Here is a 72089-nt window from a genome sequence, read left to right as displayed (position 1 = left end):
AAATGTGGCGTATGGATCAAAACTTGACTGATCTTTGTGCGTGGTCACGTAAATTTTCCCAAACCTCCACTCTCCGTGAGCGGTGACAATGATGCGGTCCGTGTTGCTGTCGTCCTGCTGGCCGGTTTTGTGTTTCTTGATGTAGTTTGGCAGCATATCAGCTCCTGAGGAATTCAGATTGCCCAGCATGTAGTAGGGAAACTGCACATCTGGAAGAAGTTTCCGTTTCGATTTAGTGTATCTGTTCTCAAAGGTGTGAAAGCCGAAGTCTCCCTTTGTCGGGTCACATGCCAGAAACATGTCGTCATCATCATTAATCCAAATACAGTCTTTAGCAAACCAGTACAAGAGCTTGAGTCCATGTCTGGGCCAAGGCTGACCGAATCCACAATCTTCTAGCTGGGATATAGTTGTGAGTTTTTGCAGCATTGGCTTCATCTGGAACTACGAAAAGATAAACATTTGTTAATTATTAAATAATATTATTAATATTATTAAACTTTCTTCATACTACATATTTTTCTACTTTGAGCATAATTAAGTAGTGATACGTAAGCTAGTCTCATCTTTAACCTCAATTCAGCTCTGCACAGCAACCTCCCACACATAAAACTCTGCAACGCCTTAGAAATTTGCGCATCAAATGTGAATACAGTAAGCTTTAAAGGGTTAACTTGAGTCAAAACCTTCTAAGCTTCATAAACGGAGAGCTAACTAATGTACGACGGCGTTTTAGTGCCAGTAATAATCTAAGATTACGAGATTAAAGTCATAATATTTCGACTTTATTCTCGAAATATTATGATGCGTAATCTGTATGGCACAAAGCAATTTTTATTTTTAGAAATTAAAAGCCAGCAGTAATTACAGTGAAATGTTTCGAGCAATAACGTCGAGGTTTCGCATTAAAGTCGAAATGTTTCAAGAATAATGTGACGCACTTACGTCATGATATATGCTATTAAAAGTTATGACGTTGATCTAGGCCTTTCATGCGACATTTGGCGACTTTTCAGGTGGGGAGAAGTTTAGCTACTTCCATTGATTGAATGTTGTTGCCAGTGTGGCCAACACTGATTTTTCAGAACATCAGTTGGCAACTTTTTAACCTAGATGGTCCTCAGCTGGCAGACCACTATTCCAGCGGGGCGTTCTTGATCCCTGATCCAACTCCTCCCACCCTTTTTAATACAATCACACCCTATTAGTGGGTCCCCCTGAGCCCGAAACCATACCATGCTTGTGCCATACTCGCGGGGACAGTATGCTTGGAAATAATATTTCACCATTTCCATTGCATCGTTATCTGTAGTGAGCCTACCCCCCCACCCAACAGAAAAAAGATCCGTGCTTTTGATAGACCCACTTGCTTGGAATGTCTATCAGTCTTTCAAAATCAGTTTACTGCCGAAACACAAATTCTGTGTCTCTTAGCGCACACACTGTGTTTTCAACCTCTTTAATGTTCAGATAGCGATATCGCTGGTATTTCAGTGAAAAATTCATTAAATTAAACTGTTTTCTTTTGTGAAACATTCAAAATAGCCAAAATTATTCTCAGCCAATATTTCGACTTTATTCTAGAAATGGTTATGACTTCTTTCGATTTATGGTAACATTTCGACTTTATTCATCGTAATATTAATTCCGTTGGTTTGTCACACGAAAACATTTCGATATAATTCTCGAAATATTAGATTTTTTTCAACATGGCACTAAAAGTATGCAGTAATGAGCACATGTAGTGTGCTTAAAATTCATCACACACGTGATCTTGCAAGAGTGAAATAGCAGAAAGTTACTGCCGAAATAACTCTTTGAGTGCAAACAGAAAAAGAATAATAAAACCCAAAGGCTACTGTACCTCTTTGGGGGGCGCTGAGTTGTAGTTGCAGAAATAACTCTTTCTTGGTTTTTTTGCTCGCCCGCAGCAAATAAAGTGGGTTTAGAGGGAAGAAGAGAAGGTCATTTGGGTGGCAAATGCAGAGATAATGAAAGTCGGGTTTGTCTTTTTTTTTTTTTTTACTTCCTGGTTTCCTTCTAACGGTTTTTTGAGTGCCATCATCATCTGGTATAACAAATATGAGCCAGTCTTAAGTGAACTAGCTGATCAGCTGTTAAATGGTCGCAGCTTTCATAATCAGTTTCATTGAAGGTACAGTTAGGCACATTGAATTGTCGGATGTGTACAATAATTAATCAAAGTACAGTGAAAAAAACAGTATCGATTACCGCTGCATATTACTGCAATATATTTTAAAATATAAATTAATAGTTGTGATCAAAGCTAAATTATCAGCAATCATTACTCACATGGGTCACATTTATTCTCAGAAATCATTCTAAAATGCGTGATTTGCTGCTCAAGAAACATTTCTGATTACTGTTGAAATAGCCTACTTTTTATTTCAGGAGTGACTGATGACTAGAAAGTTCAAAAGAACAGTTTTATTTTTAAAATCAATTCAATTTGTTAGAAGCCCACGATGAATACATTTTGTAAGGCAATTATTTTGGATACACACGAATGTTTGGTTTTAAATACGAGGTGAATTTAGATTCCAGAAAGTTACTGCATCAAACACACACACACACACACACACACACACGACACAATATCAATAATAAAAGTATATATTACGGCGATGCTTGATCCAATAACTTGTCTGATGAAATCTGACAATTGCAGACTTTGAATGATCCTGATGAGGCCTGGCTTGATGCGGTAGGTGCAGTCTCACGTGAATGGCCTTCTGATTTAAGTGTTGTGTCACATAAATCCTGTCAAAGTTCCATTTGTTATTCCAGTGCCAAGCGACCGAAACCAACAATTAATGATCCAGATTTTATTGTTGCTGTTATCTGCATTGCAGTTGTAATACTTAGTACCATAAAGAAGGCAGTGCGCCGGAGTGGTGCAGGTTGCCCACGTCATAGTACGTAAAGCTGTATAATAGGAAGAAGTTCATCTAAGTATGGAATGGGTGGAAGCCAAAGTATTTATCAGCATGGGTATTTTTGGTCGCAGCGTGCAATCATCCTGCCGTCGCCACCTATGTAACCATTTCATTAGCAAATAGCCACCACAGCAGACTGAGACCGTGCCTGGGATACGGCTGACCAAACCCGGAGTCCCTTAGATGGGCCAGTTCATTCAGCGTTTTTACTCGCATCGTTCTGTGTCTAAAAAGTCTGTAAGAAAGTAAAAATAAATAAATGTAATATTGTGAAATATTACTACCATTTAAATACCAAAATGTGATTTATTTCTGTGACGCAAAGCTGCATTTTCAGCATCATTACTCCCACTGATTATTTCTTCAGAAATCACTAATATGCTGACTTGCTGCTAGAGAAACATTTTTGATTCTCATTCTCAATGTTGAAAAATAGTTGTGCTGCTTTATATTTTGTAGAAACCAATGATTCTTTTTGCTACAGGATTTTAAAAAATAGAAAGTTTAAAGAACAGCATTTATCTTCTGTACATTATAGCCTACATGTCTTTGTCCTGATGTAGTTTAACAACAAAAATACCAGTGTGAAGTGTAAATAGATCATATAATGACAGGAAAGTCTTGTTACCAAAAAAAAAAAAAAAAGCAATAAAATTTAGATAAATATAAACAAAGGATACGCACCTGTAGTTGATCCTTGACAGCGCTCCTGTTCTTATTTCTTCATATCTCTGTTAGTGGACAGAAAACACAGTCAAACCGCGTCCTTCTGTGTACGGAAAACTGAACGGGAGTAGAGTATACGTATTGTTCTCAAGGAAGAATCGGTGAAATGTTTTTGTGCAACTAAACCCCCCTAAACTACACAAGAACTCATGAATGTCAACCGAAATTTGAGTAAACAAATAACAGGCTGTTGTTTTAATAGGATACATTACCTGCAAAATGCATAAATGCATTGTAAGTGTGTCTAGTGAAAAAAGTAAAATAAATTAATAAACAAACTATTTTTATAGTCATGATTAGTGTGGTGCAAATCAACTGTTAATTTGAATATTAAAACTGAAACAAAAAAACTGAAATAATTATAAACTGAAATTAACACTAAAAATTTTGTGTACAAAAGCTGAGCATTTAATATACTGTTGGAGGAATCTGACGATGTAGATCATTTTATTGTGTGACAATCCTGAATAATGATCTTCAACAGAATCAGCTGTAAAATTTCTCACCTCATTGCAAATTATTATTTATCCATCTTAGCACCGCTTCAGTCACCCGCAAACAGCCACACATACCTATATACTCGATATAAACTTTTAGATTAGAATCTCTTCTTTCAAACAAGACCATTTTTTACGTTTCTGCGTGCTTCCATTGGTGAGATATAAAGCGTTATGTCCAGACGCGCTTTCAAAGAGAAAGACGCAGTTCTTTGAGACAGAAGCGCTCTTCATGTCATATAAGACAAGCTTATAGCTGGCTTTTCTTCTGATATATCGATCGGATCTCTTTTTGTGAACCACTATTTGTCCCCTTCAGCTGTCAGTCTGAGCTGTGTGTCCACTCAGAGCTGCTGAATTTGGACACCCCTGCGTCAACAGCGGGGGATGGAGTGACAGTGATGACTCATCCTCCCCAGCCGGTGAAGCACTGGCTGATGGGATATTGAGTCCTCAAGTGTCCGTAACACAAAGATCACACGCAATAACTCCCGCGTGCGGTGATTATCAAATGTATAATAATCATACTACAAGTTATGGATGACCACCGTCGCCGTGGAGAGGACAGGACGCTGATCTGGTGAGGCTATACGCGTGTTAGTTACTTTTATATATTTGACTCTTTATTTTGAAGCGTGTAACCTCCGCTAGCAACTGTTTATTGACAGAAAAGTACAGTATATTATGCATCTCAGTGAAAGTACAGTAAATACACATGGATTATTACAGTACTGTGTGGATGAACATATGTTCGTTTGTTGACGTTCCGAAGGTCGTGTTAAAGCTTCGGGCAGCGGATAAGCGCTGATAATGCGTCAAAACAACAGAAGGGACGCTGGAATAAGAAATATTAAAGATGATTGAGACAGGTAAGATCTCCCAATCATTACACCAATGCAGAATGGACATAAATGAAATGATATGAAGCTGAGATGTGGATTCTATTTTAGATTGTGATAGACCAGATATATTTAATAATTTAAAGCAGTTTGCTAGTTTGCAGTGTGACTTATCCTCTTTCAAAGTCTGTTCTGAAAACACACACACAAAAAAAGCACATTGTATTGAGGTGGTTCATCATATGTGAAACAACATAAATAATACTATTTGTCACAAACAGCAGCTTTTATGTCACTTCAAAGGGTTTTCTGTAAAAGGATATAAAGATATTGCATTTATTCCACTATAATATGGGTATGGCTAGACTTCAAATGTGGGTAGGCGGAAAATGTATACAAAAAGGGTATTATTCCTCCCTTTAGATGGAATAGAATAACTTTTGCATAGATTATGATAGAAACAAATTTCCTTTTTACCCTCTATTAGCTGACATGTGCTGGAAACAAATACAATTGTTTGCAGGATGAAAACCTCTCAGAACCTGAGCTATACAATTTCAAACTTCAGTTTATAAAAAAAAAAAAAAATCAAAAAGCTCTTTCTTTTTTTTTCCATTTATTATAACACAGACAACATATAAAAAACCATTTTTATCAATTTCAACAGTGCTTTTATGTAATTTCAAAGGATTTCCTGTAAAAATGATACCAAACTTTTTGTATGTACACCTCTGCATGTGGGTATGGGAAGCTTTTGAATTTGGGTAGGAAAAATGCCAGGCGGAAATCCCCAAAATAGCCCTGTGCTTAGACAGTTAATTTAATATACATTAATTATTGGTGACAACACGCAGGAGCAATGAGCCTTTATTATGTGCAAGTTCACAGTGAGCAGAGGTTAAATAGTGACAGAATGTATATTTCAAGGTACAGTAATTCAAAGGTAAAAATATGAATCAGAAGTAAGTATATAAGTTCATCCAAAGTTGAACAGGAAGAGAGAGCAGCTGACTATATAACAGAAGGAGAAAAGGCAAAAAAGAAAACAAAAAGACAAGGGCATTCAACATTAATTTGAGACAGACACAACTCTTCATCGACTAGCCACACAAAGATCCACCAACACAGGGACGACTGTGAATAAAGTTTGTTTATTACTCTTTACTTTGGCAGACTAGTCTTACTTGATTTTCTTTCATTATAACACCATACATATTTTACAAGATGCCAAAAAAAACAAAAGGACATGTCCTTCCCCATTTTTTGTTGTGATACCTATTAAATACGATGTAAGCTATTATTAAGAAGTATTAAACCTAAAGCGTGAAAAGTAGCTGGTATTTAAAACATCAAATGTCTTTATAAGTGTTGATTATGGCCTGTCACCACATCAGAGATTCTTGATCTTTTTAATGATGTAAATCAAATTTTCATCATATTTAAATGTACATTCCTTTAGTGACAGCATTACAATCGTAGACTCTTCTATATTTTCTATTTTCTCCTTTTTATTTGGATGAAGGCCATTGTCTCGGTCTCCCTCGTTTTGCCTACAGCAGCGCTTTCTTTTCTCTACAACAGTTTTTACGAGGCCACAACCTGAACCTAATCGTAAATATGTTATATATATTAATTTAAAAAACAATAGTGGGGAACAATATGCATTTGCACAGCCTTTTTGATGCGAACTTACTGGCATTTACAAGGTGGTGGTCCTGTGTTTGTAGCTTTGGCACAATCACAATGTGAGTCTAATGGTAATCCAATTCTTCTTCAGCTACATCTTTGCCTAAATGCATCACATAACGACCTAAACAGAACAATGTGTGCTTAGTATTCATAGAGACAAGTTAAACTAGAAGTGACCGGGAACATCTCTATTGTCACACACCCGTTCTCTCAACCGACTGGATTTGCTTTGTATTTGTGTGGTGCATGCTGTAGTGATGAACAGCAACTCATATTCAGTGTTGTGGAATGAAAAACAATCCTTAGAGGGCGTGGTTTTAATGTGTTGGTCATATAGGAAAGCTAATCTCACTTTAGGTGTTTCAAGTGTTCATAAGTGTTATAATGTGCGTCATATTCTTCGGGCGCATCTGCATATTAAGCATAAGATTGTAACTGTTAAGGTTATTCATATTAAAAATAATTAATTTATAAAGAGTTAAGATTGTATTCATCACACACACTAATATATAAAGCACGTGGTATAATCACCAACGCGAGACATCCCCTGTCAAAACAAATTTGGACACACAACAATTTCATGGAGATGATCTTTAATAATAAATCAAGTTTTACATTTGGTACCTTTAAATGTTGATTTTTTTTTTTAATATCATTACAGGTGACCATTTAAAAGAAATATGTGATGCTTAACATCGTAAATATATAAAGTCAAGCATTTACATGTATTCAGATTTACAATCCAAAAAAATTTGCTGGAAAAATACACAGCAGTTAACTAAATTTTGTTTGCCATTTTTAAAAGAAAGAAGAAAACCGCAAACAAAAGCATCAGTGCACAAATCAGTGCGCAAATCAGCTCAGAGTTGCAATCACAGAAATCCCAGCTAGACTGGTGTAACCTTTAGACCCTGCAAGTGACTGAAGTGAAACGATGTAGAGTGTTGTAGTAATATGTTGGACTTTTGAGGGACATACATCCAAGAAAGAGATGTAATTGATTATTTTTGCATTTCTCTGGCAGAAATGTTCACGTTTCAATGTTTTAATTTCCTTCAGAAGATAAATGCTAATGTCGTAAAGTGTGATTCTGGTCAAAGTTTTGTCTGAGTCCTGCTGGAAGTGCCTGTGGTCACATAAAATGCTGTCGAACTGTTCAAACCTTGAGTCAAAGGAAAAACAATGTATGCGATCCTTTGTTGCTGTTTTGTCTGAATATCTAGTGTAATTCTCAATAACATAAACTATGGGCAGTGAGCCAAGCATTGTGCAGGTTGCCCACTTCATAGTAATGGTAGATTAGTGCAAAGGAAGAAGTCTACCCCCACCAGTATCGGTAAGTGGAAACCAAAAAATGGTGGAAACCAAAAAGAGAGCTCCATTTTTCAGGGTCTGTACTGTGCAATCATAACGACCACCCTTCTGTTAGAGTCATCCTGAACACAATCATGAAGCAAACCACCACAACAAGTGCTCAGACCGTTGGGAGGCGGTGTCTGGGACGCGGCTGCAGAACCCAAAACCCCGGTCCTGTCTCAGATCAGACAGACAGTCATTCTAGGGTTCTCATCATCAATTCCTGACACAATCCTGTTTAAAAAAAGACAGCACATTTTGCTTAATAGACACACTGCCAATTATCTTTTGTTTTAGTAGTGAACATACAAACCAAACACAGTAACATGTCAAAACAAAAAAAAATACATATGGGCATTTAAAAAAGTTAAATTGTACAGTTATTTTCATTATTTTGACACAACACATCTTAAGATATTGGTCACTTACTCAGATCTCTTCAGCAGTACAAAGAACTGGTCCTTTGAGATTCTGGAGTGAGATGAGTGAGGTAAGTTAAAAATCACAATTTGTAAAGATGTATTCTTCAAGATCTTGGCAATGACTTGAGGTGATTTGAATTTCCTTCTTCTAACTTCTAACTTCTCACTGAAAAGAGAAATACAGCTGTTTAAAATGATGGAAAACACTAAAAAAGTCCACACTTTTATAGCTGACAAAAGCAGAAATTCACAAACAACAGAAAACAACTGAGTGCGTAAAACAACCAACCAGTTTATTAGAGCAAGAGAGACAAAAAGCACAACTTTTTCTTTGACAGTTGTCAAATTGTTACTTACACTTATTGCAGAAATGTATTTCGTGCTGGTGTTGAGGAGAATGAAAAGCTCCTGTCAGCTGAACCAGATACTGTGTGTGTATCCTTCTAATACCACCAACTTTGACTTCCCTGTAGTAGGAAGCAAGGCTTTATGTTGGTAGACAGAGAGATGGACAGATAGAGAGAGAGATTCTATAGGTTATATGCAAATGTAGTACATTTTGGTCCAGAGTGCGTCATTGTTGATAACAATGCATATTTGCTCATGTCACTAGAAACTATGCTATAGAAACGTTCGTTAGTTGACCTACAGGTACGTGTGTGTGTGTGTGTGTGTGTGTGTGTGTTGCTGTTTTGATGAACAGAAACTCATCAGTGTAAGAGAAACTTATGCAGACACATTATAGCAGGCAGGTTGATACGGCTCTGTCTGCAGGATCCAGACTGCATAGATGAACATGCACACATAACATGAGCTTAACGGCGACCGCGCTGATTATAACCGCTTGCCGGATCTTCACCTCCCCAATGAATTTCTGACCATTATCCATGTTCTGAATGATCTTAATGAGACCTTGGCTGATGCGCAAGGTGGAGTTCACATTCATCAAGTGCCCCTGGCCTAAATGATGTGTCACATATAGCCTGTCAAACCATTTGGTCATTCTCATCTGAGTCGACCGAAACAACAATGCCGATCTGCGTTGCTCTCTCCTACATCACTGTCATAATGAGGCATTGCGCCCGGATGGTGGAGGTTGCCCATTTCATAGTAGGCTACTGTAGGTCAGTATCAGGAAGAATTCCTTATGGAATGGATGGAAACCAATGTTGTTGTTGTTGTTGTTGTTTACTTGACACAGGTTACCCTCCCAAGATCACTTGTTATTTGTTTTAGTTAGTCAGTTTTACAGTCATTTTCAAATCTAGTCTTATTCCAATCTAGTTGTATTGGACCAACAAGTTTCTCTCCTAAACGCACACCCACGTGCAGCCCATCTACAGAGAAAAAGTTTAAAACGATCTTATAATGCCACTAAGGTTGGTCTTAGTAACAAAAAGCAATTAAAAAAATGACAAAATAGACATAGAATACTGTACCTTTATTCATGTGTATGAAGGATCTGCGTCTGTGTAGAGCACAAGCTCCTATTAATTTTTCAAATCTCTGTTGGGCGGTGACAAACAAAAACTTGGACCTACACCAGGCTAGTGAATTACGACCTAAAGTTTAAAAAGTCCAGTCTTTTAAATGACCTATCAAAATAAAAATACAACAACAATAACCAATAATTAATTAAAGCTGCAAACAGCGATGAAAGGGCCCTCGCCACCCGGGCTCACACGTCAGCCGGGTGGCTTTAGTAAAACAACAGCTAACGGCGAGCAATATATGCATTTCAAGTGGTAAATATAGGAGGAATATGTCAAATTAATTTATAGTGCCACCAATCTTCCTGCTTGCCAGCTGGTGGCGCGTCTATGACTAGTAACAGGATTTTTTGACATGTAGATTTCTTCAGTCCAGCACTTTTATCAATCTGCATATGAAATTTAGTGCAGATTGAACATGGTAATGTTTTTGAGTTAGTATAAAGCATGACCGTGTCCTATTGCCATAACAGGTGGGCGCTATGATTAGATACTGGAATAAATTGGCGTTTTTAGATGTCTTCAGGCTGCCATGACTCTTTTCCAAATATGTGAAGTTTTGTGCAGATTGGACATTGCATGTTTAAGTTCGTGTAAAACAAGCCATTTCCTGTTACCATGACAGGTGGCGCTATTGATTATAGTGGACGATATTGGCCTTTAGATGTGTCCAGGCCAGGACTCTTATCGAACGTGTGCAGTTTGGGGAAGATCAGAGATTTTATGCCTGAGTTACAACAACTTCTATTCCCATGGCGAGACATCGATCTTTGTCACGGCGCCATCGACACGCCCTTTAATAAAAAAACTCAAAATCTTCACAATTTAACATCGCAAAAGCCTTTAGATTAGACTGACTAAAAAAAAATTTGATGTCACAGCCACTGTGCAGGTTACTCTTTGTGAGGTTTGGTTAGGAGTGACTGAAACGCAGCTTTACACACAACTGTCAGTCTGCATGAAGAGGATCTTGAGACTTCGATTGATTAAACACCTGTCTGCTGCTCAGCAGTGGCGTTTTTAAAGCTGCCATTACAATACAGTTCATTTGTTTGACAGAAACTTTCCTTAGTAAATCTTTATCTGACTCACAAATCTTTTGACACTTCAATAATCTCTATTTTCTTTTCGGAAAATATTGTTTGTTTTGATGCCTTTTGCAAGACATTGTTTCATACTTTTCATCTTCAGAAAGATCTTTCTTCCTCATCATATTTCATGAGAACTGTGACTTGCTTAAAGGGGTCATATGATGCTGCTAAAAAGAACATTATTTTGTGTACTGGGTGTAATGAAATGTGTTCATGCGGTTTAAGATTAAAAAAAAAACACATTATTTTCCACATAAGCTCATTGTTCTAAAAACCTATAACCCCAAATTTTCCAAAGCTCATTGTTCTGAAAAAGCGAGGTGTGCTGTGATTGGCCAGCTATCCAGTGCTTTGTGATTGGCCGAATACCTCAAGCATGTGACGGAAATGTTGCGCCCCTCACCATACTGTGATGCGTGTCCCGGTCAGAAATAGAAAAAACATTGAGCCACTTGCACGTCAAGACAAAAACAATAAAACCCATTACAAACAAAGCATTTGTTGCATCCAGTGTGGGGACATAATTACGGATTATAATAAACTGTCTTTTTACGTGTTTTGCCCCCCCGTTGCCAATTGCACCGTGCCGCGTAAACATAAAACCATGTCTGCATTTGTGATCAGAGAAATGACAAACAACAAACTAAACTTTACATCGAATACTCTATAACCATCAGTGGTAAATTCTTTAAATATAAAAAATGTACTTACAGTCTGTGAGTCAGAGCAGCCGGCAGATCAGGAAACAGTCCTCCACAAAATGCGACTGCACACATCTGAATATTTGGGTTGAACTGTTCTGGAACAGTGTTACAACTTAGATACAACTTAACCACTGATTTCTAGTCGTGTCCTCTTTTGGAAGGCCAAACAAAGTAGTTTCGCTTTCACAACGAAACACACTTGAGTGAGCGGGCTTGAGTGAGCGGAGACCGGCTTGAGAATGGCGCAGCCAGAGGATGAAGGAGCTTGCGGCAACCACATGTGACACCCTAGGCTGGACTCCGCTTTGTCCACAGTGAAAGCCAATCCGGCCATTCCACAGCGCGAAGTTTGAGGATGATGTATTTCCAGCACGGATCAGCTCTAGGCATGACGAAGTGAATATCGTCCTCTTTTGGAAGGCCAAACAAAGTATTTTCGATTTCACAATGAAACACACAGCATCTCCACAACATGGCACCGGCGGCAACAGAGAGAATAAAAGTTACTCTTTCTTTCTTTGCGTGAACATTTGGGCAGAGTTATGCAAATCTTCCCACATAGTGACGTAGAGATGTGAGGGTGTGTTAGAATGAATCTTTTTAGGGGTGTGTGGTTGACTCTTAACTTTTATAAAGAATATCTCTTTGGATTTGAGACTTTAGTCTTTGCAACTTTACAGAACTTCTTTATGCACCAAGAGCTTGTAACACTCCAAAGAGAAAGGAAAAATTGAAATCGCATCATATGACCCCTTTGATAATGTGGAACAACCTCTTTAAGTAGGGTTTTTATTTACCTAAGAAGACCTGGCAAACTATTGAACAAACCTGTCTGAGATTAATACCAGTTATCTAAAAAGATGTGAAAAACAACACAAACAAAAATCTGACTCTTTATTGTACCGAAATCCTATTGATATGTCACTTGCATAATAATTTTTTTTAGCACAGTGTACATGACATGCCAGCTTTGCATGTTTGCTGATTGAACTCATGACTTGATACGCTGTAGTAAAACACACCAATTGTTCTACAGTTTGCACGTGTGTGTGTGTGTGTGTGTGTGTGTGTGTGTGTGTGTGTGTGTGTGTGTGTGTGAGGGTTAAACTCAGAGAAACTCATACTAGGAAAGCGAAACTGGCAGAGCAGATGGGACAGATAGTGAGGAAATTTATATTAAAGCTACTTCATATTGAACTATAATGTCTCCCTCATATTTAGGTTTTATATAAAATATTTAGTTTATTATAAAGTATTCATAACTGTTATCAGCAACATGGGATGCAATGTATAGTTTATGATATATTCAATGTCTTATCTCTGTTTTAACTGATAGTCTCAAAGTTTTACCTCTTGATCTGAAATATTTATATACATCATTTTAATAAATCTTTAAAAGATTCCAGTGATAAATAGCGATGCTCTACATTTTATCTTAGATTTACAGAACGATTAACATATATTAATAATTACATTATACATACGTGGCCTAGTGGTTAGAGAGTTTGACTCCTAACCCTAAGGTTGTGGGTTCGAGTCTCGGGCCGGCAATACCACGACTGAGGTGCCCTTGAGCAAGGCACCGAACCCCCAGCTGCTCCCTGGGCACCGCAGCATAAATGGCTGCCCATTGCTCCGGGGGTGTGTGTTCACGGTGTGTGTGTGTGTTTCACTGCTGTGTGTGTGTGCACTTTGGATGGGTTAAATGCAGAGCACGAATTCTGAGTATGGGTCACAATACTTGGCTGTATGTCACGTCACTTTCACTTTCACTTTTCACTTTCATGCATAATAGCTTAATACATATACAGTTACTCACTGGCTCATCTCACCCTACTCTCCCCTGTGTCTGATATGTCACTGCTTTACTCCAGTAAATATTTAGGTTAATTTTCTAAAGCCAGTTTCTTTTCCAGACACTTAAAGTTGTAACTACAAAAAGTTACTGCACATTTCCAAATGTTATTGTCCAGGAAAAAAGGTGACAACATACCCCAAGAGTAAAGAGGGGTTTTGTGTATTAATCTACAGTGAGCAGAGGTGAAGTATAACTGCATGTATTTGAGTCAGAGGTGAGTGTATAATAAGCACCTTAGTTCATCCAAAGTTGAACAGGAAGAGAGAGCAGCTGACTAAGGAAACAGAAAGTGAAACAGAAAGTGAAACAGACATACAGACTGTGTGTAGTTTGAATCATATTTCATCTTTACATCCAGGCTTTTTGGGCATTCACTCTTTAAAAAAAAAGACACTATTGTAATGGTAATTTTTGCTCAATATCAGAGGTCTTGATCTTGATGACTGTATCTAACAATAAAAACATACAACTATATAATTATTTTGAAACTGTCTATTGAAATAATCTCCAATTTGTTTGTTGCAATCTTTAATTAGCAAAACCTTCCTGACTGCCTCATTTTTGTGACATTGATAATGCATGTTTGCTGATGTCACTGAACTAGTAACACACTCTAGTTGTCCTGCAGGTTGTGTGTGTGTGTGTGTGTGTGTGTCGCTGACGAACAGAAACTCATCCGTGTGTAAAGAGAAATACATTAGAGCAGAACGGTTAATGAATTGTATAATGTCTTATAATGTCACTTTAAAAATGTAATTTAATTGATTAAGATTTGTACTTAATGATATTAATATATATTATTGCCACTTATGGCAAAGTAAAAAAAAAACTATATCCCACAAACACACAAGTCAATCGTTTTTTGAGTTTTATTAATAAAGTATATTTCAAAGAATAAGCACAAACAAATACAAATACAAAAACTAAATTATTGTAAAAATTAAGAAATTTATTGAGATGTGATGTATAACCCAATATTCAGATTAATATCAATGTTAATATTGATTCTTATAGTTTTACATTTGGTCCTTCTAAAATTGTAACATTTATTTACATAATTGTAACAAACCATTAGAAAGAATGCTGATAAACATACCCTCAACATTGTATTTTATTCTATATAATATTGATAATAAATGTGTTTCATTTAATTAAAATAAGCAACTGATTTAAATAAAACAAGCTAAAACATGAATTTTCAAAATTAGCTAGCATAACAAACAGCAGTGGATGAAAACTATACTTTCATTTTGACAATGAATAGACAATAGCAACAATAATGAGAAACAGTACCAGCAGACTGCAGCAAGTGAGTGCACAGCAGTATTTCATACTCTGACTGGGGTTTGTCTGGTAGTGTTGCACTCGCTGAAGAATGAGGGGATTGATCCGTGGGTTCTCCGAGGAATTCTTCATGGCTCAAGTCTTGAATGTCCTGTATGAGTTCATTGATAATATTCTGACAGGTTTCTCCCTGCACTGACTGAGGTATGTCTATGAATATATGTTTCAGAACGATTTGGTGCGTCCTCTGAGGAAATCTTCATGGCTCAAGTCTTGAATGATCTCCAGAAGAAGTTCAGTGCTAATACAGTAGGTGCGATTCTGGTCAAACTTCACCCGATCTGAGTGCTGTGTCACATAAATATTCTCAAATCTGTTACAACCTGAGTTAAAGGAAACAATGATGCGATCTGTGTTGCTTTTCTTTGATTGTCTAGTTGTATTCTTAGTGACATATTTAGGTAGTGAGCCACAGGTTCTCAGGTTGCCTACTGTATAGTATTTCAGGGAAGTGTATAGAATAATTTTTTCCCTATTATAGAATCGTTTAAAGCCAAAATCTCCATTTGCAGGGTCACACTCTGCAGTCATACGACCGTTCGAGTCAATCCGAACACAATCATGAGCAAACCACCCACAACAAGCTCATACCGTGTCTGGGAGGCGCTGACCAAACCTGGTCTCTTTCAGATCTGAAAATTTATTTAGGGTTCTAATGTCCATGACGATTCTTCTGTTGGGAAAAAGTGCACTTTTTTTTAATTACGAAAACTGCAAAATATAAAACCAAGAAGGAACATAAATGAGTTCTTCAGATTTTGCAGAATTGGAACATAAAGTTCTGTAAATCCCCTGCCATTTATTAGTTTTATATACAGTATTTAATATCTGGGCTAATTTGATAGTTTTTAATATGGCTAGCTCATACAAAGAAAAATTTAAGCAAGTGGAGCCAAATCTCCATTTGCAGGGTAGTTCACTCTATCAGAAAAATTTAAGCAATAATTTTCTTCCTCTCTCAAAAGCAGCACATTTAAGTCTGTTTTGTCCTAGGACTGACCAAAACCAAACAGCAGGCTTAAAGGGAACTATTTAAAATACATATACAGATTTTTTGATAAAAACACTTCCACAACATAATGAGGAGCTGATTCTTCATCATTTTGGCAGAATTCATAAAGTACTGTAAATCCCCTGCCATTACATGTTTATAAACTGGACCTTAATATATTAATGCGATGAGATGAGGGTTAATCCTGCTAGCCGTAGCGCGTTATCTACCATTTCTGTAAAAGTATAAAAGCAGTTAAGGATTAATAAAAAGTGTGTGTGTGTGTGGAAGCCAAACTAGATCTTTGGCACTATGCTGCTTTCATTTGATATGTAATTTATACATTACTTTTTATAAATAAACTGTTGTATCCAGCAGTTCCTCGTATGTGGCGGCTTGCACATTGTCTTGTTTGAGGGCAAAGATACTGCTATATAGACACTGTTTGCGGGCTAATATAGGTACCTGATTTTGTAAACTAATAAAGCAATAAAGAATCAGCTATATGAACACGAGTCCACCTATTCTGCAGAAGTGTTCACACGCTGATAATGGCTTTTGTGGTTGGAGAAATATCTGCTAACAAAAACTGATGCTGCTTTATGCCAGACATTTACAGCAGAAAAACTGAATAAGAGATGAATAATCCTTTCTGTTTAGAATAATCTTGTTTCATCAAAAAAAATTCTGACAGAAATACTTAATAAGGAATGAAAATTGTGTGAACCATCTCCAGTCTCTTTTACATGCTTTGTAAGCAAACCTGTTTTAGAAGGGCATCTGATATTAGGCTACTAAAAGAGATTAATTTGCACAAAAAACAAAAAACAAAAACGGTTTGATTGATGTTTCCAAAGTCATTTTATTTCAAGCCAAGCCAGAGAAACCACACATTTTAATAGAAATCAAAGGAAACCAGTAAATTAATCAAAACTTGTGATTATATAACAGAAGACATAACATTTATAAAAGTGACGGGAGAAGCAATGCTTTTTGAAACATGTATTCAATTGAACCAGTTGCTTAACAAAATTAATCGAGCACTGGAATCGCCGCATCTGTTGGTTAAAGTCATGAAAATGCATTCTAATAAACTCTTATTAATTTAAAAGCTGAAGTCTGTAAGTTTTGCCTCTTTGTCGCCATCTCTGTTTGGAAACCTGCAATTGCAGTTATTTGCAGAATTGTCATCTTTGCGTGGGTTGTGCACCGCAATGGCTCCAGCGCAAATGAATCTAATATTTTGAGGTGAATGTGTGGCTGTCAGTGTGCACCGGTGTGGATACTGTACTTACGAATCACAGATTCGAGTCTATGTCTAGAAATATATTCTGGTCTTATCGGGTCCATTTAAAAAAAAAAAAAAGCAAATTTATTTTAAAGTAACCAAGACTCCGAGGCCGCTAATACCGAACCCGACCCATGTCTGAGGCACTCTTAGAAGATTTGGACCCGAACCGGCTTGGGTCCCTGGTCGGACCTCGGGTTTTCGGATTCCAAGTGGACCCGTGAAGACCTCTAGCTGTCACAGATATTGTACATACACTCACCTGCCACTATTAGGTACACCTGTTCAATTGCTTGGTAACACAAATTTCTAATCAGCCAATCACATGGCAGCAACTCAATGCATTAAATCAACTAGATGTGGTGAAGACAACTTGCTGAAGTTCAAACTGAGCATCAGAATGGGGAAGAAAGGGTATTTAAGTGACTTTGCACGTGGAATTTTTGTTGGTGCCAGGCAGGCTGGTCTGTGTATTTCAAAAACTGCTGATCTACTGGGATTTTCACGCAAAACCATCTCTAGGGTTTACAGAGAATGGTCTCGAAAAAGAGAAAATATCCAGTGAGCGGCAGTTGTGTGGACGAAAATGCCTTGTTGATGTCAGAGGTCAGAGGAGAATGGCCAGACAGGTTAGAGATGATAGAAAGGCAACAGTAACTCAAATAACCACTCGTTACAAACAAGGTATGCAGAATACCATCTCTGAACACACAACACATCGAACCCTAAGCTTTTGGGCTACAGCAGCAGAAGATCACACCAGGTGCCACTCCTGTCAGCTAAGAACATGAAACGGAGGCTACAATTCACACAGGCTCACCAAAATTGGACAACAGAAGATTGGAAAATGATGAGTCTCGACACGGCTCCGTGTTCCTTCCGGTAGTGTAGTGTGCATCATTGTTGATAACAATGCATATTTGCTCATGTCACTAAACTATACACAGCAAATTATCCAGTGTTGAAAATCTAGTGTTGGGGACTTTTAGAGTAAAGTGTCAAAGTTGTGGTGTTGAATTTTAAAGGATTAACACTGACTAGTGTAAATAGCCCCATCTGGCCGGTGTTAATATGTAGAGTTACCTTTATTAACACTGTTGAGTGTTAATAGTCACATCCGGGACATTTGCTCGTGTGCGCGCCTGACCCATCTGAAATATTTTTTCACAGACGCCATTTTCTTTGCTCGCGATGCGGCTCATATAAGAACGGAATTCGGCGAAATAAATTGTATAATCTTACTCATAAAATGTGTTTTGTAATATCATATCGTTTTATAACGACATTTATTTGCTGTGTGCACATAAACGTTTCTCAAGGACATTTCCTTTCACTCAAGATGCGGAACAGACGAGGACGTCATTTAACTTACGTTACTCCAAAACTTTTTTCTCAAGAGAGATAACTGTTATAAGTTTCACTCACGATGGGGAGAATACGGGGAATCTGTTTCTTATCAAAGGAAACACAATAAGTAAGTGTTTTACCTCGTTTACATGTATTTTATAAGATGATATTACTTTATGATGATATTTAAATGCGTGTGCCTAAACGAGCCTAACCGTCTCTCACAGACTTGAATCGCTGCAGCGCGGACCAGGGTGCAGACGCGTGTTACTTAGAGAAGGGAGAGAGCAGAAGTAAGTGTTTTACCTCATTTAAAATATATATTTTATAACATCATATTGATTTATAGCGACATTAATATGTTGTGCGCTCCTACACTTTCCTCAGAGAGATATTTTCTTTCACTCGCGAAGTGGAGCAGACGGGGAAGTTGGTTTTAACAAGGAAAACACCGAAAGTAAGTGTTTTACTTCATTTACTGTATGTATTTCATAAAATAATATTATTTAGTAATGATATTTGTATGCTGTGAGTGCCTAGAAGATCTGAAACGTTTCTCACAGATTAAATTTGACAAATCAAACCACTGTAAACGGCACAAATCTAAAATAACGTTAGCAATATCAGTAACGCTAATTGTTTCTTGCATGTCTCCTGAACAAATTTTGGCCATTATATTAAGCATTAATTTAATGAGTTTTCATAATGTTGATGTGTCATATTGGATTTGAGTTATTTTTCCATATATATGTATGTGTATGTTTCATATTTCATATATTTTCATATATATTAATTTGTATATATTTGAAAATAACTTTTCAATATACTCAAACTCTGCATGAGTTAAATTGTTCACCATACAAAGTGAATTTTTGCCCTCACAAGACTTGGAGTATGACACATGGGTAGCATGAGCTAGCTTGTACTGTCATGTGCTGTCCCATGTGCTGTCCCACTTTATTTATGTGCATTCATTTTGATAGACAGAGCCCTGCCTCAGCACAGTGAGATCAGCATGGAATTCAGGAATCACAACCTATTTTCCAGTAAGTCTGACTTTCTTTTTACAAAAAAAATATATACATTTACAGTGAGTTAAATGCTTTTACTTAAAGGGTTATAAGTTAACCCAAAAAATGTATAATCATCTACTCACCCTTGAATTTTGTCTTATGTCATTTGTAACAAAAAAGGAGATTAAAATAAAATGCCCCGAATGTGCCTTGGCCATATAATGTCAGTCTATGGTGATTAACATCAAGCTTTAAAATAGAAGCAAAAGTATAATAGAGTGGTCTTATGTATCATGTGATGTATATTCCAAGTGTTCTGCGGGTATACAATAAGGTTTAGTGAGACACATACTGAAATGTTGCATATTATTTAACAAACATCCTGACTTGATTGTTGGTCTCTGTGCATGACTGTGTGTTCATGAGACTCTATTGGTTCAGTTCACTCTGAATTGCACAAAAGTTGTTAAAAAAAAATCAAGATTGATAAAAATGTGACACAAAAATTCTAAGCATGGAAATGCCCCCCAAAAAACTGTGTACTTTCTTCACTGAGGTTGAATCTTTGTCACTGACACCGGGTTCTTTATCACTGACTCCGGACTGGAGCTTCGGTTGTCATGACTGTCAAAATGACAGCTGACAGATGAACATGATAACTTCATGCAACGAGCACAGCAGATGTATTTACCTCAGAGAAAAAAGCACATATGTTGTATTTCATGCTATGTTTTTATTAATCTTAAATGTTCACAACTTGTGTGCTTTTCCTGGTTGAGTTAGACTGAATTGCTTTGCTAATAGAGTCTCATGAACGCACATTCATGCACAGAGACCAACAGTCAGGTAAATAAATGATGACATAATTATTTTTTTTTTTGGGAGAAATAACCCTTAAAACAAATCGTTCACCTGAATTGTTATTTACTTATACTCGTGCCGTTCTACAGACACCATGTAAGACATGTATGTCATACAGGTTTGGAACCACATGAGGATAAAAAAAAATTATGACAGAATTTTTGGGTAAATGCTTTGAGTGAACTATTATTGTATTGTAATTGATACTTGTCTCTGATATTTCACCCGTTAATAATATTTTTGATAAATGGATGTGAAATGATTCTGTTTTCTTTTCTCCAAAATTCAAAAAAAGCACTTTTGTGATGCTGCAAGTGGGAGTGGATTTCTTGCTTAGCTGGAAACTGCAGAGAACCACGTCTTGTCGTCCTGAAAGAAAGAAAGAGACTACTTTCTCCAAGGAGGTCCAAACGCCACTGGCACAGACTTTGTTCAGTGATCAGTAAACTACATTCAGCCAGGGCCGTCCTTAGGGGGGGTGCAACTGGTGCGGTCGCACCGGGCCCCGCACTTGAGGGGTAAACGGACTGAATGAGCCCCCCCTCCGCCAACCTGGGAACGCTCCCTACTTCACACCGGGCCCCGAATCAGCTAAGTACGGCACTGCATTCATGGTTGATGGTAATGAATGAGATGCTTTGGTTTAAAGCAGATAAATGTAAGCACCTATAAACCTGATTAAATTGAGAATACATATGGACCAAATACGTTTTTTGTGCCTTTGCACTGATTTGCTTTGACATTGTTTAAATTGTTGTAAAGAATGTTATTTATATGTATTGAAAACACTGAATGTGAAGACATTTTGGTGCAGGGAAAAAGTTTCAATTAAAATAAATAAATGTGTAAACATGCATTGTTTTGTGGATTAATTTATCTATTTCTCTCTCTCTCTCTCTCTCGCTCTCTCTATATATATAGAAAATGTTTTTTGTTGTTGTTGTGTTTAAAACACTTATTTCAGTGTTGTTATTTAACTCTAATAGTGTTAAATTTTAACACCATAATAGTGTTGGCAATATCAACTACTTATTTCAGTGTTGTTATTTAACTCTAATAGTGTTAAATTTTAACACCATAATAGTGTTGGCAATATCAACTACTTATTTCAGTGTTGTTATTTAACTCCAATAGTGTTATATTTTAACACCGTATTGGTGTTGAAAGTGTCAACACTTTTGAAAGTGTTACTTTAACACTTGTCTGGTGGTATCCATATATACACTTACAAAGTGTTAAATTTAACTCTATTGGTGTTAAATTTCCGGTTTCAGACAGCTGAAAGAGGAACTATGCTATAGAAACGTTCGTTAGTTTGACCTACAGGTTGTACGTGTGTATGCAGAAAGATTATAGCGTGTGTGTGTGTGTGTTTCTGCTTTGATGAACAGAAACTCATCAGTGTGGAAAGAGAAACTTATGCAGAAAGATTATAGCAGGGAGGGCAGATAATGAGATTTCGATTAAAGCTACTTTGTACTGTATAAAAATTATTTAGACTATATAATGGGCCTGTATTACATTCTCACTCATATTATAAATTATTCATATTAAAATCAATTTTTAGCATGGAATACAATGTATAGTTTTTATTATATTAAATATATTCTTCTTGACAGTTTACATTGAGTCAACTGTTTAAATGGTGAGGCTGTGAATGTGGCCCCCAATATTCAGATTAATGTTTGATCTATATGTTTTTTAAAAGATAGATTCTTGTTTCCCTTGACTTGAAATATATATAAATATCATTGTGATAAATCTTTTTTTTTAAATCCAATGATAAGCAAAGCTCAACGTCATGTCTTACATTTCTATAAATATAGAAATATAGTGTAGTGTGACAACAGTAGTGTGACTGTATCTTTTGTAAGATGAGAAAACACATAGATCATAGTATATTTATAAAGGCATAGAGTCACACGAATTAACTTTGTTGTATTGAATGTTATAAACTGGTGTTTAAAATTAGCATGCATGTCTATATAAGTCACTGTTATACTTCAGTAAACATTTAGGTTTATTTTTAAAAGTCAATTTCTATATCAGACCTTTATGTTGTATCTACAAAAACTGACCAACTGTTACTGTCCAGGAAAAAAATGTACAATTCAGTGAACACATACCTATTGGCTTTTTTGTGAAAACATACCCCAAGGCTAAAGGGGAGTTTTGTGTACCAGTTTGTGTCAGGTTCAGTATTAGTTGCATTTATCTGTGCATGGAATGAGTTATTCAAAGTTAAAATATGAATCAAAGCTGAATAAATAATAAAGACCTTAGTTCTTCCATAGTTAAACTGGAAGAAAGAGAGAGAGAGAGAGAGAGAGAGAGAGAGAGAGAGAGAGAGAGAGCAGTTGACTTCAGGAAATAGAAAGCAGACAGAGAGTATGAGTGTGTTCTACATAACTTTTGCTCAGCATTAGAGGTTGATCACATTTATCTAACAATTAAAAACATACAAAAATATCATCATTTTGACACAATCTTGATATTATCACTAAACTATAATGTCTCACTCATATTCACATTTCATATATATTTAATAGCATAAATATTAATCACATTAAAATGTATTATAATTCATTCAGGTTTAGAATTTATAATATTTAATATTAAACATATAGCAAAGTTAATAGACAAGTTAAATTAAATTAAAATAATATCATACAAGTCAATGGTTTTTGGACTTTTATTTCAAGGTAATACAGTCAAACAATATATAATACAGTATATGTCAAACAATAAGCACAACTAATATGAATAAAGAAACTAAATGACTATAAATCCGGGCATAACCACTGAAGACATTGATTGGGATGTGTCGCCCAATATTCAAATAACTATTAATAGTAATATTTTTCCTTAGTTTTACTTTAAAGATTAAAAAGTATGCAGTAATAAACATACAGTCTTGTTTCATATAATTAACATGTAAAAACATGTAATTCATTGTATTCAAATCAATAAACAGCTCATCCAAAAGAGACAAGCACCTAATGACAGCTGTGTAATTAGCTAGAATAACAAACAACAGTGGATGAAAACTATATTTTCAATGTTTAAAAAACCAGACAATAGCTGCAATAACAATCACAGCAATCAATACACAAGAGAACAGAGAGCAGCATTTTTTACAAGTGGACTGACTCTGCCCTGGCTGAGGTATATCTATAAATGTATGTTCAGAACGATTCGTGCATCCTCTGAGGAAATCTTCACGGTTCAAGTCTTGAAATTCTTTGATGAGTTCAGTGCTAATACAGTAGGTGTGATTCTGGTCAAAGTTTGCCTGATCTGAGTGCTGTGTCACATAAATCTCCTCAAATCTTTTCCATCTTGAGTCAAAGGAAACAATGATGCGATCTTTGTTGCTGCTGTCTGAATATCCAGTGTAATTCTCAGTGACATAACCAGGCAGTAAGACAGCATTGTGCAGGTTGCCGACTTCATAGTATGGTAGATTAAATTTAGGAAGAAGATTATCGATATTATAGAATCGGTGGAAACCAAACGCTCCATTTTCAGGGTTGTACTGTGCAATCATATGACTGTTAGAGTCAATCCGAACACAATCATGAGCAAACCACCACAACAAGTTCAGACCGTGTCTGGGATGCGGCTGACCAAATCCGGTCTGTCTCAGATCAGACAAGTCATACAGGGTTCTCATCATATTCCTGACAATCCTGTTTAAAAAAAGACAAATTTTGCTTAATAGCACACTTGCAATTATCTTTTTTTTAGTATGCAATATACAATAAAAAACAGTAACGTCAAAACAAAAAGGACCATACAGGGGCGTTTAAAAAAGTTAAATTATACAGTTATTTTCATTATTTTGATACAACACATCTTCAGATATTGGTCACTTACTCAGATCTCTTCAGCAGTAGAAAGACTGGTCCTTTGAGATTCTGGAGTGAGATGAGTGAGGTAAGTTAAAAATCTTGTGTAAAGATGTATTCTTCAAGATCTTGGCAATGACTGAGGTGATTTGAATTTCCTTCTTCTAACAGAGCATCGCTGAAAAGCATGTGGAAGAGAAATACAGGTGATGGAAAACACCCCCCAAAAACAGTCCACACTTTTATAGTTGGTAAAAGCAAAAATTCACAAACAACAGAAAACAACCGAGTTTGTCTTTTGTAAAAAAACAAACAAACAAACAAAAAACACTTTATTAGAGCAAGAGAGACAAAAAGCACAACTTTTTCTTTGACAATTGTCAAATTGTTACTTACACTTATTGCAGGAATGTATTTGTGCTGGTGTTGAGGAGAATGAAAAGCTCCTTTCAGCTGAACCAGATACTGTGTGTGTATCCTTCTAATACCACCAACTTTGACTTCCCTGTAGTAGGAAGCAAGGCTTTATGTTGATAGACAGAGAGATGGACAGATAGAGAGAGAGATTCTATAGGTTATATGCAAATGTAGTACATTTTGGTCCAGAGTGCGTCATTGTTGATAACAATGCATATTTGCTCATGTCACTAAACTATAGGAACTATGCTATAGAAACGTTTGTTAGTTGACCTACAGGTTGTGCGTGTGTGTGTGTGTGTGTGTGTGTGTGTGTTTCTGCTTTGATGAACAGAAACTCATCAGTGTGGAAAGAGAAACTTATGCAGAAAGATTATAGCAGGGAGGGCAGATAATGATATTTCGATTAAAGCTACTTTATACTGTATAAAAACTACTTTAGACTATATAATGGGCCTGTATTACATTCTCAATCATATTATAAATTATTCATATTAAAATCAATTTTTAGCATGGAATACAATGTATAGTTTTTATTATATTAAATATATTCTTCTTGACAGTTTACATCGAGTCAGCTGTTTAAACGGTGAGGCTGTGAATGTGTCCCCCAATATTCAGATTAATGTTTGATCTATATGTTTTTTAAAAGATAGATTCTTGTTTCCCTTGACTTGAAATATATATAAATATCATTGTGATAAATCTTTTTTTTAATCCAGTGGTAAGCAAAGCTCAACGTCATGTCTTACATTTCTATAAATATACAGTATGAGCATATCTTTAGAATTATGTTTACATTTTTTATTATATTTATTATATACTTATTCATGTAACAGATATTTTTATCCAAGTAAATTATTAATTTAAAAGAGACAAGCTGCAATACACACATATACAAGAAGAGATGAGCAACCATTTATAAAATGCAGTTGAACAAAACTTGTATTATAAATAAAAAATGTTTAATAGTTGCTTTGTTTGAAATCATGTCATGCAGAAATGGATCACTGCAGAAGAATTTTATTTTTATTTATAATTTATAATGTTTCCTATCATCACACAAAAAACATCCATATTTGCCATGAGGAAGATTTGGGCATTTCTAACATTAACTACACATCAGACACCCTTGCGCAGAAATTTACTGAAGCACAAATCAAACCACCCTGGATCAGAAATACTAATAAAACTTCACACAGACCTTTACATTAATTTGTACTAACATAGCCAAACAATGAATATGATGGACATGCATGTAATGCAGCTCATAATCCAGTAAGATTGACTTCTTCACTGCTGCTGCTAGCAGCACATAGTGGAATTGAATAGACGCACATATTGTACTAAATCCAGAACTGATTAATCCAAAAAGAAATTATTTTGGATGAACAGAAATAGTGTCTGTAGGATCCAGTCTGCAAAGATGATCATGTTAACTCAATAATGGTGGTGCTGTCTGATCTTAACATTTCTGATGAAATCTGGCCATTTCAAGCTTTGAATTTAGTTCTCATCGAAGCATCCCTGACATGTCACATAAATCTCTGTAAACAAGGTTTTATTCTGTTTTGAGTTGTCTGAAACAACAATGTGATCTGCATTGCTCTAACGTTCATATCGGTTATAATTCTTAGTAACATAAGGAAGCATTGCGCACGGACAATGCAGGTTGCCCATTTCATAGTACTGTAGGTCAGTATCAGGAAGAAGTCCTTCTGAATTTTGGAATGGATGGAAACCAAAATCTCTGTCTCAGCATGCAATCATTCTGTTGCTGTCAATCTCAACACATTCGTGAGCAAACTACCTGAGCAGAATGAGACCATGTCTGGTATACGGCTGACCAAAGTTGGTCTCTCTCAGATGGGACAATTTTGTCAGCATTCTATGTATAGAAGAAAAAAAAAAAAAAAAAAAGTAATAGGCTAAATAGGACTGGACCATTACTAATCAGAGTCTGAAAGGAAATAGTGGAAAACTGTTCTATGTCACAACTGTCTGGTGTAGTTTAAAAAAAATTGAAAAACACATTTAAAGTTTAAAATGATACTACAATGTCATCCAAGTTGATCTATTTAACAAAAAGCAATTAATTAGACCAAAAATAAAAAAATAAATAAAAATTGGATACTGCACCAGTTCATTTAGCTGTAAGAATCTGCGTCTGTGACGACAAACATGCTATTATTCTTCATATCTCTGTAAGTGAATGGTGCAGAACAAACCTGCTGCAAAACTGCTGTACTGGTATCAGAGGAGGATCAGTAATATTAATATCATGTTAATTACTGTGCGCCTTTATCCCCAACAGCAGGGTCGCATTTTAACCCAAATACCATACTTTTACATATTCTTTCGTTATTTAAAAACTGTTGCTTTATGTATCTTAAACAAAACTGAAAATCATAAAGAAGACATTTGTCTCAAAATACATGCATTCAATTTAGATATTCTTATTTGCTATTTAAATCTACAACATTTTAAAAAGCATAAAATATTAGATCAAGTAAGCACAGAATCAACTTTGCACTGCTGCGTGCGATCGCTTCAAGGATCAGACAATTATACACGTGCATCTCGAAAAGCGGATGTTTTGGAAAAGTGCTAGGCCCCGTTTTTGTGTCATCTAATGGTTTAGATGAAAATAATATCTAAGGCGCCTTATACCAAGTTGTACCCTACATCTCTTACCATCTTCTGCATAATTGGATGTTTTTAAATAAACACTGACAAAAACTATATAAGTTTTTGGGATGGATGTTATGACAGTATATATATATATATATATATTTAAATATATATATATATATATATATATATATATATATATATATATATATATATACACATTCCTAGAGGGTCAGAGCCCTGCAGAGTTTAGATTCAACCCTAATTAAACACACCTGATCAAACTAATCAAGTCCTTCAGGCTTATTTGAAAACTACATGGTATGTGTGTTGGAGCAAGGTTGGAATAAAACTCTACAGGGCTCCAGCCTTCCAGGAATTAAGTTGTGTAAATCATTTTCAGATTTTAATCAACATTAAAATGCCTAAACATTAATCAAAATCATTTTCAGATTTGTATATATTCAATAGTATTAGGCCTATATATTATTCACATTGAAATGTTTAATCATTTATTCAGGTTTACAGTTCAAAACCTGATATTGATATTAAATATATTGTTGGCACTTATAGATTTAGATACCTTTATTGAGGTATAGATTCCTCAATTAGATAGGTATTACATTCCTCACATAGCATAGTTAATAGACTTTAGTTTAGTTTAATTAAAATAGCAATATCAAACAAGTCGACTACAAGGTAATACAAACTCTGTATTTGTCAAAGAATAAGCACATCAAATATGAAGAACGAAACTTGGGAAGTGATGTGTCACTCAGTATTCATAATACATGTAAATGTATTTATTGTATTCAAAATTAGCTAGAATAACAACAGTGGATGAAAACTATATTTTCATTATTTCAAATACCAGACAATAGCAGCAATAATGATCACAGCATACAATACACGTCTCAGTACAGTGGAGCGTTTTCCACAAGTGGGCTGACTCTGACAGGTTTGTCTCTGTGCTGACTGATGTATGTCTGTGAATAACTGCTCAGAATGATTCATATGCTCTTCATGGTTCGACTCTTCAATCTCCTCAGTGAGTTCATTTTCTATACTCTGACAGGTTTCTCCCTGCACTGACTGAAGTACATCTATGGGTACATGTTCAGAACAATTCATAGGTTCTCGAAGGAAGTCTTCATGGTTCAACTGTTTAATATACTTCACGAGTTCATTGCTAGCAATCTGACAGGTTTGTCTTTGCACTGACTGATGTATGCCTGTGGATAACTGCTCAGAAGAATTCATTGTTTCACTTTGGAAGTCTTCACAGTTCGACTCTTCGATCTCTTCAATAAGTTCATTGCTAATATTCTGACAGGTTTCTTCCTGTACTGACTGATGTATGTCTATGCATATATGTTCAGAATGAATCGTGGGTACTCTGAGGAAATCTTTACGGCTCAAGGCTTGAATGTCCTTCAGAAGATCAGTGCTAATACAGTAGGTGTGATTCTGATCAAAGTGGGTCCGATCTGAGTGCTGTGTCACATAAACATTCACAAATTTTTTCCTCCTTGAGTCAAAGGAAGCAATGATGCGATCTGTGTTGCTGTTGTCTGACTGTCCTGTGTAACTTTTAGTGACATAACGAGGCAGTGAGCGAATGGAGTTCAGGTTGCCCACATCATAGTATGGAAGATTAGTGTAAGGAAGAAGTCTATCCCTATTATGGAATCGATGAAAGCCAAAATCTCCATTTTCAGGGTCACACTCTGCAGTCATACGACCGTTCGAGTCAATCTGAACACAATCATGAGCAAACCACCACAACAAGCTCAGACCGTGTCTGGGAGGCGGCTGACCATACTTGGTCTCTCTCAGCTCGGACAGTTTATACAAGGTTCTCACCATGTTCCAGACAAAAACAAACAATAAGTAAGACTACAAAAAAAAAAAAAAAAATACAGTCTTTCTCCAACAATAGTGCACCTGTTTTTCAAAGAAAGGTTTGTAATTATATATAATACACAATTACAGAAACACTGCAAAATGTAAAAACAAAAACCATAAAATGGTATTAAACATTTTTGGTAAAACATATCTGAAAATATTGATCACTTACACAGAACTACAAGCAGACAAAGGCTGATCGTCTAAGATGAATGGTTAATCCTTAGTGAGAAGATCTTCCAATTTTGTAAAATAAAAACAAGGAAGTCCAGATATGAACACCAGAAACAGTGCCAATAAACATTTGCAAGCTACTGTAATTTGAAGGACTAATGTATTTCTGGCATTCATATAATAGATTAAAATGTTTAACCCAAAATAATAAATGAAAGCTTCAATACTAAAGCAAAACACTGTTCTTACTCTAAAGTACCTGTTTCTTTATTTCTTACTTTTAAAATTGTGTTATACAGTTTGGAGATGTTCCTCTTATTTCTGTTGTGGTATACAGCCACTTTGTTCTGCTACGTTAATTGTTTATATAGCCTAAATAATGTTAATAAATTATATTATTTCAATTATTAAATAAATAAATAGTCAACTCAACTTTGACAGTTCAATGTAAAGTTAATAATGGTTTAATAATAACGTAATAAAACAAGCAGCTAAACATCTTATAAAACTAATCTGCTTTACCTTTTTGAAGCATATGGATACGTCCTTGTGTGCAAAGATCTGCAAACAGAAACTGGTGTAGTTGTTGTTCAATAGCAATATCAGGGGGAAAATGACTCCATGAGGAAATATTTGGCTGCCAAATAGAGTACAGCATCATTCAAAGTAGATTTTTGCATCCTAAGAGAGAAGATTCATATTTGCTTAAACAATAAGAAACAACAAAGTGAGTTCTCAAAGCATTTTTTTTTTAAACAGGCCATCTTCCTTTTCAGTCATGTTTTGTTACTTGCAGAAAGGGAAAGTTATTTCGACTAAATATTACAAGGGTATAGGAATAAAAAAATAAAAAAATTAATGATGTGATGATAAATCATCTAAAAGAAACAGCTCTAGCAAATAAAAAAAAGACGAGACAATTTTGGTTTCATGGTGACTTTAATATCAAATCCTAGTATACATTTGGTCCCTCTAAATGCTGAATATTTATTTTCATAATAGTAGTGACTATTCAAGGAAAACATGTGACGCTCAAAACATGTGACGCTCATCGTAAACATATAATGCCATGCATTTACATGTATTCAAATTATTCCATCCAGAATTTGGTAGAAAAACATACAACAGTAAACAAAATTATGTGTGCCTTTTTGAAAGCAAGAAGTAAACAAACAAGCAAAATAAGAGCAACAGTGCAGCATACACAGAAATCCCAGGTAGATTGGTGTGACCTTTGACCCTGCAGTGACTGAAGTGAAGATGTAAACTGTGAGCGTATGTTGGATTTTTGATGAAAATGCATTTGATAAGGTCTCTGATCGTTCATAGTTTCACTGAGGAAGTTCTCGGTTCAACCTTTTAATTCTCTTTAGAAGATAAATGCTAATGTGGTAAGTGTGAATCTGGTCAAAGGGAGGCTGCTAAAGACAGTACAACATTGCAAACATGAATTCAAAGCTCCAGAAAGCCAGCAGGTAAATCATCATAATAGAATATTTGGCAGTTTGTCACACTTTAATTCTTGTGATTAAGTATATTTCCCATTATAATCACTCAGTCCTGGAGGGCTGGTGTCCTGCAGAGTTTAGCTCCAACCCTGATTAGCAACACCTGAACCAGCTAATCAAACTCTTACTAGTATAATGTCTCACTCATATTCACATTTCATATATATCTAATAGCATTAAATATTAATCACATTAAAATGTGTTATAATTTATTCAGGTTTAGAGTTTATAATATTTAATATGAAATTTACGGCAAAGTTAATTAAATTAAAATAATATCATACAAGTCAATGGTTTTTGGACTTTTATTTCAAGGTAATACAGTCAAACAATATATAATACAGTATATGTCAAGCAATAAGCACAACTAATATGAATAAAAAAACTAAATGACTATAAATCCGGGCATAACCACTGAAGACATTGATTGGGATGTGTCGCCCAATATTAAAATTACTATTAATAGTAATATTTTTCCTTAGTTTTACTTTAAAGATTAAAAAGTATGCAGTAATAAACATACAGTCTTGTTTCGTATAATTAACATGTAAAAAGATGTAATTCATTGTATTCAAATCAATAAACAGCTCATCCAAAAGAGACAAGCACCTAATGACAGCTGTGTAATTAGCTAGAATAACAAAACAACAGTGGATGAAAACTATATTTTCAATGTTTAAAAAACCAGACAATAGCTGCAATAACAATCACAGCAATCAATACACAAGAGAGCATGTTGCAGCATTCTTCACAAGTGGACTGACTCTGAAATGGTTGAATCTGCACTGACTGAGGTATGTCTATGGATATATGTTCAGAACGATTTGTGCGTCCTCTGAGGAAATCTTCAAGGTTCAAGTCTTGAATGTCTTTGATGAGTTCAGTGCTAATACAGTAGGTGTGATTCTGGTCAAACTTCACATGATCTGAGTGCTGTGTCACATAAATCTTCTCAAATCTGTTCCAGCCTGAGTCAAAGGAAACAATGATGCGATCTTTGTTGCTGTTGTCTGAATATCCAGAGTAATTCTCAGTGACATAATCAGGCAGTGAATCAGTGGAGCTCAGGTTGCCCACCTCATAGTATGGTAGGTTAGATTTAGGAAGAAGTCTGTCCCTATTATAAAATCGATGGAAACCAAACGCTCCATTTGCAGGGTTGTACTGTGCAATCATACGACCGTTAGAGTCAATCCGAACACAATCATGAGAATACCACCACAATAAACTCAGACCGTGTCTGGGACGCGGCTGACCAAACCCGGTCTGTCTCAGATCAGACAAATTATTCAAGGTTCTCACCATGTTCCTGACAATCCTGTTGAAAGAAAGTACACTTTCAATGCAATAAATGTTATAATATTATGTTTTTTAATATAAAATGTACAATTACAAAAAAAACTGTAAAACCAAGAAGGAACATAAATCAGTTCTTCATCAGAACTTCATTTAAATCAGTTAATGTCATCATAAGTTCTGCAGAAATGGAATATCTGTTTTTCATAAAGTTCTGTTTCTGCCATATATATGTTCATTTTCTAAACATTTGGGCTAATTTGATGGTATTTTCAGCTACCAACAGCTATTTACAGTACTCTCAGCTCAGTTTTCGAATCTCTTGATTTGAATCTTTGATCTGTTCTGCAGTTTTTCTCTCAAAGGCAGCACATTAAAGTTTTTGTCCTTGACTGACCAAAACCAAACAGCAAGCTCAAAAGAAACTAGATAAAATACATTTTCAGATACTTATCACTTACACAAAACTGATATATGTGTGTGGGTGTACATATATATAGAAACAAATGATATGTCTTACCTAGTAGATGCCAAACTAGATCTTCGGCAGCGACTTCTTCATTCTTAAGACACGACAGGATGTTTGCTGATGTCAGTGAACTCATGACAGGAACTACACTGCAGTAAAACTCACTAGTTGTCCGACGGCTGTACGTGTGTGTGTCAGTTTCTGTTTTGAGGAATAGAAACTCATACTATGGAAACTGAAACTTAGAAACACATTAGAGCAGATGGGGCATAATAATGTCTCACTCATATTCAGAATTCTTATTAAATATTAATTTTATTATACAGTATTCATAATTGTTATCATCTACATGGGAAGCGGTTTATATTTTATGATATATTAAATGTCTTATCGCTGCTTTTTAATTGATAGAGTCTCAAGTTTTATCTTCTGTCTGTCTCAATCAGAAATATTTACTTAATAAATAATTAATCATTAAAAGAATCCAGTGATAAACATGCAAAGCTCAACATTATATCTTAAATTCAAAGAATGATGGACATTATAATTACTGTAGACAAGCTTTAATACACAGATTTAAAATTAAAAACAAACAGCATATTTTCATTTTTAAAAGCAAGAGGAAAACAGGAAAAAATAACAAGAACATAACAGTTCAGTGTTTTCACCAAATTTCTGGTAATTAGGTTCTTAAACAAAAATGTTGTTTACACGTGTATCACGTGTAAATAATTTTAATATAATGTTAATAATAGTGAAATGATAAGTTATATAAACACATGATAAAATGAATCCAACTTTACTAAAAAAAAGTGACGTGACATACAGCCAAGTGTGGTGACCCATACTCAGAATTCGTAACCCATCCAAAGTGCACACACACAGCAGTGAACACACACACACACACCGTGAACACACACCCCGGAGCAGTGGGCAGCCATTTTATGCTGCGGCACCCGGGGAGCAGTTAGGGGTTCGGTGCCTTGCTCAATCGTATCCCACAACCCAACTCACATTACTCAAACTCCCAAACCAATACGACACAACACAATAAAAGAATAACTCAACAGAAGAATGACTATATAAAAAAGTGATGGGAGTGTTCGTACCCTGACAAGTCTTTATGTGAGTCATGCAAAGATCTGCAAACAGAATCTGATCATGTTTCAGGGGACGAGTGACTCCATGGAGAAATATTTGGATGGCAAATAGAGTGCAATCAAAGAATCAGTCATTGAGGATTTAAATATTTACTCACATATGCTACATTTACATATCATTAACCACTTGTCAATTTCAAAAGCAAGTAACATCTACAGTCTATCTCTGATTAAGTGATCAGTCATCAAAACGAGAACGAAAAAACAAGAAATACTTACAAAATGGCTCAAATTAATCATATAACATAAAAATCATAAAAAAAAAATTATTTGCTGTTTATTGCTTTCATTAAAAACTAGACCACATGCCAAATCAAGATAAGGCTTTTTATGATAATTAAACTTTGATTTGCACATAGTTGGGCTACAGTTTGTTATGCAAGGGATAGGCTTCTTAACAAAGTTTGAAGTCTCCCTCACATTCACATGCTTTCAAGGAGATTTAATTTCCTACAGCATGAAAGAGAAGATTTATTAACATTAACAGTAAGAAACAATCACTCAAAGTGTGAGTTACCAGAGTAATTTTATTTCAAACGAAGCCAGAGAAACCGTATATAAAATAGAAGAGATATAATAATAGGAGAGGAACATGAAGATTAGAATATGAAAGCAGCATGAATAATAAATGTGCACCACTTGCTTCGTATGATAAACGTAAATGCATTCTACTCTTGGTCAGTTTGCAATATGTCTGCTGCATGATAAAAAAACAAAACAAACATGAAAGCTTCAAAACAAAAAAAAAATAAATTTGCAATATGTCTGCTGCATGATAAAAAAACAAAACATTCATGAAAGTTTCAAATCTTCATGAATTTTTTTCAAACTCCCCCATCAGTAACAGAGACTTTATATAAAACATAGTATTATTATAATAATAATCATCATCATCATCATAACATCCATGGACAGAACGAGAGAATATTAATGAGTTAGTAGATCTTTGTATTTAAAGAATGGTACATGAGCAGGAATTGTCTTTAGGCGCAGTCGCTTCACGTATCTGCACTCTGCTTTTGTCATCCTCCTCTTTAGTGTTGGAGGGGCGGGGTTGACTGGCACGCTCTTCTTGAGTGTTGGATGTCTGTTTGAGAAACTGCTCTTGACTCATGTTCTTGATGGTCTCGAGGAGATGCAGGCTCACGCAGTAGGTTCTGCTGCTGTCGAATAGTTTCAAGTCATGTTTCAAGTGTTCAGTCACATACACACCGCTGAAGTTGCCATTGGTGTCTTGACACACAATAATGCGATCCTTGTTACTGTCAAGAATGTTCTGGTTGTATTTTGCCCTGACATAATCTGGGAGTTCGTCTGCTCCTGGAGAGTTCAGGTTGCCCACCTCATAGTATGGGAGATTCTGACGGGGCACAATGGGATCATCATCATCATTTTCGAACTTGTGAAAGCCAAAGCGTTTATCGCGAGGAGTATATTTGGAGACAATTTCCCCATTTCTGAAGTCGATATAGTCATGAGCAAACCAATACAACAGGTTCAGGCCATGTCTCGGCATTGGCTGACCGAAGCCGGAGTGTTTTATCTGGGGCAGTTCATTCAGAGTACCGTTCACCATGATGACGACTGTGTGAAAGACAAATAAAGACATAGGAATAGACTCAAACTACATTTAAACAAATAACACATTCAATGAGATGGTAAATACAAATCAATCAGTTAAATATAGCACTGAAGCAGAAAGTTGAAAATCTCAACTGTACCTTGGGAATGTAAATGTACCTTGTAGAAATACTAATCCTTCAAGCTTTTTTGCAGAACTGAATTTTCTCTAAGGGAAGGTCTATGAAAACCATGTGGAAGAGAAATAGAGGAGTTTTATGCATTACGGCTGTTTAAAATTTTAACAAAACAATTTTTACATAAAATTATGCACGCTTTTGGTTGGCAAAAACAGAAATTCACAAAAACAGATGAATGTGGTTTGTAAAATAAAGCAGCCAATTTAGTATAGGAAGAGGCAAAAAATAAAAAAATTCCAAACCTACCTGACCTTGTACTGTTTTCTTTGACAGCTGTTGCTCTTATTACAGAGATGTCAGGTGTGTTGGTGTCTTTAGAAGATGAGGAGAATGACAAACTCCAGAAAACAAACTGAACCAGATTGACAATCCTGTGGGTGTGTCCTTACACGATGGTTCATATAGACAACAAAACAAGCAGAAGTTTGTCACAAAACATCATCAAAAAATGTGTGTGATGTGTGTAGAGAGAGTACAAAATCAAATTTAATATGTAATTATTCAACAGTTGAGAACAGTGATGTTCTGTAATCGAGGAATTATCATTCACCCTAAACAAAGAATGTTACAGAGACTTTCACAAATATATTAATTAACCTACAACTATAGAAAGGAAATATCTTTCATCTATCTCATCATATATTTAACACATAAATCATTAATCGAGGAATTATCTTTCATCTATCTCATCATATATTTGGCCCGGAAAGAACCATATACTGAAAAAACCAAACAATATATTCTTATACTACCAACACCCTTTAGAAAAATATAAAATAAATAATAGAATAATAGAAAGGAAATAATAGCGCTTATAAATATCTCTACCAAATTTTATTTAAAATCAACTACTTCCAAAATAAACTATATCACCAAAATAATTTAACCCATTAAAATAAACCAAAAAAGGTTACCAAATTTTATTGAATTTTTCTTCTTTCTTTTTTAGGGAGAATCTGATTTTCACTAGTTTCAAGTGTTTCATTATACATCCCTCATTAGGTTTGTTACATAACTATTACTAGCTAACCCATCATCATCCTACATCAATAAAAAAACAACATACAATCTACATGAACATGTGCATGTGACCAAACTGAGTTAGTTGACCTGTTCTATGTGACCCTATTAATTTCTGTTTCTTAGCTAACCATCTTTTTCAAGACAAGAAAAAGCTTTAAAACAAAAATCACAAGGGGGTATTTCTGTTGTATTTTATGTTTAAAAGCAATGAGATTATCGGACAATGAAAAAACATGTCTAAGAAAGAAGAGATGTCATGTGCTAGGTTATAGCTAAAAATGCTAATTTCCACCCCCAGTCCCTAGATAAAAAAATCGATTTAATTGGTCTGCGTCCACCACAGACCTTATTTGTTTCTAGGTTTTGGCCTACAACCCACAAGCCAGTGTAGTACAATGTAATCCTATTACATAATCTAAAATATTATTTATAGCCTATTATATTAATAACTGTAAATTGCAGTGAATATAAATATTATTTAAAAACTATTAATAACTGTAAATTGCAGTGAATATTTTCTGTGTTGGCTTGGTTTTGAAAGCCTTGGTTTATAAATAATGACAGAATTTTCATTTTTGGGCAAACAATTCATTTAATGCAGTGAAATCAGACAATTAATTAAAAATGAACATTAAAGTAAACAGAGAGAACACAATGCATTGTATTAATTATACATAAAGAATCATAAAGCTTCTCATCTAGACACAAATGAGCCATTTATGACCCAAATCAATTTACAATTAATTTTTTATGTTTTATTTGAATGGATTCATTTTTTATTTGTTATGAAAAGTCCAGGAAGACACTTGCTGTTAAATGCATTTATTTTGGATGAACAGGAATGTTTGAATTCAACTCTGAGTATCTGCAGGAACCAGACTGCATAGATGAGCGTGCACACATAACACAAGCTCAACGACGACCGCGCCGGTTACGCCGCTGCCGGATCTTCACCTCCCCGATGAAATCTGACCAGTCCATCCTCTGAATTTTGTCAATGAGGCCTTGGCTGATGCGGAAGGTGGAGTTCTCATCGAAGCGCCCCTGACCTAAATGATGCGTCACATAAATCCTATCAAACCATGTGTCATTCTCATCTGAGTCGACCGAAACAACAATGCGATCTGCATTGCTCTCACGTACATCTCTGTCGTAATTCTTAGTAACATAAGGAGGCATTGCGCCCGGATGGTGCAGGTTGCCCATTTCATAGTACTGTAGGTCAGTATCAGGAAGAATTCCTTCTGAATTATGGAATGGATGGAATCCAAAATCTCTGTCCTCTGGGTCACAGTTTGCAATCATAATGCCATCGTCATCAATTTCAACACATTCATGAGCAAACCACCAGAGCAGAATGAGACCATGTCTGGGATACGGCTGACCAAACATGGTCTCTCTCAGATGGGCCAGTTCATTCAGCGTTCTCATTTGGGCCAGTCTGCGTCTAGAAAACAGACAGGGGGAAAATAAATAAGAAAAAGAATAAATGTGACTGGGTTGTGCAAAATTTCAGGACTTAATTAAATAGCATGAAGTGTGATGGTATAATATGTATCATTTATTAAATAATATAACCTAAAAATATTATATTATTTATACATGTGATGTATTACATGTATAATATAATATACATGTATAAAAAATTTTGTTAAATTCAGAAGGATTATAATAGAGCACTAAAATAATCAGCCTTCATTCATTTCCTCAATAATTCTCCCACATGTGGACCTCGAAGAAGACTGAACTTTTAATTTTTCTCACATACTTGCCTTCAGCTTGGCACTTGTTCTGTGTTTCTTTCTTTCTTTCTTTCTTTCTTTTTTTTAAATAATATGCTAAATAAAAAATTAAAAAAAAAAAATCAAAAATAATAATAAAACAAAAATGTCAAAATGAAAAACAAAAATGCTAAATGTATAGTAAAGCAAAAATGTAAAAAGAAAAAATACACAAGTGTTTATTTTTTATGTAAAGTCTTTATGTATATATATTTTTATATATCTATATATATATATATATTATATATATATATATATATATATATAATATATATATATATAAAACGCACACCTTTCAATGCATTTCAGTCTTGATCCACTCTAGTTTTATTTGACCAACAAGTGGACGTGTAGGTTTCGTTTCTCTCTAAACGCACACCCACAGCACAGCCCATCTGCTACAGTCTGCAGGCAGATAATAGCAACGCAAAACATTTACTGAACAGCTGTTTGCTGTTGTTTAATAACGCACATTTAAACAGCAATATCCCGCGTTAAGTTTAAAACGATCCTATAATGTAATTAAAGTCTTAGTAACAAAAAAGCAATTCAAATCAGACAAATAGACATAGAATACTTTACCTTATTCATGCGTATGAAGGATCTGCGTCTGTGTAGCGCACGCGCTCCTATTATTCATGTCTCTGTCAGTGGGCGGGGACAAACTTGAACCTCAACATTTCAACAAGACTACACCAGGTTAATAAATTACAACCTAGTTCAAAGTCTAATTTCTTGACCTACTAATATATATTTTTTAATATATATACCGTTTTAATATATAATATATATATATATTTTAATTTATTTCGACTATATATATATATATATATTTTTTTTTTTTTTTTTCATTCTTTTTTTTTTGACTAAAAGTCGAAAAAAAATAGGAACCTTTTTAATCTTTCTTTCGACTTTTTTTTTTTTAAATAATAGATTTTTCTTTTCCTTTCTTTTCTTTTCTTTTCTTTTCCTTTCTCGTTAAACGATTAAAATAAAGATCGCATTTTTTTTAACCAAGTGTTGATCTTCCATAGCTGCGGAAAAGAGGAATAACCAGGAAAGTGAAAGCAAAGCAGGCGAGGAAAACACATCATCAACAACAACAAAAAAATTCCCTAATTATAAATAGATCTTGACCGCCTCATATTTTGTGAGTGGCGTTGATAATGCATATTTGCTGATGTCACAGAACTCATGACAGGAACTAGTAACACACTAGTTGTACTACAGGTGTGTGTTTCTGTGGTGATGAACAGAAACTCATCAGTGTGGAAAGAGAAACACATTACTGCAGGACCATAATTTAATCGTATAGTGTCTTATATTCAAATTTCATATATTTTCATTTACAAAATGTAATAATATTATTAATATTGAAATGTATTATAATGTATTAAGATTTATAGTTAATGACATTTATTGTATTGTTGACACTTATGCCAAAGTTAATAGACAAGTTTACATTGTTAAATAAATAAAAAATCACACAAGTCAATGGTTTTTGGATTTTTAGTTCTATACACAAGGTAATATAAAGAATATATTTCAAAGAATAAGCGCAAAAAGTACAGAAATTATTATAAATCAAGACAATGATTACGTGATGTGTCACCCAAAGTCAATGAACCATTAAAAAGAATGCTGTGATAAACATGCAACCCTCAACATCACACATAATAATAAACGTGTTAATAAATGTGTTAAAGTTTATTTAAATAAGCAACTGACTCAAATTAGCTAGAACAACAAACTGCAACAGATTAAAACTATTTTGGCTTTAACAAACAGTAGAGAGTAACACCAGCAGCGAGCAGTATCAGCACACCACAGCCAATCAGCGCACAGCGGCATTTCCAACTCTGACAGGTGTTTGTCTGCCTGCGCTGCACTGATGGAGGCATGCTTATAGATAACTGTTCAGAACGATTTGTGCGTCCTTTGAGGAATTTGTCACGGCTCAACTGTTTAATTTCCTTCAGAAGATCAGTGCTAATACAGTAGGTGTGATTCTGGTCAAAGTGCACCTTATCTGAGTGCTGTGTCACATAAATCTTTTCAAACTTGTTCAACCTTGAGTTAAAAGAAACAATGATGCGATCTTTGTTGCTGCTGTCTGAATATCCAGAATAATTCTCAGTTACATAATCAGGCAGTGAGCCAGCATTGTGCAGGTTGCCCACCTCATAGTATGGTAGTTTAATTTTAGGAAGAAGATTATCGCTATTATGGAATCGTTTAAAGCCAAAAGTTCCATTTGTAGGGTTGCACTTTGCAGTCATACGACCGTTAGAGTCAATCTGAACACAATCATGAGCAAACCACCACAACAAGCTCAGACCGTGTCTGGGAGGCGGCTGACCAAACCTGGTCTCTTTCAGATCTGACAAATAATTCAGGTTTCTCTCCATGTTCCCAACAATCCTGTTGAAGAAAGTGCACATTTAATGCAATAAATGTTACAATATTGTGTTTTGTAATATAAAATGTACAATTACAGAAACTGCAAAATGTAAAACTAAAAAGGAATCAGTTCTTTATTTAAATCATTAGTTCATCATTCATCATTAATGTCTGTCCATTTTTCATGGTGTTTAGTCAAAACCCTCTCGTACACATGTTCGTTTATTAAATATTTGGGCTAATTTGTGGTGTTTCCGGCTACCAATAAAGAGAACAGAACTCTCAGCTCTGTTTTTGAATCTATTCAGCAGATTTCTTCTGTCAAAAGCAGCACATTAAAGTCTGTTTTGTCCTGGACTGACCAAAACCAAACAGCAAGTTCAAAAGGAACTACAGACACTGATCACTTACAAAATTGAGAAAATCTGAACTTCTAGGATTACTGCAGGAGATGAAGGGTTAATCTGTAATTCTAAAAAAAGTATAACATGGTTCAGAATCTGTGTGTGTGTGTTATGTGTGTGTGTGTGGGTGTGGGTGTTGGTGTGTGTGTGTGTGTGTGTGTGTGTGTGTGTGTGTGTGTATGTATATAGAAGCATTAAAAAATATATTCCTTACCTTGTAGAAGCCAGTCTAGGTCTTTGGCACTGGCTGCTTCATTTACATGACATGACAGCTTTGCACATATGCTGATGTCAGTGAACTCATGACAGGAACTACACTACAGTAAAACACACTAGTTGTCCTACAGGTTGTTAGTGTGTGTGTGTGTTTCTGTTTTGATGAATAGAAACTCATACTATGGAAAGCAAAACTTGCAGAAACACATTAGAGCAGATGGAACAGATAATAAGGAGATTTATAATAAACGATTTACATAACAAAAAATAAATACTCACAAAAAAAAAAAATAAATGCTATTTATTTTATAAAATACTCAAAACTTATAAAAAATATGAGAGATGCAACACATATTATAATATATAAAAAGACTACTATTTTTTAAATAAAAGAAAAGTTTATCTTTTGTCTCCCTCAATGTGGAATATTTATCCACATCATTGTAATAAATCATTAAAATAATCCAGTGATAAAAAGCAAAGCTCAACATCATATCTCGCATTTATTGAATGATGAACATCTATTTATAATTATATTAACATACATCAGATTATACAGTTATTCATTTAGCAGACTCTTTCATCCAAAAAAGTCACAGCTCAAATAATACAAATCAAAAAAAAAAAAAATCAAAAATAATTAAAAATAATTTCAAAACAATAAAAAAACAAGAAAACAACAAAAATGAACAAAAACATACAAAACAGTATTATGCAGCATTTTGCACAGACATCCTTGATAGATTTAGACTCTTGACTCTGCTTGGATTCAGTCTTTACAGACTGAGCTGGAGATGGAAACGGTGTGCGACTGCAATGCATTTGGTAAGAAATCTGATTAGAATAATTGATAGTTTTTCTGAGGAATTTTTTCAGGCTTAACTCCTGAATGTCCTTCAGAAGTTTAGGGCTAATACAGTAGGTGTGATTCTGGTCAAAGTGCACCTCATCTGAGTGCTGTGTCACATAAATCTTCTCAAATATGTTCCAACTTGAGTTAAAAGAAACCATGATGCGATCTATGTTGCTGTTGTCTGACTGTCCAGTGTAATTCTTAGTGACATAATGAGGCAGTGAATCAGTGGAGCTCAGGTTGCCCACCTCATAGTATGGAAGGTTAGTGTAAGGAAGAAGTCTTTCCCTATTATAGAACAGATCAAAGCCAAAATCTCTATATTCAGGGTCACACTCTGCAGTCATACGACCGTTGAAGTCAATCTGAACACAATCATGAGCAAACCACCACAACAAGCTCAGACCGTGTCTGGGACGTGGCTGACCAAACCTGGTCTCTTTCAGATCTGACAAATTTTTGAGGGTTCTCACCATGTTCCTGCCAATCCTGTTGGAAAAAAAAAACATTTAAATAACAGATCTGGTTTTACTTAAACAAATGTGCATGTAATTTAAAGAATGGTTTACATTTTTTATATAAAATGTAAAGTTTGTATTTAAAATTAAAAAATATTTCAAATTTAAATTTAAAGTTTTAATGAAGTTACAAAAAAACTGCAAAACTAAGAAGCAACAACACACTGGAACACATAGGAATTCTGCAAAATCGGAAAGAGTGTTATGCAATAGTTTTTCTTCAGATCTGCTGCCCTTTGAATATTCATTTATTAAATATGCTGTATAGGCAAATTTGATGGGGTTTTCAGCTATCAATAAAAGTGTAGCAATATCAGCTCACTTTTTGACACTCTAAATCCATTCAGATGATTTTCTCTCAATATCAGCAAAAAAAAAGTCTGTTGGGTCCTAGACTGACTATCTGCATGCATTGATCACTTACACAGAAATACAATCAGAAAGATCTCTGTAGCAGTAGAAAGTCTGATCCTCTTATAATCTTTCAGTAAGATGAAGGCGGTGTTGCCAAGTCCGCTACTTTAACACTGTTGCCACGGGTTGTTACCCCACAAAAAAAAATATAAATTTTACTCCCAAAAACACAAACTTTAACACGAAACACACCAGAAACGTGATGCCACCCAAAAAAAAACTATCATCCCATTGGGCGGGTTTTCTTATGAAAACCTGGCAACCCTGGATGAAGTTAATCTTCAGTTGGAGTACAATTTAAAGTAAAAGCAAGGAAGTCAAGATCGGCTGTCGTAGTCAAGCTAATTTGATACTAATTCATACAATATATTTTTGTGAATAAATAAACAGCTGGAACAATTCAGTGCTCTTACCGTGTATCTGGAAACAAACTGTTGTGTCACGCAGTTCCTGTATGTAGCAACTTCCACAGTGTCTTGCAATAAAAGCCAGCTATATGAACACACATAAAATGAGTCCACTTTATTCTGCAGAAGTGGCGGAAGTGTTCACACACTGGTAATGGCTCTTGTGGGTGGAGAACGTTCTGCGAACAGAAACTGATGCTGCTTCATGCCAGATATTTTTAGCTGAGAAACTGACTTAAAGGGATCATATGACATTGCTAAAAAGAACATTATTTGGTGTATTTGGTGTAGTACAATGTGTTTATGCGGTTTAAGATTCAAAAAACACATTATTTTCCACATAATGTACATTACTGTTGCTCCTCTATGCCTCGCCTTTCTGGGAGTTATTTTTTACAAAGCTCATCATTCTAAAAAAAAAAAAGGAAGGTGTGCTCTGATTGGCCAGCTATCCAGTGTGTTGTGATTGGCCGAATGCCTCAAGCCTGTGACGGAAATGTTACGCCCCACTGTGATGCCTTGTGTCCCGGTGCTACAAGACAGAAACTATAAAACCAGTAAGTATGGATTATGCATTAATTCATGCTTAACAAATACACATTGTTGAGGCACATGACAAGCTAACTAATTCTAAATCTAAAACCACAATGACTTATTACATAACAATTAATTAAAAGTTCTGTGCCTCAACAAGTAAAGTCATAACATAATGATATCTTTGCAAATCATTAGCTGATGATTCATTAAAGCAGACAACTAGGCATGGCTTCAACCCAGTGTGGTAATTAACATATGAATGTACCTCATTAGTTAATATAATGTGTTACTAGGGAATTAATACATTATGACACATTTAACTAATAACAATTTATGGATAACTTAATCTATAAATCATATAGAATGTTCATTAGTTGCTGATGCAGTAATCATTAATAAATGGTTTAGTTCTTCATGAGTTATACACTAACTCATGATTATCTGTGCATTAGTTAAGCATCATTTAATGCATATTTGTGCACCCGTATTGTAAAGTGTTACCATAAAACCCATTACAAATGAGGCATTTGTAGCATCCAGTGGGGACATAATTACTGATTATAATGACTTATACTGTCTTTTTATGCATTGCGTTGCGTATCGCGCTGTGTAAACATAAAACCATGTCTGCATTTGTGATCGGAGAAACAACAAACAACAAGCACTACTCTACAATGCTCAAAACTCACATTTGAATCATCAGTGGCAAATTATTCAAATATAAAAAACATACTTACAGGCTGTGAGTCAGAAGCGCCAGACTGTCCTTTCAAAGTTGGAATTGCCCCACTTTATAGAAACAACCTTTGTGCACAGCCTTCCCAGGATCAATAAACAGTCCTATGTAAAATGCGCTGCAAACATCTGAATATTTTTTGGGGGGGCATGTTAGAACAAGCCATTTTAGGAGGGCGGGGCTGACTCTTAACTTTTATAAAGAATATCTCTTTGGATTTGAGAGTTTAGTCTTTGCCACTTTACAGATCTTCTTTATGCACCAAGAGCTTGTAACACTCCAAAGAGAAAGGAAAAATTGAAATCGCATCATATGACCCCTTTAAGTGGAGTAATTGTGTTTTCCCTTTTAACACTAAAAGTGTATTACAATTTTTTAAGATTTATAGTTAATGACATTAAAATATTGTTGCCACTTAAGGCAAGGTAATAGACAAGTTCACATTGTTACATTAAAAAAACAACACACAAGTCAATGGTTTTGGAGTTTTAGTTCTAATACAGTCTCTGTATATTTCAAAAGATAACCACAAACAGATATGAATACAGAAATTATATATATATATATATATTTGTTCCTTTTAAATCTTAACATTGATCTATATCATTGCAGTGAACCATTAAACAGAATGCTGTAAATGATCAACATTGTATATTATTCAGCATAATAATGAAAGTGCTAATAAATCATTTCAATCAATTCATCTAAATAAGCAACTGACTCAAAGGAAACAAACTGCAATGTGCAGTTTCAAAATGAGCTAGAATAACAATGAAAACTATATTTCCATTTTCAACAATAAATAGGCAGTACCAGCAATAATGAGCAACAGTACCAGCAGACTGCAGCAAAGCAGCGCACAGCAGCATTTCTCACTCTGACTGGGGTTTGTCTGGTTGTGTTGCACTGACTGGGGTATGTCTGTGGAATGATCCGTGGGTTCTCTGAGGGATTCTTCATGGCTCAAGTCTTGAATGTCCTGTATGAGTTCATTGATAATATTCTGACAGGTTTCTCCCTGCACTGACTTATGTATGTCTATGGATATATGTTCAGAACGATTCGTGCGTCCTCTGAGGAAATCTTTACGGCTCAAGTCTTGAATGTCTTTGATGAGTTCAGTGCTAATACAGTAGGTGTGATTCTGGTCAAAGTTCACCTGATCTGAGTGCTGTGTCACATAAATATTCTCAAATCTTCTCCGCCTTGGGTTAAAGGAAACAATAATGCGATCTTTGTTGCTGCTGTCTGAATATCCAGAGTAATTCTCAGTGACATAATCAGGCAGTGAATCAGTGGAGCTCAGGTTGCCCACCTCATAGTATGGCAGGTCACTGTAAGGAAGCAGTCCATCCCTATTATGGAATCGGTGGAAACCAAACGCTCCATTTGTAGGGTTGCACTCTGCAGTCATACGACCGTTGAAATCAATCTGAACACAATCATGTGCAAACCACCACAACAAGCTCAGACCGTGTCTGGGAGGCGGCTGACCAAACCTGGTCTCTTTCAGATCTGACAAATAATTCAGGGTTCTCATAGTGTCCATGACGCTTATGCTGAAAAAGTGAAGTATCGTATTGATTTTACTCAAACAAAAGTGCATATGTAATGCAAATGTATATTTTTAAGATCAAACATCAAAATTCAAAATGCACAACTAAAGAAGAACATAAGCACCAAAAGCAGTCGACTTCATATTTAAATCAGCTTGTTTCCTCATTGGATGGCTCTGCAGAATTGGAAAGTCTGTTAGTCATTTCTACAGACATTTGATGGGATTTTCAGCTATCAGTAAAAGTGTAATATTATCAGTTCACTTTTTGGCTTGTTAAAATCCATTCAGACTATTTTCTCTCAATATTAGCAGAATAAAGTCTGCATGCATTCATCACTTACACAGAAATGTGATCAGAAATCTCTAGGCCCAGCAATAGAAAAACTGATCCTCGAAGAATTGTGCAGTAAAATGAAGGGTTAATCTGCAAGCACCTCAAGACTGCCTGCCCTATTCCAGCTAATTTATACATATTTTTTTTTTTTATAAATAAATACCTGGACAGTGCTCTTACCGTGTATCTGGTAATAAACTGTTGTATCCAGCAGTTCCTCGTGTATGGCAGCTTACACATTGTCTTGTTTGAGGGCAAAGATACTGCTATATAGACGCTCCTAACCTGATTTTGTAACTAATAAAGCAATAAAAACATGAGTCCACCTATTCTGCAGAAGTGTTCACACTCTGATAATGGCTTTTGTGGTTGGAGAAATATCTGCTAACAAAAACTGATGCTGCTTTATGCCAGACATTTACAGCAGAAAAACTGAATAAGAGTGGAATAATCCTTTCTATATGTTGCTTCCCTTTTAACACTATCTGGTTTCATCAAAAAAAGTTCTGACAGAAATACTCAGTAAAGAATGATAATTGTGTGAACCATCTACAGTCTCTCTCACATGCTTTGGAGGCAAACCTGTTTTAGAAGGGCATCTGATATTAGGCCACTAAAAGAGATTAATTTGCACAAACAAAAAAGAACATGTCGAAATTATGAGTGTCCAAAGTCATTTTATTTCAAGCCAAGCCAGAGAAACCACACATTTAATAGAAATCAAAGGAAACCAGTAAATTAATCAAAACTTGTGATTATATAACAGAAGACATAACATTTATAAAAGTGACGGGAGAAGCAATGCTTTTTGAAACATCTATTCAATCGAACCAGTTGCTTCAAAAAATGAATCAAAGCGCTGGAATCTCCGCATCTGCTGGTTAAAGTCATGAAAATGCATTCTAATAAACTCTTATTCATTTAAAGCTGCAGTCCATAAATTTTGCCTCTTTGTCGCCATCTCTGTTTGAAACCTACAATTGCAGTTATTTGCAGAATTATCATCTTTGCATGGGTTGTGCACCTCAACGGCTCTTGCGCAGATGAATCTAATGTTTTGAGGTGAATGTGTGGCTGTCAATCACTGCACTGGTGTGGATACTGTACTTATGAAAAACAGATTCTAGCCTACATCTTGGAATATATGACCCAAATAAGAAATTTTCACCGGATATTGTCATCGGAACAAGTAAGTAACAAGTCTGCCATTTTTGTTCTAACCAACTGAGGAAAAAAGCATTACAATACATTGCACTCCCAATGGTGATTAAAAACCTAACAATCATTTAGCTTGTATTACAGAAAACCGTGCAAATTACTATTATTGGTATACTTTTATTATCAAATTGTTATTGTTAACAACATCAGCATTGCGTGACTACGTGTGTATTAGTGTGTAGATTTCAATTTCTGTATAGTCTCTAATTGTCATACAATTTGTATTTTACATAGGTTAAAGAAATTCATTTAAACACAAAGGCAAATTATTCTTCCTTCGAACTGGTTCTCTTTAAAATACAAATATTGTGTAATCCCACATAGGCTATCTGTAAAAAGATGTACATTTAAAACGGGAATATAATCTAATTTCAGTCACTTACATGTGTTTCATAAACATACAGGCGCTGTAACGGGAGGGAGTTTAGGATGATTCCAAGGGCCTGGCGAGGATTCCGGGGGGCCCCGAGTCAGTGTGATGTTCCGGGGGCCCAGAAAACATAGCAAAGCCCCTGTAAACACATAATCCTTTCTGGATTACAATCGGCCATCAAAATGAAAAATGTTATTATTCCAGCGCCTCACGTGCGAATTAGCATACTAGCTGGGACAACTTCTTTATGTTTACTGATGTGACGTAATGACATAGAGGCATGCTCGAATTTTCACGAATTCCTACCAGTACCAGTCAAACTAGAAAACATTATTATAAACTTAAAGTTTTGAATCGGGTTAAAGTAAGGAGATCGTTTTGAACACTGGATGGTTATGAACTAGCTTGAAAAATTAATTTCGGACAATTTTTAACCAAAAAAAAGTTACAGACTGCAGCTTTATCTCGTAAAAATGACTCGAGATCATTTACAACCACACATTCAATGCATTTAACACAACACTATCCTCAAACCACAGACGCTTCAAAACAGTAGGATGTAGCAAAGCCTCATTTACTGAAATCACGCGACTCTGTCAGGCTGGTGTACTCGCTCCGATTCACTCCGAACTCACCTATCACTAATACTGTAGATGCATTAAGCATTACACAACAATAAAATTTATTAGATGCTTTAATCAATTCAGCATTACATAATAATAAAATGTATATAATTATCACGGATATAATGAAAGCAGGTTGTCAGCAGCTCTTTAATAGCTCAAAGAATGGTACACCAGGAGTTGTTGTCAGACGCCGTCTCATTAACGTTACTGCTCTGTAGTGTGACTCTGGGATGATCTTCTTGAGTGTTGTATGTCTGTTTGAGATACTGCTCTCGAGTCATGTTCTTGATGATCAGGAGGAGGCCCTGGCTCACTCTGAAGGTTCTGCTGCTGTCGAAGCGTCTCGGGTCGCTGTGTTCAGTCACAAACACTCTGTTAAAGTTGCCACTGGCGTCCTTACGTACAATAATGCGATCCTTGTTGCTGCTAGGATTGCTGTGCCTGTAATTGGCCCTGACATAATCTGGGAGTTCGTCTGCTCCTGGAGAGTTCAGGTTGCCCACCTCATAGTATGGGAGATTCTGACGGGGCACAATGTGATCATCATCATCTTCAATTCTGTTATGGTACTCGTGGAAACCAAAGTCTCCATCTTGAGGACTAAAGATGGAGACAATTTGCCCATTTCTGAAGTCGATGTAGTCATGAGCAAACCAATACAACAGGTTCAAGCCATGTCTCGGCCATGGCTGACCGAAGCCGGAGTATTTTAGCTGGGGCAGTTCATTCAGAGTGTGCACCATGATGGACAGCTATGTAAAAGAAAGAGACAATGAAGAAATATTTAGAATAATAGTTAAACCATACGATGCAAACTGTGTTTTGAAGGGAAAGTGGATTTTAGATGATGCAATTTGTCACCATTTATGTTTCCACCGTACTGAAATCACTATTTTTACCATCATGTTATGACAATTTTTTTAAGTATTAAATATAAAAGGCAAACATTCTTACGTCTTTCGTTGAATGTAGAATACAATGTTTTATATATATATATATATATATATATATATATATATATACATATATATATATATATACATACATACATACAATGTATAATACAAACTTATAAAAATACTGAATAAAGTTTAGCCAATTTATAGCTTTATAGGTAACACTTAGCATTTTTGAGTCTTATTTTGCTACAAACATATAAAACATTAGTTATAAACACCAATTAAAAAATTAAGCGTTTTAATAGTATTTATAAACATAGAAAAGGAGGCCATGTTTAAATTTTCTCTTGAAATTGTTATAAATTAAAATTACGACATTTTGAGAATGTTGTAAATGTACATTCTTTATCATGAAATTATGGGTGAATTTATATTTGATGTTCCTGTGTCTCATGCAATTCCTCTAAAACCATGCAAGAGAATGACTTTTAAGCATCACAAGTGTGCTGTCCTTGTGGAAAACACAAATATCTTAATTTTTACCTTGTATGGTGAAGACTGATCCTCCAAGTTTCTTGCAGGTTCGTTGTTGACCTATAGTGAGTTGTAGCGAGTTCTTTTTAAAACGATTCCTTCAAGACACGCCTCCTTAGAAAAGCTCACAGCTGGGAAATAGAAACTTATGATTATTGAAAGGGAGCAGCCAACGAGTTTTTCGGATTACTGAATAATGCACAGTATGTACTGCACACTAAAACAGTATTTGGAGGGGTATTACTCTATTATGTCACATTGCATTGTAGTTTAATACAATGAGTAGGATTCTGGAAATAAAAAACTATGTTGTAAAACAAGTAAACAAAATTACTAAACTTAAAATGAACATTAAAAAAAAATCTAAAAAACTAATGTAAGAACAAGAATATGTGATGTACATTTTTCCTAAAAAGATAAAAATAAAAATGCATTTTCAAAGTAATTCAAAGAATTAATAAATACTATATCAAAGACTCTTAAATATCACTGGTGTGCATTGAGTTAAATGTTGTTAATATTTTCCAATAGTACTTATTAGGACCTAAAATAAGTCAAATATAGGTGTAAACTTCTTCATTTCTTCACCCAAGGCACTAAACAATCTTTAACCTATGAATTTCAATAACTCTTCCAAACAATTATTTTAAAACATTTTATAGACAGTGTTTTTCCATTGTTTGTCAGGTACTAATGCTGGAAATTAATGTATTTAAATAATTATTATTCTTAGGGTGCAAAGTTCTCAGATATCTAGCAATTTTTAGTGAAAAAAAAAAAGGTCTGGAAATCTCATTAGAAAAAAAAATGGAAAAAAAAAAAGGTCTGGAAATCTCATTAGAAGCGTGCTTCAGCTGTATAACTTCAGGAGAAAAGAATGTTTCCTGTAAAAAGGGTGGCTGTCCTCCAGAGCAAAGACAGGAAACCGAAACTTACTGCTTATCAACTGCATTTCAACCATAATCTCCAAGACTTGCAAAATATGCAAAATATGTAAAGGGTGAAAATACATAATGACATGCATGACAAACTGTTGTTTGTTTGATCATTTCCTTTTCAAACCAGCTTTTATTACACCATCATCTGCACCATGACGAAAGTCAAGAGCAATTTTGTGCTGCAACACAATGATCAGAGGCCAAGAGAGGGACAACACCAACAGGACAAACAAAAAGAAGACTGACAACCAGCGGTGGTGAAAAAACTTGAGGAATGACAGTCAAAGGAAAGAAAACAATGAAGAAAAAGTTTTACAGTTTGCAAACAAAGAAAATAGAATCTGCAATTATTACAAACAGCAGTAAACCTGTGAATTCACATTGAAACCGCCGTTTTAACGGAACAGGAGGATGATGGGATAGATATACACACATAAAATTTCCATTAGTCTGAAGGACAATGAGCAAACGTTTTGTCTTTGACATGAAGAAAACACAAATGTGTCGTCGCTTCCCATTTCAGACAAAAAATAAAATCAAATAAAAATCTAAATAATTGTGCTGAACCCTCAAACTACATTACCATCACAATTATAACTCTAGCTGTCAGTGTCAGCATAAGAAGAATTGGTATTAATAGTATGAATATTTTACTTCATTATTTGATATATATACACAAATATCCGCAATGGTTTTGCATTGCTGTATTCTTGCTTTATTTTCCCACACGTGTTTAAGTACACTTGAAAATAAAATGTGATTTTTCTTTTTTGTTTCACTTGAATATACAACAAACCCCAAATACGTTACTCTTGATCACACACATACACACACACACACACTGGTTTGAGACTCCCTTGACCTCACGTGCCCATTTGAACACACACGCACACACACACTCGAGCGCCTCAGTTTGTGGACACCGTCCTTCTTTTCACCCCTTTCCACGCGAGCAGGAGCGGACCATAATGCATCTGTGCCCAGGCTGAAGGGGAAACCTCAGCAATGTGGTGTCACATCACAGCGACTTGTCAGTTTGAAACGCTGAAGCTAAACTCGAGCAGTGCAGCTAACATTGAGTCTTTTACGTGGCTCTCCTGCTTAGAGCAGCACAATCCCTTCAGAGCATCGACAGATATGCTGTTCTGGAGGCTATAAACAAACACACTCTGGACAACTGGTTAGTCTTTTTAAGAGATTTTAGCAGGTGTTAGTAAGAAGATCAGAATGATGCTGATGTCCTCCTCATTCCAAGCAGAATGGATTGAGAGGACTGTACAGTAGTGATGGGATTTAAGGGAACAGTTCATGCAAAAATGAAAATGATTTCATTGTTTACTCGCATTCAGGTCATTCAAACCCACATGTCGATTTTTTTTTTTCAATTCATAGGCTGAAAAAAACAAACAAAAAAAAAACAATGACTTAAAGGCACCATAAAAGTAATGCACACAAATTGTGTGTTGTATTTCAAGTAACATGAAAAGACTGAAATTTACATTGTTATTCACTGAAAATCTTTCCTTCTGTTAAAGCTCCGACATTCATTTGGGAGGAAATTGTGTGGTTTGATGGTCATCGACTCGAAAATGCTATTGATTCTTGCATTTTATAATCGTCATGCCAGTTTGAACAAATAAAGAAAACCTTGCATAACACTAGGAGACTTGTAATATAGCATCACAAATGGCTTAGACTACGTTCATGATACATAATGTTTTTTCCCCCTGTAGAACAGGTTATAGGCTGTCCAGGTCCAAAAAGGACCAAAACGATGACCAAAAAGCACAATGAAAGTGATGCATGTGACTTGTGAGTTACATTTAAAGTAATATGATTGCTTGAATTTTACATCATTCACTGACAATCTTCTAAATCTTCCAATGCTCTGAAATCTTATTTGCGAACAGTTTCAAAAAAATATGCAGTTTGATTATCATCGACTCAAAAATGCCAATGGTTCTTGTGCGTCATAACTGCTGTACCAGTTTCAGAAAGAATATACCACCTCAGATCTCATTGACTACTTTCATTATACTTCTTATGCTGTTTTTTCTTCTGTAGAACAGTTTATAGGCTGTCAAGCTCCAAAAGAGACCTAACTAATGGCTTAAAACCACCATAAAAGTGATGCATATGACTTGTTTGTTATATCTGAAGTAATACATTGGCTTAGTGTGAATGAAAATACTGAAATTTACTGATAATCTTCCAATCTGCCAAAGCTCTGATATTTAATTTGATTAGTTTTAAAAAATGGGGCAGTTTGTCTCCAAAAAGAATCATATCGTAACTGGCGTTCAAACAATTGGTGAACTTCTCACAGAAAACTATTGTATAAATTCAGAAGGAACATAGCTCCTCAAATTGCAGAGTACTAAAATGGTACTTTTATCATGCTTTTTAGCGCTTGACGTGTTGTGCACTAACATATTTGTTTTGCAAAAGAAATGTGGCGAGTAAGCAATGACAGATCTTTCATATTTGTGCAAACCTTTCCTTTAAAATCCACAAACCAAGGCGACCTCTTAAACTTCATCTCTCACACAAACACGCTCAATGAAAAGGAGGAGCACTACATCGCTTCTCTGAACTCATTCACACAGACACACACACACACACACACGAGCAAACAGGCCTTCATATCCCCCGGATATTTAAGGATGTGACGTCCACAGCTTGAGGAAGACGTGTGGAGCGGGAAAGGATATGTTTTCCTAACGCTAGCGTTTACTGAATGGTGAACCCTATATTTCAATAATCCCGTGATCACGAGGAGAACAGAGACACACAGTGGATGGTGGTGTCCATTTCGGTGTCCCTTACTGTCCACTGAGTAGAGCACGGCTGGCGAAAGAGAGGACACGCATCTCGATATACTACGATACGGGAAAAGAGAAGGAGCAGCTGACTGAGCTTTCATTAGTTTGTTATCTTCCTGGAAACGGACAGTGAGGGCATCGTAGGGGATGTGTGTGACGGATCAGAAGATATCCGGGCAGGAGTCCCAGTTGCCCTGCTCCTTAGCCTCCCAGTATCCTCCTCTGTAGATGTGCGTGGGCTCTCGTGTCATCGGGTCGACCTGCCGCTCGAACCACATGGGCTTGTAGTTGTCATGGTGAACACCTGATGAACAAAATGAACACGTACACACAAAAGCAAACAAACAGTCACTTGATTAGAGAACAGAACATATATGAGGGTGCTAGTAACTCAATAGAGCACTGTTCTACAAAGCTATTAGAAACTATTTCAAATACAGCGTGGAGCTTACAAAAACCAAAGCTGACTAAACTATTACATCTATACTTAATCATCTACATCTCACTTTCTATATTCACACAACAGGCTGATACACAGCAGCTAAGAGAGGCACATGGTCAACTCGGGAAGAAGAATAATAATGCAAAAAAAGGAAAAAATAATGGTAAAGTATAGAGGTGGGCGGCATGACCAGCATTTTATATCACGGTCCAAGATACAACTTTATATTACAGTAATGGGAGTATAAATAACAGAGCAGTTATTTTTGCTGGAAATTTACTTATATAATATATAATAATATATAATTCTCATTTCTGCACAAACCCATGAATAAAATATATGAAACATACTTTAGCACATTTGATTATGGACTGGAAAAATAAATCTACACAATTATGTAAAAACATAATTTGCATGTAATATTTGCATATAACCTATTTCACATTCACTGAATTGTCTAGGATAGAGTGTAATCATTTGGATTCGAGAATGGTTTATAATTGGTGTAAAAAAGCAATATGCCATTCCAAAAAATTATTTATTCTATATTAAATCCATGTAGTCTATCTAGATAGTCTATATATTAGATATTAATAAAAAAAATGTTTACAGTGACCTTGTTACACATTACGTGTACTATAGTAATAACAATAAATTATTCATGATTACATGCAACTAACATGAAACCAATCTCTCATCCTAACCCTAACCATATAATAAATACATGCAGTTAATTAATATAATTTGCTACTTAAATGTATAATTACACTGTAAAAAATACATTCATAAAACAAACTAAAACATAAAAAGCTACTTACATATTTATTTATTTATGCATTTAGCAGACGCTTTTATCCAAAGCGACTTACAGTGCATTCAGGCTATCAATTTTTACCTATCATGTGTTCCCGGGGATCGAAACACCAACCTAACTATACATAACATCAATTCTAATATTTTACTCAAATATACATTTTTAATATTAAATAATTAAAAAATAACATATTAATAATATATAACACAAATATTAATATTTTTTATTTTTTTCATATATATTTTTTTAATTATATATTTCATTTATTTTAATATTTTATTTTATGAGCCAAAGGACATTTCTTTTTAAATATTAAATTATATTTTATTAAAGCACAGGTGTGCAAAATCAAGTGTGCAAAAATCTTACATGTTCACACTCAATGTGAGTAGCATGTCAATTGTTAAACTACAGTTTTCTGCTTGATCATACCACCTAGCTCTATCAGATGTGAGAAATGGAGGGGCTTTGGGTGGATGTTACTTGCTTTTGACCGGAGCTCCATAAGGACCCTCCACTAGAGCGACATAGAGCAGATAACGAGACAGTGAGGGTCTCATCCATCAGCTCACAAATGCACAAAGTTTCAGTGGAAGTGTATGATAGTATGTAGTTTTCTGTGATAATCAATGCATACGCTGTATGTGTTTGCAATAGTTAAGAGAGTTATATTATAACTACATTAACATGAATTGTGGATCTTGTGCTTGTAAGCAAAAAAGTATAATGTATAATATGACCCCATTAAGCTGTAAAAATGTAGCTTTAACAACTGTTTCCACTCTTACAATTACATAATTCCACTTCATTACGAACACTGGTTTTGTATGCGTCTCTGTGTGACGTGAGCGAGAGTGTGGTACTTGCTTGAGTATGCCGGTGGGTGTGAGCCGTGCAGTGTTTCAGCTGCAGAAGCACACAGATGAAGATGGAGGGGAGCAGGCAAAGATAAGAGGAGTGAGAGAGATGTTAGCATGCATGGGAGGAGTGAACTGAAGAAATGAAAGTCTACACTGACTGTAGACTCGGTATTTAATATTGTCCTACAGTTTATGCATTTACACTGCCCACTAGTGGAAGACAAATACACACACAGGCATCTAATTTAAAATGCATGATGCAAGGATTAATTCAAATAAGAATAAGAAAGTCTAATAATCTGCTGGTGTCTATTAAACAGTGTTGAATTCTTGACTCTAACAATTACGTTAATATTGATGATGTGAACGCAGCAAAATACAATCAGAAAAGAAACCTTCAGGGGTGAAATCGAACTACACTAAACTACACTATGCAGCTATAGGCCGTGTTGATTCTGCTACTTGCTTGATAGTGAAAGATCGGAAGAAGTTTCATCTGTGTCAGCTGATGGAGAGACAGACAGATGGAAAGTGAAGATGATTGGATGATAAATGTGAGAAACAGAGTGATTAGGAGAGAGGGATGGGATGGTACTTGCTTTTGTAAGTGGTCTCAGAGGGCTCACTGGCAATCTCGACTTCTTCGGCTGATCAGAGTTGAGAGACGAGCGGCCAAAAATTAAAAAGGGGGATGCAAATTTAGACAAAAACAAAAAAAGAAAGAATACAATGAGTGGATGGCATAATGAAGGCGGGGAAAGTGATCCTGGATATTAAAGGGACAGTTCACCCCAAAATAAAAATCCTGTCAACATTTCCTCACCCTTATTTCATTCTAAACCTCAATAATGACTCTTTCTTGCATACGTAGATTATATACACACCAAAGTATTACAAAACTGGTGTACTACTACTTTTATGGTACTTGATTGTCATTTTGGAGCCAGTTTATTAGCATCATCTAAAACTATTAAAAACATGCATATTAACTGAAATAAAATAAATGTTAACTTAAATAAAACAAAACAAAAGCAAAAAAACTAAATGGAAAAAAAAACCTGACAAAAACTGAAACTTTAAAATTAAAAATTAAACTTAAAAACCAGACTTACTACTCTGAAAAAAAAATACTATAATTAAAAAAATAAAAAAAAAAAAATAATAATTAAATATTACAAAAATAAAAATAACCTTTCACAAATTTTTCAATTACAATAATCACCCAACAAAAATCCACTGAAAAAACTCAACACGCAAGAAAATTCCTAGATTTGGAAGAAAATGACAAAATGTTCATATATAGTATAACCTAAACCTCAAACAAAAAACAAATAATAAATATTACACATTCTTCATTTTTGATATTTTTGTGAGATGGGAGAAAATGCAGAAGACGACGATTAAACAGAGAAAAGAAAAGGAAGTAGAACAGGAGTACTTGCTTTTAAGTGGCGAGTCAGATATGGAGTCCTCAATGAGAGCTGAGGGAAAGACAGAGACAGACAGAGGGGAGTGAACGAGAGGCGCCGAGAAGGCGGAGGAAACGAGGAGAGATGAGCTGAATGACAAATAAAAGGAAACTTTACCCCCATCCGCTGGCTCCTTACCCTCTTCTGCAGGGTTGGCGGAGCGGTTGGCCTCTCGCTCCCTCTCTCGGCGGACGGTGCGCTGCTTCTCCTCCAGTCTTTGTTTCTCTGCGTTGGCCTCCTCCCAGCGGCCCTGCTCCATCAGACGCTGATCCGGCCGCCTCCTGCTATCTGTGGGAGCAACGCCCTCCTCCGGCTCGTTCAATGTCAACGCCAGGGTCGAGAAGTAGTACATGTTTTCAGCGCCTTCCCTACAAAGCACAGAGAGAGAAAGGGCAGGAAATTATGGAGAGATTGAGAAATTCCAGTTCAAATTCTCACTTGAGCACCACAACACGATGTGCCAGAGAACATTCACTAAATACTGAGCCACGGCTCCAACGCCTCACGAATAATAATTAGATAATGGCTTCTTAAACCTTCCTTGGAAGTCTTGTCATGAATTCTAATTAATATTATTTAATTAAAGGAATATTGCAGGTTCAGTACAAGTTAAATTGACAGGATTTGTGGCATAACGTTGATAACCAAAAAAACAACAACTTTTGAGTCATTCCTTGTTTTCTTGAAAAAAGCAAAACAACTGAGGTTACAGTGAAACACAATGGAAATGTGTGAGACCAATTTTTGTAGAATTTTAAAGCAAAAATGGGAAGCCTATAAGTTTAGAATGTTTCACCAGAAAGTTGAGTATACAATAATAATAATAATAATAATAATAATAATAATAAATGTAAATAAATATAAAAAGAAATATAACTTGCAATAATACTATTGTAAAAGAGCAGTATAATAATAATATTAAAAATAATAATAATAATAATAAATTAATCAGACAGAACAACAGTAAAATTCCACTCCTAATATTTACGTCTGTCTTAATATCTTTGCTTTTGAATGACACAAAATTAAAAGGAGAGCTCAAAACAGAACTATAAATTATTTTTGTATACATGTTAAATATACTTGAAAACGCAGGATTTTTTCTCTCTCAGATCATCAAACTATTTAGGTTGGAAAATACGTAAACCTGTATAAACACTACTACAACTTGTGTGTTTTTTTTTTTTTTTTTACATTTTTATAGTCACTTAGGGTTTTAGGTTCATGATGTTATGTTGTTATTACAACAAAGTAATCAAATTGGATGTAAAACATTTTTTTTTCTAAAATACAGTTTTTTTTGTGGCTGTATGATTTAAACAATGAGCACTGTAACATTTACAGAGTGGCCATTCACTTCCATTGTTACTGCTACTGTTCTTTTTGGATTTTTTAAAGAAATTGAGGGACAAATGCTGTTGACTGAGCTTGAACTTGGGAAATATTGTACGCATCAGGGGATATCTTACGGCAGCGGAGTCTTCCTCCACAGCTCTTTGGCTTTGAGCGTCTGATAGACGGTTTTCTGTCGCCCGTCTGCGCCGTTCTCGCCCCCTCTGCTGCTCTGCATCACACGAGAGCATTCCATCTTCTCGTCCCACGTCCCAGACAGAACATAGTGCGCTTTCCCATCTTTATCCGTCACCACCCCCGTGACCTACAGAGAGAGGCGTTGCACAAGAAGGAAGTGAAAGCAGACATAAATTACAGAATGGGCAAAAAGAACATGAAAAGCTGCAAAGGGTGACGGATAAAAGGGGAAAAAAACTGACACGTCTGCATTCTGGAAGAAAGAAGTCAGTGGAACAGCTGCTGACTCACCTTTCTGGCCACGTCTCGGGAGAAGTAGCTGTACGGGGCGAATTTGAGATGACAGCGGTCGCCTGTTCTGTGATTCACAACGTCTATTTCTCCTGACTGAATCCAGAGAGAGACACACCAATATCACTTATGAAAAATAAAATGAAATGCCACAATACAGATATTTAAACAATTTAAGGGCTACATCTGTATAATGCAAATGTAATTTGCAAAACCAGGAAAAATTTAATGCACATAAAACTGGTTGACAATCATGTTATATACATGATATAAGTCATAAGTGACATGTACCAAAAATTGTTGAAATGAGCACAATTTTTACACATTGTTTACAAAATAACAAATAAAAGAGGAATTACTGTAGCATTAGCCACTGACAAGTCAATCAGTTCATTTTCTATCAGACACTCTGAGGCCGATTATATGAAAATATGTCTAAACAAGTAGCGTGCATTCCGACCTGATCTATCCAGAGTTTCCCAACAATGATATTGTGCACTGTGGTTGTGACTTTCTTCCAGGTGTAGTGATTGTTACTCTTCTCAAAGATACAATGAATAGAACCTGGAGCAAACAAACAAGCAATTCAAAAAGAACTTGAAAACTCTTGCTTAAAAACATAAATGTAAGCATATGACATTTAAATATCCATCTTTTATTATGAATATACTAATATATTAAAGCAGGAATTCCAACCATATATTTTAATTTAAAACTTAAAAAAGTATTTAATATAAATGCCCCCCAGAGATTTTAATTTAATACTTAAAAAATTTAACAACACATTTACAGTTCTCTGATGTTGGTTAATAGTTACATGACATCAATAAAACAAATTTGTATTTAATATCTAATTTTTTAGTATTTTAAATTTAAAGCTTTTATTTTGAAATAATGTATATATTTCAAATTTTTACATTTTTATGATTTAATTAATTATTAGCTTATCATCAAATCACTAAACCTAGTTTGGACAGCCATTTAAATTGCCATATCAAAAAAGTATTTGGATATTTAAGTCACAATTAAAAATGTCCAAATGTTGTTGCGTTAAATAAAATATCAAATCATATGGTATCTATTTTAAATACAGGACTGGCCTACTCACAGGCAAAACATTTAGTTTCAGTTATTAGTTTAAGCTGTTACTGTTGAAACTGCTACTGTTAAAAATAAAAACCAACAGTATTGAGATACTCTGCGGTTGTGACATGTTAGTTGAACATGTTCATAGTTAATGAAAGTGTCCAAAAACTGTTTTTTATTTTTTGCATTACACTTCCTGTTTTATATGTTGTTTTTAAGAAAAGGAACTAATGAGAAAAACTCTTCCCTGAATGAAAGCTGCATGTTATTTTGAAACTTGAACATTGTGATGAGGCTCAAAGTAGGATAAATAGTTACCCAGGGGCATGATGGAGAGATATTTTCCCCTGAACTTGCTGGCCAGGGCGATCTCCTGTCTCAGGGTCCAGCCTCGCTCGGAGATCGCGTGATGGGCCGCAGCCGGAGGGTGATGGCTTACCTGAAGACAGAGACGGGAAGAAGAACAGATTAATATCAAACACAACTCATGTATCTCAGGATAAACAAAAGCTCACCTGCTCACAGAGGGACCTGTAGCCGCTCTCCTGCACGCGGTCCAGCTCAAATGTCTCGCCCAGCAGAGGGTTGAAGGGTTTGCCCGTGCGGTGAACTGTAGTGGAGTAAGAGGACACGGTGAAAGCTGCCACGTAGCACATCTGCTCCAGAGAGCTTTGGCACTTGGCGCCCCGGTCCAGCAGCTCGTAGTACTCCAGATCCTCGGAGAGACGCTGCAGCATAGACAAGGGCTCGTTGAAGTTGACCTGTGAAAAGAAAGGACGCGTTGAAAGCAAATGAATCTGGGCTGTTTGGGATTCTTGTAAAGATACGGATAGGCCTACAGGCATAGGGATTTTGGAGAGTTCTTTTCCGATACAGTTCTTCATGATGCTCCATAGATTGAGAGAGTAATTTGGTTTATCTGGGATTCGGCTCCGCCTCTTTCTCACAGGCACTACTTCCTGGGACTGTGGAGATTCGGGATTGGATGCTAGAGACTGCTCGTCTAGCTGTGAAAGATAAAAAAAAAAATGGTGTTTAAACATGAACTTCATTCACCAATATGGGCTTTTTTTTATATTTAAATGGTGATCAAATCTTTGGAATAATTACGATTTTTTATGTTTTTGAAAATCATCTCTTATGCTCATCAAGGATACATTTATTTGATCAAAAAAATAAGTAAAAACAGCAATATTGTGAAATATCATCTATTTTAATATATAGCAAAATTTAATTTATTGCTGAGATGCAAAGCTGAATTTTCAGCATCATTACTGAAGTCTTCAGTGTCACATGATCCTTCAGAAATCAGTCTAATATGCTGATTTGCTGCTCAAGAAATATTTAAAAATCATGTTTATGAATTGTAATAATATTTCACAACATTGCTGTTTTTACTATAGTCTTGGTGAGCTTAAGAGACTTCTGTCAAAAACATAAAAAAAATCAATTATTCTGCCAGTGTACATAAACGCCTTACCGACGTCGTCCCGTCATCCATTCCCAGCTCGCTACTGATTCCGCTAACATTGCTGCCGGATCTCCTGAGAGAAATGGAAAGAGCGTATGAGAGAGCCAGAGAGTGAGAGAGAGGAGGAAGGGGAAGGGAAGGCAGAGGATACACACACTTAGGTCCAGTAACACTCATATCAGAAGAGACTGAAGGGACAGAGAGTGATGTGAGTAAACGACAGGGGCGAGGCAGTAAATACAGACCTGTGATATTTGGGGTCTGCTGGTACAGTGATAAACTCTTGAACGTCCTCGCATGCGTCAAAGAATTCATTTTCTTCGTCCTCGTCACTGACGTCGCCCTTTCCTGGAACTGGGCCTACAGGAAAAAGAAAAAAGGAAGTATACTTTATATACAGGAAATCAACTTGTCATATTCAAATGTACGACAATAGTTTTTAAACACAGAGGAATTGGCTGACAATTTGAAAAATAAGGAACACTTTGAATATTGCAAACGTTTCACTGCAACTTTTTAATTGGCCGATATGTTTATTAAAGAATAAAAAGTATTTTATATCAGTTCAAACTGTACAATTCAAACTGCAAATTTAAATTGATTCAAAAATCTGATTTAATGACTAATTTGCATTACCACATTTTTTTTAAAACAATTTAGTAATTAAAAGTTTGTGAAATACACTACCATAATGTATCAAATTGATACTTTTTGAAAGAAAGAAATACTTTTATTAAGCAGGCATGCATTAAATTGATCAAAAGTGTCATAAGTATACTGTTATAAAATATTTCTATTTCAAATAAATTATGTTCTTTTAAACCTTTTTTACATCAAAGAAAAAAAAATCATCACAAAAAGCTCCAACCAAAATATGAAGCAGCACAACTAATAATAATTGCTTCTTATGCAACCAAATCAGTATATTAGAATGATTTCTGAAGTATCATGTGACACAGAAGACTGCACTAATGATGTTGAAAATACAGCTTTGCATCACAGGAAGAAATTACATTTTACAATATAATAACATAGAAAACATTCATTTTAAATTGTAATAATATTTTACAATATTACTGTTTTTATTGTATTTTTGATCAAATAAATGCAGCCCTGGTGAGCAGAAGAAACATCCAAGAGAGAAGAAGTGACTTCCAAATGGTTGTGTGTATTTAGATACATATTGATGTTTATTACCATGTAGTGCTATATTTGTATAACAAAATGGAAAAGATGAAATCTTATTCTCAATTGCTTTATTTAGTGAAAATTGTGTGCTGTGATTAAAAACTGATTTGTAAAACAATTCTGACAGATTCATTGAAAACAATTCGCTTAAAAAAGTCATTAATTGGGGAGTCAGATACCACTAGTTGTCTTTTCATTGTTATGTGCGTAACTACAATGCATTAGAAATCTGTTTTTATATATTAGTCTCTATATAATTTTGCGGCACCCAGTCTTTCTGTGCCAGCCGTACTTTACCTTTGCTGTCTATGGCAGGGTTGCTCTGGGATGAAGGCAGTACGGTCGCTCCTCTGAAGGCTCTCTCCAGATGGTTGTGTTGTTTGGCGAGCTGCTCCAGTGTCTCCTCCAGTCGCACTCTCTGCTCTCTCTCGGCCTGCAGGGCTTTCTGCCAGCGCTTACTGTGAGCCTGAGCCAACGCCAGGAAGTCCCGGCAGGCCTGGGTATCAGATTATTAAAGAATCGTTAACAATACATTTAACTGTGGTTTCTGTGTGCTAAACAGACAACCACAAGTCAACGAGGCAATGAGTTGCTTTTTCCCTTAAAGCAAATATATTGCTCGGAGGTCTTACGTTGATCATGGCGTTGGAGGTGATGCGGAAGAGAGTGGCTCGCTCCGTCACCTGCCGAATCTTTTCACTCGTTTCTCCTCCCAGCCGAACTCCCTCCAGCTCAGACAAGGACCTGAAAGAAGGTATAAGAAACTACTTCATACGAGCAGAAACTGAGTTGAAAACCAAAGGTTTGACATCCCGTGGTAACTAGGATTTACACAAGCTTCAGTCTGGATCCAGCCCTTACAAAGACCTGAGATGACCAAACATCTGTGAAGGGATGATGCAAACCCCTCAGAGGACCTCAGATGATGCCAACCCTGAAACAACATAAACTACCAAATTTTGCTACAGGTTTGATTGCAACATATAATCATTGCTGTTATTAGTGTTCATCGTCTGTTTGATTACGTCATTAACAGAATTTTTCAATACATTTCTGCCATCAACTGATGTACACTAATATGTACATCAATTTGAAATAGTCACCACTGACAAGCTACTACTAAATATATTGCAGAAACGTAATTTTCTGTAAAGCTGCTTTGCGCTATACATATAAACTTGAATTGAATTGAATTTTAGACATACTTTTAGTATTAATTAGTATTTAGTATTAATGTTTTCCACATTTAAGAATAACAGTAAAGTCTTAAAGGGTTCATTGGATGCTACATGCACTTTTACAAGTTGTTTGAATTGAAATGTGTGTTGGCAGTGTGTGTACACAACCACCCTTTTTTTTATCTCATTAAATTATTTCCCCTTTCTCAAATCGAGCCGATCTCAGATGCCTGTCTGTGTGACGTCACACCGACAGGCCCCTCCCATGATAGTTTGATTGACAGTAGCATTTCAGCGCAGACTGGACATGCGTCTATGTTCGCGCAAATCATTCGTGATCCAGCTTCACCTCCAAAAGAAATGAGTTTTTTAATGAATCTTTGTACATCGCCTTTACTAATAATGTGCTAATTAGCAAGTTTCAGGAAACTTGTAAACAGTAAACATTCCCTCAGAGAGCGGCTTGAAGAGAGGGGCGGGGTCAGCAGAGCTCATTAACATTTAAAGGGAAATGCTACAAAAGAGCTGTTTTTGTCAGGGTAAAAAGGGTGTTGTTTTATACTACCACTGAGAAATTTCAACCAAACTATGTTACTGACTTTTCATTAATACCCTAAAGAATCATATCAACTTGTGGAAAATGGGCATCCGATGACCCCTTTAAAAACTACGAAAAAAAACTGTGTATGTGTAGATAGATAGATAGATAGATAGATAGATATATAGATAGATAGATAGATAGATAGATAGATAGAGTATATATACACACATGTATTGTTGTTCACAGACTACAGAAAAAAAAAATCTATTTTGTTTACTGAAATAATGCTAAAATACAAATATAAATATGTTAAAAAATATAAATATTAGAAGAAAAACAACAAATAAATATTTAAAAACTAGAAATGCTGCCTTGGGAACTAGAAAAATTGCTAAAACTAAACCTGAAATAAAATTAATAGCTAAATAGAAAAAAAAAAAAAAAAAAAAAAAAAAAATTACTAAAACTAGAATTAAAATGAAATGCAAAAACATAACAAAAAAAAAAGCTAAATCAAAATATTTACAATATAAATAATATCTAAATATAATTATTTTAATTATAGATTTTAATAGCATAATAATCATTTGTGAATAATATATAAACATTAAAATAATACAAAAATACATTGAGATATATATTCATATTATATAAAATGCTATTAATGTCATGGAAGAATCATTAATTTAATGAGACAAGTGCATTTAATAAAGTAAGAAATGCTATTAATGTCATGAGAGCAATACATTTAGTCAAGTGTGTCTGTTAGAGAAAGGTGGACTGACCGCTGAAGTGCAGAGCCGTGTTTGGCGATGAGGTCGTTGCAGGTGCTGAGATCCTCCACCTTGCTGTTCAGCGTCCTGAGGGTGGACTGCACCTCTGAGTTGCGTGAGCCTGCCCCCTGACTTGCCGCAGGAGAAGTGGAGTCATCCCCGGAGTCATCTGCAGGAAAAAAGAGGAACGAAAACTGTGAAACAGAAACTCCAAAGTGTGCATTTTTGTGCTATTCTCAAATGTGGTTTCCTTTCCAACTGACCCGACTCGGCCTGCATGCGGGAAGCTTTGGCTTTGGCCAGCTCCAGCGCGGTGATCCACCGCTGCCGCTCCACCTCTGAGCTGGCCTTCAGGTGATACGTCTGCGTGCCGCCATTAGAGATGACGAAATTGCATGAGTCTTCCACTGTGATATTGGCTGTGGCCAGGTTTATAGTGCCCCGACATGTGTGTCCCATCTCCGCCTGGGACCTGGAAGAGCAAAGGGAAGTGAGATAAGATGATGTGTTTAAGATAAAACACTTTACTTAGTCATAGTTATATCCTCTTTTAGATTTAAACAGGGTTTATCATCACTAAACGGGTGGCCAGAACAGGACGTGATGTGTTTCAGATTTCATAATGTTAGTCAAAGTCTGGTTCTGTGAAGCTAGAGGACCATTCATGAGGCTCTCTTTAAACTCTGAGAGTAAACTCTGAACAAAAGCCCCCCGACAGCTGTTTTTCGGCATCTGATGCAATATTCATGAAGTAGCACTGAAAGCCAGGCATTCGAGAAATGCCTTCGGGTAGAGTTTCTTTCACTCTTGAGCATTTATGTGACAGAAGATACGACGTGTTACTGCTGCTATCATAGGATCTGGTATCAGATTAGAAAAGAGCCTCATGTTTATGATCTTAGCAGATACACAGAAAAATATTTACCTCAATGAACATTTCTGAGCCATGAATCAAACCAACCATCTCCAAGATGAATTGATCAAATGACAAACAACAGTAAACAACATAAAGCTACAGACTGCAAGACTCTGATTGCAAATACAAAGTGCAACATAATAAAAACCTATTGCAAAATATTCAATAAACTCAATACATATTCATAAAGAGGCAAGTTGTTGGAGAAAGCATGGGGAAGAAACATCATTCACAAACTTTATGAAAGCTGAAATCTGACTTGTGGCTCATATAGAAGCAGTTATCATTTCTTAACTTCAGCTCTTATGGCTAAAGGTCTGTATCTAGCAGAGTTTTTATTGTTAACTAAGATTAAATCAATTAAAAATAATTTTCGTTAAATACTTCACTATACACAATAATTCTAAAGTCACAAATAATATACTCAAGATTTACTGGTTTTTATATGATTCTTTGACTATTTTGTAGTGTGGGTTTGGTGAAGTGTACTAAAAACTAAAAATTTTCACAGTCTTCCAAATTGACCCACAACCTAATCGAAATTCATTCATTCATCACACGAGTCAAGTTTTAGTGTTGTACTGAAAACTACTACTTCTCACCCGATTCCTGATGGTTTTAGAGGACAATTACTCCTAGTCTTCCCATGTCGTTTCAAAGAATAGTACAATGGCTAGCGCAACAAGTATAAACGCACTGCACGCACACAAGTGCAATCAGCGGAGGCTCGCGAAGCGGAGCCAGGCAAAAGTATAAACAAGGCAGTCGCACACTGAACGAGAAGCGCTGCAACGTGCCTAGGACAACTCCCAGTTATTATCACAACCCGGTCATGTCACATTCAGTTCAAGAAGACAGCAGTCCAAAACTTGAATTCTGTACTCGGGAGTACCAACGTAATTCGGACAGTGGACAGAAACATCAGACAGAAAATCTAATCAAATAAATACTATAACAGTAAATAAATAATAGTAAAATAATACTGTTGTATTTTATAAAATCGAGCAGTAAAACTGTCAGAGGTTCATATGTAAAGAGCACCAAATATATCAAATATAAACAAAGTTTTCATCTCCACCTGTAATCTACCAACACTGATGAATCACCAGTTCCAGGAATTTTTTTATACTCTGCAGGAAAAAATGAGGCAAGACCAGTTTGGATGGGCTATGACATGGCACAAGACCGATGCCAGGCGATTTAACAGAGGCACAACAGTCCTGAGCCTGCAACCAGTGAAACTGTGAAATCTCTTACTCGCCCTCTACATTTCGTGATGAATTTTTCACACACACAATGAGAGCGATGAGAAACCAGTGAAGTCTGCCTGCAGGAGCAGAGGAAGTGCTGAAATCAAGTCTTAAGTCGAGCGTGTGATCCTCCTGAACAGAGATGACCTGTTAAGACAGTCACGTGACCCAAACTCGCTCAGCCAATCATGCGGCGGTGGACAAGACAATGTGCACTTGTGTCTTTTATTTACACTGTAATGCTACAGTGGGGTTTGCCACATCCTGTTTATGATTAATGGATATGGATTTTTAAAAATAATTTCCACAAACAAAAAAAAAAAAATAATTTCATTCATAAAAAAAAAAAAATACACTATAGAAATCACAACCTGATGTTGGAAAACGTGATCAGTGCCTTAAAACTAAATCATCACGGCAATAGCATTACACAGAATAAGTGGGACGTTTCCACTGCATTTTGACAGTTTTGAAGTTATTTTGAGCAAATGTTTTACATTTTTTCACATCACACAACAAATGCAATGCACTACATCAAACTGTGCAATGCACTGGGCTTCTTAGACAAGCATCTGTTATACTGATATCTCAGTTTCAACTTAAATTCAGTATTTAAAAGTTGCATATGTAACAGACTGTATAATAAACATTTAATAAAGTATTTTCTAAAGTATGCCATATGCCTTTAACTTAATTAGACAATCCACCCTCTAAGTAATAATATTTGAGATTTATCAAGAGTTACTACATTAAAATTTAATGCAAAGCCAAATTTGATCAGAATTTCATGTTTTGATTAAAATACACAAAAGTAATTGGCTGGTAAGTGTTTTAAAAGAAGCCTCTTATTCTCACCAAGGCTGCATTTATTTGATTAGAAATACAGTAATATTGTAAAATATTATTCCGATTTAAAACAAATGTTTTCTATTTGAATTCATTTCAAAATGAAATTTATTCCTGCGATGCCAAAGGCCAATTTTCAGCATCATTACTCCAGTGAGTCTTCAGAAATCACTCTAATATGCCGATTTGCTGCTCAAGAAACATTTCTGATTATGATCACTGTTGAAACAGTTGCGCTGCTTCATTTTTTTGTGAGAACTGTGATACAGTTTTTCAGGGTTCTCTGATTAACTGAAAGTTCAGAAGAACAGCATTATACATCTCTTTACTGTCACTTTTGATCATTTTGCATCCTTGCTGAATAAAAGTATTAATTTCTTTCAAAGTCTTACTGCCCCCAAAAATTGGTGGTGTATGCATTTACAAAGTGCAAGTAAGCCTTGTCAAATATTAGTTTATCAAATAATAATCGACCGTATCAGCTAAAAATTAGCTATTTGTGAATTATTTTGGAAATGGGATGTTTCAATGCCACAGACATCATTTTTGGTCATGTTCATCCCGAACTGAATAATGCTCTACAGATCTTTAATTATTTGCTTTGGTGTGGCATCAACACAGTTTTTATTTAATGATGTTTACATTTCATTTCCATATTCAAGAAACAATTACAACATAAGCAAAGTAGTCTAAAAAAAAAAAGCACACACTCTCACTAGCCAACTGTTGAGGCGTTGGACCTTGTTATTTTATTGTATATTTCAACATCAGATGACGAGGGTGGATTTGAAAGAATGTGTTATCCTCTCATCTCAAACTGTTGAGCAAACAGTGAGGATCGCACGAGCAAACAGACACACATGCACGCTCTCACATGCAATATTAATAATTGACAGAGCCCAATGAGATGAATGTGGCTTCACCACCAGATCATCTCCCACTCAAATCTAATTACGTAAAATGGCATCATCTCACAGACCGACAACACCAGAAGGTGTTGAGTTTTTTTTCCCCGTTTACATACGTCCATCCTAGGGTTATCATCATTAACTAAAACTATTAAAACAGTTTTGTTGATTGAAATAAAGCTGAAATAAAATAAAATATGAATATTAGATGAAAACTTTAACTTATTTCAATTAGTGTTCAAAGCAACATTTCAATTTTTCATTTAGTGTAAGTTGACGCACTAAAGTTACTAAATGAAAATTAAATAAATCAAAACTAAAACTGAAATAAAATTAAACATAAATAGTGGTATTTAAAAACAAGTACTAAAACAAATAAAAAATGAACATTACAAAAATTAAAAAATATATATCTAGTAATATTTAAAAATAATAATAATAATAATAATAATTAAGCAATAAAAAATGAAAACGCACATTACAAAATTACAAAAAATTAAATTACATTTAAAATGAAATCTAAAAAATAAAAGCTAATTTAAAATACGATTAAAAACTATAATAGTATATAAATAATACTAAAATAACACTGGTCCATCCAGTCTAATGATTTGAAGTAAGTCGTATGATTTGAGACATCATCAATAAAGCAGAAACCATATAGGAAAGGTTATATGCTTATATGCATAAGTTTGAGGAGTTTGCATGAGTAAAAGCAAAAGTGATGCTTGCCGTACAAAGAATACCAACTTATTTCAGCATCTAAAGCGTAGCACCTGATCAGATATTGGTGAAAGGCCAAAGAACCGCTGACAGCCTCACAAAGGGTTCATGAGGACAACAGACGTTCCTATCAAACTTTGGGAGACCTGTTATCTGACAGAAACAATACCTGACAACTCTCTTTTTCTCCCTAGAGGTACAAACGATTAACAACAACAACAAAAAACACACCACAAACTCACCTGTAGTATGACAGCAAGCCGTTGCTGAGGACGAACCAGCGCCTTTGGTATCCCTTGATGTAATTAGTCCATTTGAAGAGCCAGCCTTTATAGGTGTCCTCAGGGGCCAGGATGGGCACTTTGGGCTCCGACATCACGACGGCCCGTGGCTTCACAGTGTCTGACAGGGGTCTGGGGGTGAACACAAAGGGTTAAACAGTTAGTGGACACCTTTACCTGAGTGATTCACACCTTCATGAGCAAGACTTTCTTGTAAGCCAAGGCTCCTGAAATGTTTACATACACACACAACTTGTGTTGTTCCCCACCTAGAGAGCATTTTGTGGGTTGACAGCTCACTAGGTTTTGAAACACAGCCCAAATCTTCCATTTAAAACACTGAAACGCGTTACATTCAGTGGATATCAAGTCAATGGGCTCGTTTCGCCTACGTGTCACTCTCTGAAACCACCACTTGACATTTACAGACACGAATTAAAACAAAACTCTTCAAACAGCAGCGTTTACGACCGCGATAAATGAAAACAAACACATCTCGGGCTATTTTAAACTTTGTTTAGATTAATGAGGCCTGTATGTACGAGTCATTCACGCACAACTACGAGTCCAAACGACGTTTAACTGACAAAGTTTACTCAAAACGCCATGAGATACGATATAAACACACTTTCTGTTTTATTAAAAATACAGTTTGCTTACACGCATGTGCATAAACGTAAAATGACTTTGACGGCTAATTCAGCTAACGGCTAATAAAACCGACGCGCTATCGCGAGACATGGACGCGGAAAGTCAACAACGCCGATATTTCTGTAAATACAACACTTACGTGATGACAAATCAGCTGTAAGCCTCTCAAATGCGCGTTTATCCCCCAAAAGCCCTTTAATGGTGTCAGCGTGCGGGGAAATGTGTGTCAAACTGAAGCTAACTAGCCTGCGCTAACCTCCAAGCTGTGTAGAATGACAGAAATCCCGAGAATTCGCGCATAACATCAGATGAAACCTCGGGGAAATAACGCAGAGCGACATGACAAGACATGGAAATTTGAAATCCCCGGTGCTGAAATGTTTTAAAGTGTGTTGTGGGTGCCGGTCAGCTCTTACCTAGGCTCTCAATGATCCCCTCTGAAGAAGGAAGTCAGGGACATGAGATCACAGGAGCGAGTTACTCCGCGCACAACTCGCATAAAAGTCACATTATTGCATCTTTCGTCCGTCACACGAAACAGACACCGTGCTGATTCTGAGCAGCACGTGTGCCTGCATCATTAGACTTAACGTTAATCGTTAATCAGATTTTTGTCGAAAATTGTTTTAAAGGGTGTAA

General features: G+C 35.6%; 7 protein-coding genes and 2 long non-coding RNA genes across 18 annotated transcripts; all 9 read right to left on the bottom strand.

Annotated features, from left to right (window-relative positions):
- Positions 1-23151: 23151 nt before the first annotated feature.
- Positions 23152-25024, bottom strand: LOC109054503. Its single transcript, XR_002011869.2, has 3 exons — positions 24718-25024; positions 24350-24499; positions 23152-24162 (listed from the first exon to the last, which is right to left on the bottom strand). It is a non-coding gene; the product is annotated as an uncharacterized LOC109054503 (long non-coding RNA).
- A 3167-nt stretch (positions 25025-28191) lies between these two features.
- Positions 28192-29453, bottom strand: LOC122145960. Its single transcript, XM_042762823.1, has one exon. The coding sequence runs from the start codon at positions 29233-29235 to the stop codon at positions 28228-28230; it is 1008 nt and encodes a 335-aa protein (XP_042618757.1). The 5' UTR covers positions 29236-29453; the 3' UTR covers positions 28192-28227.
- Positions 29454-31237: 1784 nt separating this feature from the next.
- LOC109072889 lies at positions 31238-32906 on the bottom strand. The gene is made up of 2 exons (XM_042762996.1): positions 32773-32906; positions 31238-32274 (listed from the first exon to the last, which is right to left on the bottom strand). Exon 2 carries the CDS (start codon positions 32259-32261, stop codon positions 31626-31628), a length of 636 nt encoding a protein of 211 aa, XP_042618930.1. The 5' UTR covers positions 32262-32274; positions 32773-32906; the 3' UTR covers positions 31238-31625.
- A 1734-nt stretch (positions 32907-34640) lies between these two features.
- On the bottom strand, positions 34641-36012 carry LOC109072841. 2 transcript variants are annotated; one of them, XM_019089041.2, is made up of 3 exons: positions 35888-36012; positions 35603-35682; positions 34641-35465 (listed from the first exon to the last, which is right to left on the bottom strand). In XM_019089041.2, the coding sequence occupies exon 3, from the start codon at positions 35455-35457 to the stop codon at positions 34834-34836; it is 624 nt and encodes a 207-aa protein (XP_018944586.1). In that variant the 5' UTR covers positions 35458-35465; positions 35603-35682; positions 35888-36012; the 3' UTR covers positions 34641-34833. The 2 variants fall into 2 exon arrangements, with proteins under 2 accessions (XP_018944586.1, XP_018944594.1); XM_019089049.2 differs by having other exon boundaries at positions 35893-35974.
- A 3928-nt stretch (positions 36013-39940) lies between these two features.
- LOC122134195 lies at positions 39941-40965 on the bottom strand. The gene has a single exon (XM_042762953.1). The coding sequence runs from the start codon at positions 40884-40886 to the stop codon at positions 40212-40214; it is 675 nt and encodes a 224-aa protein (XP_042618887.1). The 5' UTR covers positions 40887-40965; the 3' UTR covers positions 39941-40211.
- A 1815-nt stretch (positions 40966-42780) lies between these two features.
- Positions 42781-44002, bottom strand: LOC109072823. Of its 2 annotated transcripts, none has more exons than XR_002014767.2 (2): positions 43664-44002; positions 42781-42807 (listed from the first exon to the last, which is right to left on the bottom strand). It is a non-coding gene; the product is annotated as an uncharacterized LOC109072823 (long non-coding RNA). The 2 variants fall into 2 exon arrangements; XR_006160727.1 differs by lacking the exon at positions 43664-44002 and adding an exon at positions 43261-43381.
- A 1489-nt stretch (positions 44003-45491) lies between these two features.
- Positions 45492-47366, bottom strand: LOC122145966. Of its 2 annotated transcripts, none has more exons than XM_042762887.1 (2): positions 46611-47366; positions 45492-46489 (listed from the first exon to the last, which is right to left on the bottom strand). In XM_042762887.1, the coding sequence occupies exon 2, from the start codon at positions 46477-46479 to the stop codon at positions 45709-45711; it is 771 nt and encodes a 256-aa protein (XP_042618821.1). In that variant the 5' UTR covers positions 46480-46489; positions 46611-47366; the 3' UTR covers positions 45492-45708. The 2 variants fall into 2 exon arrangements, with proteins under 2 accessions (XP_042618821.1, XP_042618831.1); XM_042762897.1 differs by having other exon boundaries at positions 47003-47366.
- Positions 47367-47482: 116 nt separating this feature from the next.
- On the bottom strand, positions 47483-50619 carry LOC122145991. Its single transcript, XM_042763023.1, has 3 exons — positions 50482-50619; positions 49107-49791; positions 47483-49070 (listed from the first exon to the last, which is right to left on the bottom strand). Exon 2 carries the CDS (start codon positions 49780-49782, stop codon positions 49195-49197), a length of 588 nt encoding a protein of 195 aa, XP_042618957.1. The 5' UTR covers positions 49783-49791; positions 50482-50619; the 3' UTR covers positions 47483-49070; positions 49107-49194.
- An 889-nt stretch (positions 50620-51508) lies between these two features.
- LOC109065130 (oxysterol-binding protein 1-like) lies at positions 51509-71847 on the bottom strand. Of its 7 annotated transcripts, none has more exons than XM_042762656.1 (18): positions 71707-71847; positions 70761-70931; positions 66139-66347; positions 65888-66044; positions 64016-64127; positions 63681-63879; positions 62441-62555; positions 62205-62268; positions 61564-61731; positions 61240-61485; positions 61043-61163; positions 60099-60202; positions 59639-59734; positions 59287-59474; positions 57935-58185; positions 57791-57829; positions 56948-56995; positions 51509-54536 (listed from the first exon to the last, which is right to left on the bottom strand). In XM_042762656.1, exons 1-18 carry the CDS (start codon positions 71799-71801, stop codon positions 54394-54396), a joined length of 2526 nt encoding a protein of 841 aa, XP_042618590.1. In that variant the 5' UTR covers positions 71802-71847; the 3' UTR covers positions 51509-54393. The 7 variants fall into 7 exon arrangements, with proteins under 7 accessions (XP_042618590.1, XP_042618597.1, XP_042618614.1 ...); XM_042762663.1 differs by having other exon boundaries at positions 57956-58185; XM_042762680.1 differs by lacking the exon at positions 56948-56995 and having other exon boundaries at positions 57956-58185.
- Between the last annotated feature and the right edge of the window lie 242 nt (positions 71848-72089).

The sequence above is a fragment of the Cyprinus carpio genome, chromosome A1 (assembly GCF_018340385.1).
Source record: "Cyprinus carpio isolate SPL01 chromosome A1, ASM1834038v1, whole genome shotgun sequence".
Taxonomy (NCBI): domain Eukaryota; kingdom Metazoa; phylum Chordata; class Actinopteri; order Cypriniformes; family Cyprinidae; genus Cyprinus; species Cyprinus carpio.
Note: the sequence above shows the minus strand (reverse complement) of the source record. Positions and strands in the feature narration are given on the sequence as shown.

What these genes read in the sequence shown, in the direction of transcription:
- LOC122145960 (XM_042762823.1), bottom strand. Translation starts at nt 29,235, where the DNA reads ATGGTGAGAACCTTGTATAAACTGTCCGAGCTGAGAGAGACCAAGTAT.
- LOC109072889 (XM_042762996.1), bottom strand. Translation starts at nt 32,261, where the DNA reads ATGGTGAGAACCTTGAATAATTTGTCTGATCTGAGACAGACCGGGTTT.
- LOC109072841 (XM_019089041.2), bottom strand. Translation starts at nt 35,457, where the DNA reads ATGGTGAACGGTACTCTGAATGAACTGCCCCAGATAAAACACTCCGGC.
- LOC122134195 (XM_042762953.1), bottom strand. Translation starts at nt 40,886, where the DNA reads ATGTGCACTTTCTTCAACAGGATTGTTGGGAACATGGAGAGAAACCTG.
- LOC122145966 (XM_042762887.1), bottom strand. Translation starts at nt 46,479, where the DNA reads ATGGACACTATGAGAACCCTGAATTATTTGTCAGATCTGAAAGAGACC.
- LOC122145991 (XM_042763023.1), bottom strand. Translation starts at nt 49,782, where the DNA reads ATGGTGCACACTCTGAATGAACTGCCCCAGCTAAAATACTCCGGCTTC.
- LOC109065130 (XM_042762656.1), bottom strand. Translation starts at nt 71,801, where the DNA reads ATGTCTTGTCATGTCGCTCTGCGTTATTTCCCCGAGGTTTCATCTGAT. An exon ending in CCGCATGCAGGCCGAGTCGG is followed by an intron (nt 66,045 to 66,138) that starts GTCAGTTGGAAA and finishes TTTTTCCTGCAG; the next exon opens with ATGACTCCGGGGATGACTCC. An exon ending in CCTCCAACGCCATGATCAAC is followed by an intron (nt 63,880 to 64,015) that starts GTAAGACCTCCG and finishes TCTGATACCCAG; the next exon opens with GCCTGCCGGGACTTCCTGGC.